The sequence below is a fragment of the Cricetulus griseus genome, chromosome X, assembly GCF_003668045.3.
Source record: "Cricetulus griseus strain 17A/GY chromosome X, alternate assembly CriGri-PICRH-1.0, whole genome shotgun sequence".
Taxonomy (NCBI): Eukaryota; Metazoa; Chordata; class Mammalia; order Rodentia; family Cricetidae; genus Cricetulus; species Cricetulus griseus.
The window spans coordinates 60,691,491-60,763,579 of NC_048604.1; the positions used below are offsets into that span (position 1 = coordinate 60,691,491).

Genomic DNA, 72,089 nt, shown 5'->3' on the forward strand with positions numbered 1-72,089 from the left:
GATGGAACTAGAAGAAACCATTCTGAGCGAGGTAACCCAGTCCCTAAAAGACAGGTATTGTATGTACTCACTCATATGTGCATTTTAGACATAGAGTAAAGTATTACCATACTACAGCCCAGGCTGCTGGAGAGGCTGGTAAACAAGGAGAAACCTAAGAGAAACATACTTGGTCCCCTGGAGAAGAGGAAAGGGACAAGATCTCCTGAGAAAATTGGGAGCATGGGGGGAGAGGAGAGGCAAATAGGAGAATGAGAAGGGGAGAAGAAGAGTGGTGAGGAAGACATGATGGAACAGTGAGGTTGGGTTGGGGGAAGAACAGAAAAGAGCAAGTTAAGAGATAATATAATAGAGGGAGACATTATAGGTTTAAAGAGAAATCAGTCACTATTGAAATGTCTGGAGAGCTACAAAGATGACACCAACTGACAATTTAAGCAACAGAGGAGAGGCTACCTTAAATGCCCTCTCCTGATAATGAGATTGATGACTAATTCATATGCCATCGTATAGCCTTCATCCAGCAGCTGTTGGAAGTAGAAGCAGACACCCACAGCTAAACCTTGAACTGAACTGAAATCCAGATGCAGAGAAGGAGGACTGATGAGCAAAGGGGTCCATACCAGGCTGGAGAAACCCACAGAAACAGCTGACCTGAACAAGGGAGAGATCTTGGTCCCGAGACTGATAGCTGGGAAACCAGCATGGGACTGATCCAGACCCTCTGAATGTGGGTGTCAGGGAGGAGACCTTGGAAATCTATGGGGCCTCTTTAGTGGATTAGTACTTATTGCAACCATAGGAATGGATTTCAGGAGCCCATCCCATCTGGAGGGATACTCCCTGAGCCTAGATACAAGGTGGTTGGCTTAGGACCTATCCCAAAGAATATGACAGACTTTGAAGACCGCCTATGGAAATCCTCACCCTTCCTTCGGAGCAGAAAGGGTATGGAATGGGTAGGGCGTTAGTTGGGGTTGCAGGGGTGGAGCGGAGGGAGAGGGACCTGGGATTGACATGTAAAATAATTTTCTTTCTAATAAAAAATGAAAAGACCTCACACACACACACACACACACACACACACACACACACACACACACACACACACACACGTGCGCATACGCACGCATAAAAACACAAAATTGGAAAACATAGCGTACTTGCAAAAGTTCAGTAAGACAAATACCAAACACAGCAATATGAGACAAATGTCTAAAAAAATGCCGTTGAGTTTATTTTTGTTGTCTACCTACTGCTGGACATGGGCCTTAAACTTCAGTATGCTTAGTATATCCATTGAGACTCCATTGGAGAAACCAGCTTTTCCTTTATATGATGCTTTGAACTCTTATTTGTCATTATTTTAGATGAGCTAAACTCAGTTGCAGCTCTGGGCTTATCATAATCGGCAACAGGTGTGGTGGGCCATATTGCTCCAAATTTTCTGGATTGCTAGGCCTTTGAGTGTTCTGATGAATCTATGTATGTTAGTTCTATTTGGTCTAGCAGGTAAAGTAAGTGATCATATGATTATGTGGACAGTGCTGGGACAGGACCATTCCTTTAGGTCAAGGTCTATATTGTGCACTGTGACCCTTAGTGGGGACAGAGTATCTGTCAGCGTTCTGAAGCTTGCATAGGGACATGGTGATCTATAGACCTAGGCACAATACCCTTTAATGTCCAAGGTGGCACACATGCTGTTTGGGAATTGATGGATGCCTATCTTTTCATGTTGTGCTACTTAACAGTCAGTATCTTGGTATTATGAAGTTCTGAGTGGGGTTTGTGAATTTAATTGTTGTGTACTGCCTTACCTATTTGTGGGCTTCACTGATGCTGGCAAACACAACTTGCCCATTTGCTTACTTGTATATTAGAATGCTTCATCTCTCAGGGCAGATTGTCAGGGTCAAGAGTGATGTAACCAGGCAATGCAGTTGTTTTTCAAGGCCATAATGCTTAGCTCTTAGTGTAAGTTACTTGGTTCCTTCACAGGACCATAGATGAACAGATTTTTTTTGGCACTGTGGAATAGGTACCTGAGTGAGAGTCAGCACAACATAGACTAAGACTCTTTGGGGAATGCAGTAATCTGGATTTCCAAGCTCCCAATGTAGCCACAGGATATGTGAGGACTGCAGTCTTCTTTAACAGAAACCATTTCAGGGGTCTAATCCATTAATGTAGAGTTTTTGAGAATTTCCTATTTACCTTCTTTTTTTTCACTGTGTAAAGTCTTTGTTTGCTCACCTTTGATCTCAAATAAAAAGAAATTATGATAGATGGTATATACTTAGTTACCTGCTTTCTTTATGAGTTCACCATTTATTTCCACACTTCATTACTTTGCCATATATATACAATAATCTTGCATTCTGTATCTAATATTCCAGCAGAATAGCAGCAGTATTTTTCACCTATTTTGGCCTTCTTGTTTTTCTCCATTTTTTTATTTGAATTAGAAACAAGATTGTTTCACATGTCAATCCCAGTTCCCTCTCCCTCCCCTCCTCCTATTTTGGCCTTCTTATGTGGAGGTTTGTGCTGTAGGCATGTGTAATCAATTATTTTGTTGATATAACTCCCAGATACTGAGCACTTCTATGAACATGAGAGCAAGTACCTCATTAAATTTTGTGCCTAAAGCATATTGCTTGTTTTACTCTAGTTCAAGACTTTCTTATTTCTTACTAGACCTTGCTTCCTGTCTTAACTGTTTTATAAAATCCTGAAGGACTTCTAAGCTTCCAGGAAAGTGCACATTGATGTTAGTAAAATAATTTATTAAATTCCATTAAAGTAAAAAAAAAAACTTAAGTCGACTTTAGCTGTAGAAAGGAAAGGGTAGCAAAATCACCCCCTTAACCATCATGTTTTTGGATTATGAAGCAGGAGGATTTGTAGCTGAGTGGCATTTTCTGGCTCAAATACCTCTGGAATCCATCACAGCATTCATGATGATGATGGTCTCCCAGGGCTGTGTTTAGCTAATTGCATAACTGTTTTATTCAATGATTTGGCTGGCTCATTCCAGCTTCGTAAGGAACCCCTTTACTGTTCAGTTTGTGTGTGTGTGTGTGTGGGCTGGCTATTGGCCTGTAGTTAGAGGCTCTTCTTATTGAATTATTTTATTCATTTTCTTTCCACAGGTTCTGCACCTGTATCATTGTTTATAAACTCTGACTTCTTTTGCTATCTTTGTACTTTATTAACATTTCTAATAAATATTGTACACTTTAAATACTAACATTATATATGTTTTATAGTATACCTGAATCAAGACATGGCGTTAGTAATAATAATAGTAATAATAATAATAATAATAATAATAATTTTATGTGATGAAGCCTGAGAAAGCAGGTAGAATGGAAATATTTTGATGCTGGAGCAATCTCTGCCCAGATGGACATGTGTTTAAGCTCTAGATTATAAAATATCCACTTTTGGTGATTTAGGAAAAATTCTCATTATAAGGAAATTCTCTTGCCAATGTAATTATTCAGAGATTTAAAATACTTGTGGGAGTAGTAAACTCAAAGACAGTGGCAATGGCTGTTTTTCCACACATTTGTATTGTCCTTTAGTAGAAGGTAGTTAATATTCAGCTATAGTTAAAGATAGTCCTTAATAGATTACAAGGAAGCTGTTATATTCTGCAGTGTACTAACTGACTCAGCTAAGAAGAAAACAGTAGCACATATAGAAATAGAAATCTGAAGACATGATTCTTTGCCAAAGACAATTTCTTATTCTAAGTTCAGAGTCCTGGTTGGAAAAGTTCGGGACTCTAAAAGAATTGACACACAAGTGGCCACTGTTGTCATGGTGTTACTGAACCTGTAGAACCCAGAAAGTGGTAGGCAAGTACAGTTGGCCTACCACTCAGTGAGAACCAACATTTCTTTCACATTGGAAGACAATGCAGGAGTTTCCTGTCTTATGGATAAACTGACACTCTTTCAGAAGATTTCCTACCTTACTTCCTGGTTGCCAGCCTGACAATTAGGTTTATTTTGGAACTTATTAATACCAGTAAAGTAGAAACAAGACTATATACCAGAAGCAGCTGGTGAGCATGAAAGGACACTGTTAAGATGAAGCATCACAAACTGCAGTGATGGTTGATATTGTTTCTCTTACGCATTTTTGTTTGTTTCAGTTTACCTTGAGAATAAGCCTATAAATTCTAGAGTCAACATGGATGTAGAAATGGATACGTGCTGTGACAGTCATGGAAAATTAGTGCTTAGGACTCATTTTAAGTGAGATGCTGTTCAAAGGAGTGTATCCAGTTGCCAGCCTCTAGCTGCTGCTCCTTTGAGATCCGGCATCACTCAAGCAGGGAACACACTAAACAGCTCACTATTAAGGATAACTGTATAGACACTAAGGGCAGGGTCTTCTTTTCTAACAGCAACTACTCTAAAGATTATTCCTGCTGTCACTGGCCTCCACATTGTCTTAGCTCAGACTTTCTCTCATACACAACTAAAATGAGGCTGTTTATACTAAACCCTCTTTTCTGTTTCCCCTTTATAGTTGTGTAACTTATACTGTGGTCTAGAACACTCTACTCTACTGCCCCTCTATAACATTCCTGATTCCTGTGTTTTAACTACATGTTTGTATTTCTGCAGATACCTTTTTGTACTTGTAATTGTAATTTGACTTTTGATTCCTTAAGGATTTTTTCAGGTAAAAAGGCTATGACTGCATTCAATGTAGGGGATGAACAGTGTAGCATTTAATAATTATTTTGATGGGCTTTAGAAAGAACTCAGCAGGTAAATGCACTTGCCACCAAGCCTGAATTTATTTGATACCTATGGTGAAAGGAAAGAACCAACCCCCACAAGTTGTCCTCTGTCTTCTCCTCTCTGTCTCTGTCTCTGTCTCTGTCTCTGTCTCTGTCTCTGTCTCTGTCTGTCTGTCTCTCTCCCTCTCTCTCTCTCTCTCTCTCTCTCTCTCTCTCTCTCTCACACACACACACTCACATAAACTCACATACTCATACACACACTCAAACACACAATATAATAAAATTAAAGATACCATTTCACATGGAGGGTTACTCCCTCAGTCTAGACACACGGGGGAGGGCCTAGACCCTATCCCAAAGGATATGACAGACTCTGAAGATCCCCTATTGAAGGCCTCATCATCCCTGGGGAGCAGAAATGGTATTGGTTAAGTAGGGTGTTAGTGGGGGGCAAGGGAGGAGGAAAGGGTGAGGGAACGGGGATTGACATGTAAAGCAAACCTGTTTCTAATTTAAATAAAAAATAAAAAATAAAAATAAAATTAAAGATGAAAAATTAGTTTGGAAATATTTTAGGATGTAATCAACAATTCATTTAGTGGACACTGGCTGACTATTAATACTTTGCTTAAACTTCGTCGCTCTCTTATCCTTCCAAATACCATTTTTCCTTTATACGCAATCACATATTTTTAATCATAATTTTTGTACAAATATATGTGAATGCAAATATAAATACTCATCTCATTTTATTTTTACCCAGGGCCCTGGGCAAACACTCTACCCTTGAGCTCTATTACCAGTACTCTCCTATTCTCTTAATAGCTACCATAGTATATATTTTTTTCTGCTTCTTGATTTTTTCACTCCATGTTTGGCATATTTGTACAACATTATAGGTCTTTTTATATTTTTTTTACATTCCCATAGCACACCATCATCTTCTGGCACTGTTATATGTTCAAATAATTATTTATTGATAGTTGGATTCTTTCTAAATCCTACAATTTGTAATGATGTAACAAAAAGTTTTTATGTGTGCTATTTCCATTTTAGAAATGGAAAGCATTTTAGAAAATAACTCTTCTTTAAAAATGAATCTGAAGCCGGGCATTGGTGGCGCATACCTTTAATTCCAGCACTGGAGAGGCAGAGGCAGGTGGATCTCTGTGAGTTCAAGGCCAGCCTGGTCTCCAGAGCAAGTGCCAGGATAGGCTCCAAAGATACACAGAGAAACCCTGTCTCAAAATAACAAAAAAAATGAATCTTAAATCTAATCATTTTGGATAACAGATTGATATGAAGATTAGAATGAAGGTGATCCCAAGCCCTTGCCACCTGAGATATTCATGTATCTCATAAAGCACCTTCCCATTCCTGTAGCCACAAGCCCCCAGAATCTGAGTGCTTCAATGTGGGGGCTCCTAAGAAAACTAGAAACCTATGCATTCTATCCTCCCTCATATCACTCCACAGGTGTTTATATCCTATTACAGAGGCACTTGCACATCCAATATGCATATAAAATGTATTCACAAGACCTAGAAAAGGGGATCAGCTAAGATGACCACCACTTCATAAATGGATGCTAAATATGTGGTACATATACACTGTGGAACTGTATGCAGATAAAAAGAAAGAAAAATTGTGAAATTTGGAGGTAAATGGATGGAGCTGGTAATAAATACGCCGAGCCATGTAACCAAGTCTCATCAAGACAAGTACCATATGGTTACATGTGGTGAAAGAAAATAGCTTTAAAATTATACACATGTATGTTTCAATTGGAGTCCACAGAGACATCAGGAACTAGTAAGGTGTGTCATGGTATAGGATTTCAATGGAAAGCAATAAGATGCAGATGGTATAAAGGGAGAAGGATAATAATGTGGCAAAGAGTGGTTAAATAAAGTGGGGATGGGAAGGAAGGGGTAGAATAGGAGTAATGATCAAGGATAACTAACACTGAACCCCTTTGAAAATCCATATAGAACCTGGACCGAGGCATGGAGAATGGGAGGAACTTAACAGTTCAGTTAGTCTAAATATAAAGTATCCAGGTACCTTCTCTCCATTTCAGTCACGTCCTCACATAGCTAAGCAGAGGTACTCAATTATGTGTACAAACAAGAAAATAGGAAACAGAACTGTCTTCTAGTATTCCTGGCCTTCAGAAAGGGCTTCCTTAGAACTTCTGCTTTGGAGTACCTTCCCTACCTCAGCAGTTCCTACTTCCTATTCTCATCAATGGGATTAAAGTCCCTACAAATATCCTCTGACAGTATGGTGTCTGAATTTCTATGAGTGAAGGCAGTGTGGAGATGTTAAGAGTACAGAATGCCTACTTTTGAAAGGTTCAGGCATTAAGTATAACTCATTCAAGACAGAGGATATGTCGGTGGGAATTAAAAGCCTCGGGGTCATGGCTACCAAAATTCTCCTGCTACAGTATTTCCTGGATGCTGGACAAGGAACATTATGACTTAATGTTTGTCCTGGTAGAATTGCTTTGAGCTAATGACTTTTTGCTCCTTTTCTTCTTTCCTTTCTTTTTTCTTTCTTTCTTTTTTACTTTTATCCAACTTAATATAAACAATAGACATAAAGGAACTACATTTTCAATCCCAAGCTTTCTTCTCCCTCACACCATGGTCTTGAGCAGATCAAAATGCAACAGACAGGCATTACGTGCAAGCTGCTGCTTCTTATTGTTGTTCGTCTCCTCCTCCTCTTTCCTCTTTTTTTCGTCTAGCAATTCTTTTATTTTGTTTCTTTTAAATCATTTTAATTAATTATTTTCCCCAGCCTTATCACAATTTCCCCTCCCTCCCACCTCCTTTACCAGTCCCTTCCCAAAACTTCACCCAACATCCACTCTACCTTCTTTCTCTTCAGAAAAAGGCAGCTCTCCCATGTATATCAGCCAGCCATGGAATATCAAGTTGCACTAAGACTAGGCAACTCCTCTATTTAATGCTGGATGAAGCAACTCAGTAGGAGGAGAGGGTCCTAAAGCAGGTAACAAAATCAGGGAAAGGCCCTACAACCAATGTTAGGAGCCTCATAAGAAGATCAAGCTGTAGCATATGTGCAGATTGCCTAGGTCAATTCCATGCAAGATCTCGGACTGGCATCCCTTGTTGATTCTGTGGGCTTTCTTGTGGTGTTCTTGGCTTTTCTGGCTCCCATAATCCTTCCTTCCCTTCTTCCACTCAGTTATTGTAATTTCATTGAGAAGATATCAGGATTCTAGGCTTTTCCTCCTCTTTAATAAGGAAGAAGGATCTGATATATTTTATTGTCTGTTTTCTTTTCCATACACAAAACGAATCATAAATTAACAGATTATGGTAAGGTCTTCTATTATATTGCTACATTTTCATACAAACTCAGGCAAAAATTCTACTTCACAGAAAACTCTGTCAGATATTCTTGGCCTGTAGGCCAAAGATGGACACCTAATGTTAGAGAAGAACCTTGAGTGACTGTCCAGGCAGCCAGCTGCTTCTGTCATTTCTCACAACTTTTGGGCATTGCTTGTATGCAGTTTCTGCTTTCTCAGTTGATATTATTTCCTTCTTGGGTCTCTGATGGAGTTGAAGACTAGATAATTATAGTTTTCCTTGTTAGCAATTTCAGAAAAGAAACTCATAAGAGAGGTGTATGTTGAAAGACATAAAAAGATAGTTTTGGGTTTGTAATTCAAGTTAGAATAGAAAGTGAATTAGATACAACATTTTGGACTCACCAAGACAAAATAGATAATAGAGTATTTTTTCTAAATTTGTCAAATTCAATAGACTGGACATTGTTAACATAATTTTTGACCATATATATAATTGTGTGTGGTTTCATACTTATTATACACACTTTTTCTCTGTTAGTTAAAATCTTTGCTTTTTATTTAGACACAAAGGGAGAAATATTGCGTGATATTTTGTTTGTATTCTGACAAATAAAGCTTACCTGGAAATCAGATGTCAGGGATAGCCACTAGTTAACCATAGAGCCAGGCAGTGGTGGCACATACCTTTAATCCAAGCACACAGGTGGTGGAGACAGGACGTGGTAATGTGTCGTATATACATTTATGGATGGGGGAATGAGACAGGTAGGAAGCAATTGGTGGCTGCACCTGGTTCTCTGATCTTTCATGTTCTCTGCCCACAAATATTTGACTCCTGATTCTTTATTGATGAAGAATAATTAGATTTATGCTTCATACACATACTTGAATGAACACACACCACAGACACACACACACACACACACACACACACACACACACACACACACACACACACACACACCACAGACTTACTAAATTAGTAACAAACTGCTTTTGAAATCTGGATGTTGTTGCTGCTTACTTTTATTTATTACAGTTCCATTGAAGCAGAGATGTACCTTGAAAGTAGTTTGTTTCCATAAGGCCAGTCTGCGAAACCTAGGGCTCACCTCTTCTTCAGAGTATCTTATGAATCCATTCCACTCCAGGCTGAAGAATAAAGTTGGAAGATGAAAATAAAAAGGAAGTATAATTAGTTATAGAGAATGATTGATATGTTAAAGATTAAAACTAAACACAAAGTTATTTATTATAGATTGAGGAGAACTTTGATTGTTTCTAAATCCCTCCTTGGACTAAACTCAGATCTACAATTTGAAGAATTTGAAGACATAGTTCAGGAGTACACACATCAAACACTCTAGTGCACTTATTGGCACTCAGGGGCAAGAATCACCAAATATTAGTCTAGTTACCATTCTTTGCAGAGGAACTAAAACCCTATAAATGTCACATTATTAGTCTACCTTCAAACTTGAAAATATGATATAAAATATAAAATAACAGTAACTTCAGATTGTGCAATACTAATACAAATATTTTCACATATGTATATTCCATGTAGTCTTTCTACAAGTATACAGGTTTTTCTCCTATTTCAATGTCATAGTATTTTTTCTGTTTCTCTCTCTTAACTTTATATACATTATATTTATGTATATATGTACATATATAGGTATTTCATATTTTGATAAACCACAATTTTATAAATTTAGTTCTATAATTTTTCTATATAGGCAGTATTGCAATCTTCATATGTATATATTTTGATTTTCTATCAACATGTTTACATTTTTAGAAATTTTTAAATAGTACTATCTCACTTTTTACTCTTCCTATATATCCTCACTTGGGCCAAGATAAAAGCTAACACAATGACAGGGAAGATGAGGGTGGTAAATAGTGAATGAAACTGAAAATGATAAATTCAATTGCCTTATGTTTGGCATGACAGAGGGCCTCAGCTCTACCAAGGTAAGAACAGACTATGAACAAGGTCAAAGTAGAGAAAATAGAATTGTGATGCATGCTCCAAAATTATATAACTGCATAACACTTCAACCAAAGTTTAGAGGGATCCAGAAGAGATGATACAACATCAGGAGTGCCTTCCAAAGTGATTTGTATATTCATGTCATTCAGCCACCAAAAATACAAGCTATTTGGAAAAGGATAATGGAAGGCACAATCTCTTAGATGAGAAAAGCAGAAATTATAAATCAACTGAGTATTTGTCCTGAAGAAGAGGAGTTAATCTCAAAAAGATGCTTAGAAACCAGACAGGATTCTGTCACTTCAGGAAAGCTAACTTGTGTTTTCTGTTGTAAGAATCAGGGCTTATTATAACCTTTTGTTTCCACTCAGGTAGAATAAGTAAATTTTGTGTATTCCTGAATCTTGGTATTCTGTTTATCTGTTGTGTGCATTTTGTTTATTAGAGAATTACTGTGTTCTGCAACTTCCTAGGAAATGTTTTTATGCTTCATTTAAATGTTCCTTTGGAGTTTTAATCAGTATTTAGTTTTGTTTTTTGAAAGTGTTGTATAGCTAACCATTTCTGTAAAATGATTACAAGTAAGTAAAATGTTTACTATAAGTCACAAACTACTTTCCACAACTCTAGTCAAAATAAGTGTTTTTTTCTGTTGAAATTTAAGAATTTGTTTGGCAGCTTGGGTAAGCTGCTTCAGTGGGCATTTAATCTCCCTTGCCTCTAAGCTCCAAATTTGAATACTGTTAAATATTAAATAGTAGTAAATATCAAATTAAAAAGAATTATTATCTAGATTATATATTTAGACTTAAACTGTCACTTCAAAATCCAACTTGTCCTGAAGTATTAAACAGTAAACTTACCAAAGGAGCATATCTTGGCTTTGGAGGTGGAGGAGGAGCCTTGCACTGACAGACACGTTTGGTCTTAGGTGATGCTCGAAGAGGCTCACAAGGAGGGAAAGGTAGTCTTTCTCTTGATGCAGGGATTCTACTACCCACGTTTCTTTTTCCCCTTTCTCTGAAAGTAGTCTTTTTGGATGATGTTATGAGTCCTTTCCTTAGTTCTGATGTTCCCTTCTTTGAGTCTGTGGATGTGGCATCTGAATCATCAGTCGTTTTTATAACTTTAACCCCTGTTGACCCTTCAGATTCAGTATCTGAGAGCTTTACAACTCTTCTTATGCCTGACTTGGAAGATACATCAGATGCCGAGTCAGTATAATTACCTATGTTCTTCATGGCCTCTTTCTTTTCCTTCTTAACTTCAGTTTCAGACTCACTTGCAGTAGACTCTACAGTCTTCTTTGCATCCTTCTTTTCTCCTTTCTTTGTAATTTTCTTGTCTCTCTTTTCACCTTTCTTTGCCGATGTATCACCCTCAGATTCAGAATCAGCATCAGTAGACTTTGTATCTTTAATAGGCTTCCTCCTGCTCCCCTTAGTTTCCTTCTTTTCATCTTTCCTGCGCTTCTTTGACTCTACATCTGATTCAGAATCGGTATACAATGCATCCTTCTTATCATCTTTCTTTGGATGTTTCTTTTCCTTTTTTAGACCCTTTGACTCTAAATATTCAACATCAGCGTATTCTGAACCTTTTCTGTCCATAGTCTTTCCTTTCTTTGAACCCTTGGAGTCACCAGATTCAACATCAGTAGATTCTGTGTCCTTTCTTTTCTTGACTTCTCTTCTTTCTTTTTTATCTTTTCTTGATTCTTTCTTTGAACCCTTGGAGTCACCAGATTCAGCATCTGTAGTCTCTGCATCTATCTTTTTCCTAGATTCTCTCTTTTTCTTTCCTTCTTTCTTTACATCTTTTGAGTCTCCAGAATCAGGATCAGAGTCCTTTTCCTTCTTTCCACTCTTCTTTGAAGGCTTCTTTGCATTGTTCTGTGAGCAATTTGTTGACCATTCATCAAACTCTGTGGATTCAACTTTAAAGTCATCGAGAAACAACATTAAGTCCGCATATGAGCTACTTATGCACTGTGATCTGTCATCAAAAAAAAATTCCTCAGAGCTCTTCTTGGAGTCTGTGTATGGATACTCCTTCCAAAATAAAGCTTCATCATTGGTCTTCTTGAAATTCATTAAACATTCTTTATCATTTCTTGAATATATGTTCATGGTTATCTTGGAGTTTTTGGATTCTAGATTTGTTTCTGAAGTGGCATTTGACTTTTCAACTAGTTCACTTTCATGTGACGATTTTGATGAATTTTTTTCTGGGTTGATTATTTCAGGTTTACCATCAGTTATCATTTTCTTGAATTCCAGATGTATTGCATATGAGGTTAGTTTTTCCTTGAATTTTTTCTTCAAGGTTGATTTTCTTTTATTATCTTTGGACTTTCTAGTTTCTGCATTTATATAAAAGTTTTCATGATTATAAAGATATTTGAATGGAGCCTGTGTAATGAAAGCTAGGGAAAAGGGTGGCCTTAGGAAAAGTTCTCTGAAACATTGGTTTATCCATGCAATAGTTGGTTTCTGGCCTTTCTCAATGTTCTTCTGCCTCTGAAAAGATTTGGGAGAATAATAATAAGTATTTTTGAATGAGTTATATATTTTAATTTGCAGCATAATTTTTATCTTTTCATCAAGCATCTATAAAAAGAAGTTTTCTATTTCATGGTGTGTGTGTGTGTGTGTGTGTGTGTGTGTGTGTGTGTGTGTGTGTGCGCATGTACACGCACGAGTGTGTGTGCACTGCAGTGTCTGTGTGGAGTTCAGAGGACAACTTTGAGGTGGCAAGTTGTCTCCTTCCACCAATTGGGTCTAGGGATGAAACTCAGGTCATCAGGCTTGGTGGCAAGCACCTTTACTAATTGAGCTATCTTGCCAGCCCTTAGTTTTCATGTTGTTTCAAGTATTCAGTAAAAGATCCAACAATCAAATAGTCATGAGATTAAATGATAACTATGTAGGGAAGAAAGAAGATTATATTATTATGCAAATAATGCATGATCATACAATAAATATATTGGTTGTAACTGCTTTGGGAGACATTTAAACATCTCTATGTATCACAATGGATTATCCATGGATACTAGGTATATGACAACTCCACTTTAAAGAGGCAATAAAACCCTTGAATGTCCCACCATCAAGTATCATGAATGCCAGTTTTGAGAAAAATGGATGTTCCACATTTTTACAATTAGATCCCATTTTGAGATTTAAATTTTACATCTATTTGAATCACCACTCCTGAACTGAGCCTGTTCACTCTTCTTAACCTACTAACTCTGGTGTAGGGAACCATGTACAAATTGGGAATTTATAAGTGTGTGTGTGTGTGTGTGTGTGTGTGTGTGTGTGTGTGTGTGTGTGTGTGTAAAACAGCAATTATATGAATTTTCAAGATAGCAAAGGGATATGGGAAGTTTGGAGAGAGGAAAGGGAAGGGAAAATGGTGTAATTATTGCTTTTACACTTTTATGCTTTAGTTAAAAACAAATTGGTGGGGCTGGTAAGATAATTCAGCATACAGTGGTGCTTACTATACAAGCTAGTTGACATGAATTAGATTCCATAGTGGAAGAAGAGAAGCACTTTCTGAAAGCTGTTCTTATGTACCTTCGTGCCTTCACTGACACAAACACACATTATGCACACACAGAGACACTAATAATGTTAAAGCAAATAATATTCAACAATTTTATAGAGAAGTTTTTATAACACAAGATTAAAATGTGACTAGTACATAAATATAATGCAACAAGAATACTATTTCAAAATATAATATCAAATCACTGCAATCTTTATGGAAGATAAGTACCTATGCAGATTCTTATCTTTGTAATATTGATATGGTATAATTATAATATCAAAAATGAAAGAAAAAAGTTTATTTTTAAAACACAGGGGAGCAAGTTTTCTATACAGTTATAAATTTAAAATTTTGCTTTGGAATAGTAAACTCAAATTATGTATGTCTTATTTATGTTTGTATAAGTGCTATCAGTATATATTTAGCCTTAAAGTGACTTTTCTATACTTACAGGAACTGGCACTTTTAATTCTGAAGATCCTGATCTCTTCTTTATACCTGGCAGAGATGTTTTGGGAAGTGTCAAAGCAAAATGTTCTTGATTGTATTTTCCCCCAATTTCACTGACTGAGATGAGAAAAATAAGATAAAAAATTGGAGTTAATAGCCAGACACTTGTATTGATAAACATTGTTAAGTAAATTATATTATTTAAGTAAAAGTAAGTTGTAACTCCAAATATAGCTCTTCCTCTTGCAGTTTATCTGAATAGCAATTAAGAAACATAAAACCATTTTACCATTTAGCATTGGCTTATTTTTAACATAACAATTTTTATTTTTTATGTAAAATCAATTTTCACAAATTGTTGCCTAAATAATGATATTAAACTGCTGTTATAAAATGATGGGAATGAAATACAGACAAATTCCAACTGTTTATTTTCAAATGCTTACGTTGTCTCCTCTGTTTTGGTTTGTTAATGTCATTTTGGTTAGGTGAGAGATAATATGATTAATTCTTCTGAGATTTCTATAATAAATAGCATAACATTGAGAGTAAAATAACAAGTGAAAGTGTTAATTTTCAGAGGTGTCTCATAGGGTTTACACCTCTGAATTTAATGGCACCTCCAACCACAGGAACTAGACCCAGACATGCAAACAGTCTTGTCCATTCTATAAACTCTATAAGGACTTAGGTTATTCAGAAAAATCAGGAACATCAAACTGTCTGGAAACTATGACAAAAGAGGAATTGGAAACAAAATTCAGAATAGTGTTCCTAGAGAAGAGAAGGCTAATGAGAGATGTTATTTCTTTTATATATATTTGAAAAGCTGCTATATGTGAAGGCAGTCATTGTAATACAGTATAGATGATACTGTTAATAGTTAATGTACTTTATATGTCAGGTTATGTTCTAAGACCATCAGAGTTGTCAACTCAATCCTTGAAAATTCTTTTCAATTTAGATAATGCTATTACATATTATGCTAATGTATAAAAACAACACACTACTATATGTTAAATTTCGTATTCAAAATCACAAAGCTAGTAGATGAATTAAGGTTCACATGCAATTTGGCCCCAGAGGCAATCCCTTAAATGAAGTGTTGCAATGTTCTTTGTACATTTAATGAGGACAGAGCTGCAACTAATATAAAAAGTAATGCCACTGTGTGTATGCATGTCTTAGTTTAATACATGAAGGAGACCTCTGTAAGCTTGCAGCTTCTCAACAAATGTATTATGTTTTTGAACTTCTCTCATCTCTAACTTTATTTGCCTTTTCACTTTAAGTTTTGTAATTGTGAACTTTGAGCACAGAGTGCAGTTTATGAGAGTAAGCATGATTCCTATATGAGAAGGAAGAATGAACTAAATAAATCTCTTATTTGAAGTCAACTAATAAATACATGCTTCGAAGTCAGAAATATTTCACACCTGCATATATATATATATATATATATATGTGTGTGTGTGTGTGTGTGTGTGTGTGTGTGTGTGTGTGTGTGTGTGTGTGTGTGTGTGTCCATTTGTTACTACAGTGTTTAGAAATATAAACATAAACTTATTTCAAAGAAAAATTCTTACTTAAACTGTATTCATCATTTGTTGTGGTGTTTATTTCCTGCCTGTAAAAGATAAATAAAGCATTTTAACTGTATTTGTACTATGGGTAATCATCATCATTATTCATTATCCTTCAATACTAACACTTGGATATGTTTAGTACATTTTCTTAGCATCAATTTCTTCAATATAAAGTAAAAACAAACCACAGTAATGAGATGTATTTACATTTGAATCCAAACGGTTTATACTTCTTAAAAAAGGGTCTAACACCCAGAAAAGGCCCATTCCATATTCATCATTGAATAGCTACTATCGTCTCATTTATTTAATATTTATTCATTAATTTATTATTATTTTCTATATCCTGACCACAGTTTCCACTCCCTCCACAGCTCCCAGTTCCTCCCCCACCCCATCCATTCCTCTTTTCTACCCAGAAAATGGCAGGCCTCCCATGGGTGTCAACAAAGCATGGCATAGCAAGTTGCAGTGTGAGGAATAGTGTCCCAAAAGCTTTCAAAAATTCAGATAGCCCCTGTTACCCTGTTAGAAGTTCCACAAGAAGATCAAGCTGTACAACTGTATCATATATTCAGAGGGCCTAGGTCAATTCCATGCAGGCTCCTCAGTTGTTGGATCAGTCTCTGCCAGTTCCTATGAGCCCAGGTTAGTTATTTCTGTGGGTTTTCTTGTGATGTCCTTCACCTCTCTATCTCCCACCATTCTTTCTCCCCACCTTCAGCAGGATTGCCTGAGTTCCATCTAATGTTTGGCTGTGGGTATGCACATCTGTTTCCATCAGTTGATGGATGAAACCTCTCTGATGACAACTTGGCTAGGCACCAATCTATGAGTATAGCAGAATATCACTAGGCATCATTACATTGACTTTTTTCCAGTCATGTTTGGTTCTGTCCTAGGTCTCTGGGCCATATAGCTTCTGTGTCCTTGTGCTCCAGGCAGTGTCAGCTGTGGGCTCCCTCTTGTAGTGTGAGTCTCAGTCTGGACTAGTCATTGGTTGGCCACTCCTATAATCTCTAAGCCACTCTTACCACAGAACATCCAATAGGCAGGACATACTGTAGGTTGAAAGTTATGTATCTGAGCTGATACCCCAATCCCCTGCACTGGAAGTCCTGCCTTGATTGAGGAAATGGCCAGTTCAGACTATGTGTGCCTTATTACTAGCAGTTTTAGCTGTGGGCATTGTGTAGATTCCTGGGAATTTCCCTTGTAACAGGTCTCTATCTCACCCTGAAATGCTCCTCTTTTCCAATTATCTCTTTCAATACCCTCTCTCTCCATCACTGTCCCACCTTATCCTTCATGTTTGCATTCACATCTGTCCACACACTGTCCATGAAATATATTTTATTTAATTTTCCCAGGGAGATCCCAATGTCTACTTACTCTTCAGCCCTCCTGGTTTCCTAGCCTCTCTAGGTCTGAGGATTGTAGCATGGATATCCTCTATTTTGCAGCTAATATCCACTCATAAGTTAGTATATACCACATTTGTCTTTCTTGGTGGGGTTACCTCACTTGGGGTGATTTTTCTAGTTCCATCCATTTTCCTATTAATTTTTTGATGTCATTGTTTTCAACAGATGAATAATACTCCATTGTGTAAATGTACTATATTTTCTTAATCCATTCTTTGTTTGAAGGGCATCTAGATTGTTTCCAGGTTCTAGCTATTATGAATAAAACTGCTATGAACATAGTTGAGCAAGTATACTTTCAGTATGATTGACTATCTTTTGGGTATATCCCCAAGAGTGGTATCACTGGGTCTTCAGGTAGATCTATTCACAATTTTCTGAGAAACTGCCCTACTGATTTCCAAAGCAGCTGTACAAGTTTGTAGTTCCACTAGCAATGAGAAGAGTGTTACTCTTATTCCATATCCTTTCCAGCATGAGCTATCATCAGTGTTTATTTTTTTTAGTTTTTAAAGTAAAAGTTGTACTTAATTTTGCACTGTATCATCTACATATAAATTTGTGACCTAGAAAAAAAGGCCTAACACTGTAACCAATACAGTATTCATTATCAGCACCCACCAAGCCTGATACTCCCCCTCAATGTTATTTAATATCATACTTTCCAAGAATGCAATATTAGTTTTGCTATTTAAACTTTACATGTATAAAACTTATACACACACACACAGACACACACACACACACACACACACACACACACACACACACACACACACACACCTTGGTGTGTAGCCTCTTTAGTTCATATTTGTGTAATTTGCCTTGCAGCAAATATTTCATGTGGTTTAAATTTTTAAATTATTACCCAGAATTATATTATATAGATTTAAAATAATAATGATGTAAGAATATTGTCATGGAGTGATGGGTCTTTTTTATTGTTTGTACATTTTCCTGTTTTGAATATTCTATTACACACATTTTCAGTAAATGTATATACATTTGAGTTTTGCCTGACCCCAGACCTAGAATTGCTATATTAATGTAAATTGCTATATTTTGCTCTTGTGGAATTAAATGGGATGGTCAAAGGTGGGAGGGACTGAGTGGAAGATCAATGAAAGAGATATCTTGATAGAAAGCAACCCTGGGGTTAGGGAGAAAACTGGTGCTAGGGAAATTTCCAGGAATCCACAACAATGACCTCAGATAAAAGTGTAGAGAATGGAGAAGATGCCTGAACTGGCTTTCCTCTGTAATCAGATTGGTGAATACCCCAACTATAATCATAGAGCCTTCATCCAGTAGTCGATGGAACCAGATGTAGAGATCCTCAACCAAGTACCAGGCCAAGTGCCAGGAATCCAGTCAAAGAGTGGGAGGAGAGAATATATGAGCAAGGGATGTCAATATCATGATGGAGAAATCTACAGAGACAGCTGAACCAAGGTTGTGGAAACTCATGAACAATAGACCAACAGCTGTGGCACATCCATGGGACCAAACTAGGCTCTCCATATATGAAAGTCAGTTGTGAAGCTTGTACTATCTGAGGAGTCCCTTGCAGTAGGACCAGAATCTATCCCCTGCTGCATGAGCTAGCTTGTTGGAGCCCATTCCCTATGGTGGGATGCCATGCTCAGCCTTATTGCAAGGGGGAAGAGCTTCATCCTGCCCCAACTTAATGTCTCAGACTGTGTTGACTCCTCATGACCTTACAAGTTGGGAGGAGTATATGAGGGGTGGGATGGAGAGGATGCACGGGGCTAGGAGGACTTGTAGGAGGGAAAACTGTGGTTGGAATGTAAAATGAAATTAAAAATAGATAAATCTATTTTAAAAAAGAAAAAAAATCATTCAAAGACTGCTGAAAAATGGACTTCCCTCATTTGTTAACAGGAAAACCCAAATGTAAGCCACAGTGCAAGAATAACGACTAAAACATAACTTGTGCAGTATGAGTACTAATCAGGAAGAAAAACAATTGTATCCTACATTGTCAGTGGTTTGATTGCCAATTGTTCATTCACTCGAGAAAGCTGTCATTAGTGTTTTTGATCTGAGCCATCCTGATAGGTGTGATGGAATCCCAGGGTCATTTTGATTTGTGTTTCCCTGATGGCTAAGGATTTTCAATATTTCCTTATGTGCTTCTTATCCATTTGAGACACCTCTGTTGACAATTCTCTGTTTATATCTGTATCCCATAATTGAATTGAATTTTTTTAATGTCTAGTTTCTTGAGTCCTTTTTGTATTTTGAAAATCTTCCCTCTGTTAGATGTGGAGTTGGTGAAAATCTTTTACCATTCTGTAGGCAGCCATTTTGTCCTGTTGACAGTGTCCTTTGTCTTACAGAAGCTTTTCAGTTTCTCAAGGTCCCACTTATGAAGTGTGGATAATAGTGTCTGTGCTATTGGTGTTTAGGAGACACATGAGTTGTCTCCTGTGCCAATGCATTCAAGGTCTTTTCCCACTTTCTTTTCTATCCAGTTCAGTATATATGAGTTTATGTCGAGGTCTTTAATCCACTTGGACTTGAGTTTTGTGCAGGGTGAAAGACAAGGATCTAATTGCATTCTTTTACCTGTAGGCATCCATTAGAACAACACTGTTTGGTAAGGGTTCTTTCTTTTTTTTCCATTGTACAATTTTGGCATCTCTGTTGAAAATCATTTGTCCACAGGTGTGTGGGTTTATATCTGGATCTTTGATTCAATCTCATTGATGTGCCTGTCTGTTTTTATGCCAATGCCATGTGTTTTTTTATTACTATACCTCTGTAGTAGAGCTTGAATTCAGGGATAGTCATACCTCTGGAAGTTCTTTTATTGTACAGGATTGGTTTACCTATCCTAGGTTTTGGGGATTTCAATATGAAATTAAGTATTGTTCTTTCAAAATCTGTAAAGAATGTGTTGGGATTTTGATAGGAATTGCATTGAAGCTGTAGATCAGTTTTGGTAATAAGGCCATTTTTTTTTGCTGTGTTAATCTTACTGATTCATGTACATGGGAGTTCTTTACATATTCTGATATCTTCTCCATTTTTTTGTCTTAAAAAGACCTTAAGTTCTTGTTACATAGGTCTTTCACTTGCTTAGTTAGAGCTACACCAAGTCATTTTATATTACCTATGGAGATTGTGAAGGATCCTGTTCTCTGATTTCTTTCTCAGCCGATTTATCATTTGTATATAGGAGGGACACTGATTTTTTTAGTTATTCTGTTATTCAGCCACTTCACTATAGGTTTTTAAAAATTAGCTGTAGGTATTCCCTGATAGAATTTCTAGGCTTGGTTATGTATACTGTCATATAATCTGCAAATGTGATACTTTGACTTTTTCTTTTCCAATTTATATCCCCTTGATTTCCTTTAGTTGTCTTGTTGCTCTAGCTAGAACTACCAGTACTATATTAAACACACATATATTATATATATATATTATATATATATATATTATATATATAGAGAGAGAGAGAGAGAGAGAGAGAGAGAGAGGGTGGAAGCCTTGTCTTGTTCCTGATGTTAATAGAATTACTTTGAGTTTCTCTCCATTTAATTTGATGTTAACTATAGCTTGTTCAAAATTGTCTTTTTATGTTTATGTATGTTACTTGTATTCCAGATGTCTCCAAGACTTTTATCATAAAGGAGTGTTGGATTTTTGTCAAAGGCTTTTAAAGCTTCTAATGAGGTGATAATGTCTTTTTTCTTTAAGTTTGTTTTTACGTTGGATTACATTGGCAAATTTTCATATGTTGAACTATCCCTGCAATCTGGAATGAAGGATATTTTGTCAATGTAGATGATCATTTTGATGTGTTCTTAGGTTGTACATGAGTATTTTATTGAATATTTTTGTCAATATTCCTGAGGGATGTTGGTATATAATTCTTTGTTGAGTCTTTGTTTGGTTTGGGTATCAGAGTGACTATGGCCTTATAAAAGAATCTGGCAATATTCTTTCTGGTTCTATTTTGTGAAATAATTTGAGAGTATCGGTATTATCTGTTCTTTGAATAATATCCAAACAAAACTACTAGATTACAAATTTCTCTGCTACAGCATCCAGGTTTTACATTTTCTGGGAATTAGAACTTGCTTTGTCAGGTTTATATAGCAAGTACTTTACCACTATGCCATGTCTTAAATGGGTAACCATCTTAATAATATTTGTGATGTCAGGGATTTTGAATTTTAAAATTTAAAGGAAAATAAATAAAAGAGGTAACTATATTTTAGATAGTAAATTAAAGCTAAAACATGTATGAACACAACAAAATAATATATGTGACAGGAGAAATGAAAGATAAAAGTTTCAGACTGTTTTAAAAGTTTAGATGAAATATAAAATTCCTTACAACTAAATACAAAAATTAAATAATGGAAAACAAAATATGAGATATTATAGACACATTCATTACTAAAAAACTAACCGGCATGAAGAGCTTGAGGTCTGAGCATCTTCGTTGATCAACTTTTCCTTTTCCCTGAGTAAGAAAAAAATAATCATTACAAACTATTGAAGAAATAGAAAAAGTGGTGATCAGTGAATGTTAAAATGTGTCTGGAAATGGATCCTACTTTTAGAGTGTCTGGAACAGTGATTCTCAACCTTCCTAATGTTGGGGCACTTTAATAAACTTCTTCATGTTGTGGTGAGCCCCAACCATAAAATTATTTTTATTGCTACATTGTAACTGTAATTTTGCTGCTGTTATGAATCATAATGCAAATATCTATGTTTTCTGGTGGCCTTAGGTGACCCCTATGAAAGGGTCATATGGCCCCCAAATTGTTGAAACCCATGGGTTGAGAACTGCTGGCCAAGGGAAATAAACCATGCTGACACCTCAATTTTAGTTCACTGAAATGCATTTCAGATTTCTGATTCCCACAGAACCATAAGACTGTATTGTATAATAAACTATTTTGTCTTTTATAAGCCATTAAATTTGTGGCAATTTTCCACAGCAATAACAGAAAATTAATAGAAATCTTGGTATCAGTAAAGGGTGTTACTGCAACAAATATTGCAACATGTGTTTGGAGTTAGATAGTAAAAAGAGGCTAGAATCATTTTAAGGAACATGATAGAAGAAGCCAGATTAAATTGAGCACATAGCTAGTATAATATATACATATTAAATATTAGTAGTGAAGAGACTAGACTAGGTGAGAACCTGGCTTTCCTATGGTGATCATAGAAAGTACTAAACTTGTCATGGTAAGATTGCTTAAGTATAAATACTTATTTAATTTTTGAAGTAATAGTTTGGATCATTGCTCCTAAGGGCTTAAAGCTTTTGTATCACTGAATATGAAGAAAAATATTACTGTTCCAAGTTTTATTAAAAGAAGTAAAAACAGGTAGATTATTTACAAAATAGCGATTTCAATGATATTGCTTTTGGAGACCTGAAAAGAAGTTCAAAGAACAGCAGATAAAGCATGTGTTAAGGAATACTTAAAAAGTGAAAAACCAGAATTTGATGTAAATGTGAACTTTAAGGAGACTGCCAGTAAATTTGGAGGAATTACAAGCATGCTATTATAGGAGGCTGGAATAAATGGTCTATTGTCATATAATGGCAGAGTCATGACTGAATTGTTTTTCTATAGTTATACAGTAGGAAATCACATCTTGTAAATGATAACCTGGAATTTAAACAAGAAGGTATCCTGTATTCTCTGATTGTTAAAGCAAAATATGAAAGGGAAGAATAAAGTCTAGGCAAAAGCTACTATACAAAACATGAGGTCCAATTATTTAGAAAATGACTATTTAAATTTTAAAATGAGTTAATATTAGTGGACACAGGATATCACTTTTAACCAAAAAATCTATCTTTAATTGACACCCACTTGCAAAGAAAAATTAGTTTTCTGCAATGGAGTATCACTGGGTATATTAACCATACTTCAAGGTAGACCCACATGGCCAGCATGAGATTGCCAACACAAAGCAAACTTAATGAATTTTTGTAGACATTTGTTTCTTATTGCTTTGTTTGATCACGTTTTAATCTCACTGTTTTTTGGTGTATATTGCAGGTTTAGATCTTGCATTTTTTAAGGTTTTCAATTATGTGTATCTGTGTGTATTTCTTGTGTTTTTTTTTAAAGTTTTCATTCTGGTTTTGTTTGCCTGTTTGTTTTCCAGAGAAAGACAGAGAGAGTAGAGGTGGTGCAGTTGAGTGGATGAGGAAGTGGGAAGGATCTGGGAGGAATTGGGGGATAGGAAACTGAGATCAGAATATATTTTATAATTTTTTCAATGAAAAGAAAAAAGAAGCTAACATTAAAAGGTTTCTTGTAAGGGAAGTTTCCTCTGGGAAGAATGACAAGTGTATGTCTGTATGATAGTTACTAGTATTGAAGATTTTGACATCAGACTCATGAATAGGTCCAGTCATTTCTATAAAATCCAGGAATAGAAAACAGATTATGCATGAAAAAATCTGTCTTTAAAGGCACAAATCTTCATGAAACATAACCAATCCATGAATTTTTTGAGAATAGTAGGCCACCAGAATATCTGGAAGTTTGAACTGTGATAGAGAAATAGCAAAAAAAAAAAAGATAACATAATTAAACTGTCAAAACTTGTGCTAGCAAGATGGCTCACAGGGTGAATGTTCTAGCTACTAAGTCTGTTGACCTGAATTCAATATCCAGTACCCACATAAAACCAGAAGGAGAGAGACAACTTCAATTTCCTCTGATGCCCCTGTTCATTCAAACACACACACACACACACACACACACACACACACACACACAATATCGACTGACAAAAATATTACTTCTCAACATTATGTTCATAGGGAAAGGGAACTTTTAGGTATGTTTAGCATTTTCAAGACTAGCCAGAGGTTACATAGCATATGGCATACAGGAATAGGAATCCAGTGCATGTGGCAGTAGAAGCACAAAATCCCAGGTATTAGATTCCAGATGTTGCTTCTGTAGAGGGGAATAGCCACACCTATTAGTTACAGCATACCTCTCCCATCCTATGCTTAAGATGATCTGAGTTAATGCTTTATACTTTATACCCCTTATATCATATTTACTATCTTTACTACACTGCTAAACTAATAGCACACAGCAATCCAAAGATAGGCTGGACAATATGAATTACAGACATAACCTATTTGTAGTAATTTCACTGATCTGCTAATCTCAGAAATCCCTCCCATTTAAAAGTCTAAAAGGGAAGTATTTCCTTTGATTTGGGTTGTTGTTGGATTTTCTATCCCAGCTTCCTTTTTGCAAGTGACCAGAGTTACCTAAGGACATTTTACTTGAAATCCATCTCAGCACTTCTTTCTTTCAAACCTTGTGAATGAGAAATTCAGTTTTCATGAATTTCTTTGTGGGGAACTTTCTATTTATCTACTTAGCCTGCTGCATTTCCTTCTCTCCTGACCAGGCTTTTGCTCCATAACCAGGCTTTTAACACTACTTCCAGGGTTCTAGTGACCCTCTAGGATTTATGTCCTATTCTAGGGTTCTATTGGCAATTCTAGGCTTTCCATCTCTGGAACTATGGTGGCCTTTCTGTTTTTTCCTATAATATTGAGTTTCTGGTGGTCCTTCTTTATTTGTCCGTTTATCCTACTCCTAGGCTTCTGACCATTGCTTTCTAGGGACCTGCTCTTACCAGCCATTCTGCTCTCTCTTCCCTCCCACACGATAAATCTCCATCCAGTATTTACTCTCCTATTCAATACAGTGATTGAAGCCTTATCTAGAGCAATAAGACAATCAAATGGATACAAATATGTAAAGAATAGTTCAAAGTATCTCCACATTCAGATACAATTCAATATATAAGATACTCTAGGATTACATAGGAAAACACTTAGCTCTAATTAACTCAAGGGAGTAACAGTATACAAAATTAATATACAAAAGTCCGCCTTTCCTATATACCAATGAGAAACAAACTGGAACAAATATCAGGGAAAGAATTCCATTCTTAATATTCATTCTTAATAGTACACACACACACACACACACACACACACACACACACACACACACAGAGAGAGAGAGAGAGAGAGAGAGAGAGAGAGAGAGAGAGAGAGAGAGAGAGAGAGAGATACCACCCCTGGAAATAAACCTTACCAATCGTGTTGGTTAGTTTTTATTATTTGCTTGTGAGATATTTTGTCTTTATTGCTGATTCATGTGGAAAGACCAAGGGATGGACCAACCATCAGCAGCAACATTCCTGGGCACATAAACCTAAGCTGTATAGGATAGCTAGATGAGCATGAGCCAAAAAGAAAACCAGTAATCAACATACCAATATGGTCAATGTTTCACTTTCTTCTTCTATGCTCCTGCCTTCAGTTCCTGCTTTGGTTCCCTAAGTGATAGACTATTATGTGAAAATTACAGCTTAAATAAACAATTTCTTCCACATGTTGCTTTTGGTCAGAATATTTTATCACACTAACAGAAAACAAACCAGATGCCAAGGAAATAAAAGATCTCTACAATAAAAATTGAACAATACATGGGAAGATGGAAACACCTTCTCTGTTCACCATTAGAAACTCTAGTGTTATGAAAATGGCCATTCCATCAAAAGAAATCTACAGATTCAATGAAATCCCCACCAAAACTCCAGGGTATTTCTTTAAAGACTTAAAAAAATAAAACAAAGTTTATATGATGGCACAAATGACAGAGGCAGAAAGATTCAGACAAGTAGTAGAGAGATGGATATAGGGAAATGAGGGTGCATGAGAAGTCTTAATTAAAATAAGTAAAATAAAAAATAAATAAAATAAAATAAAGCATTGTGAAGAAGCTATATATAGACCAACAATACTGTAACTCAGTTAAAAATATGAGAGGCAGCAGTAAACCATATGTGATGTGACAGGGTGAGACAATAATGAGGGTAAAACTTAACTGGAGATGAAGGCACTGGCATGGGAGAAAGGGAGTTAGGGTACAGGTTAAGCAAAACTAACAAGGCTTATGACAACCTACTAGTTTGTAAGCTGATTAAAACCTTTTAAAATTAGGTTGAACATATGCATCCCACATGGATGAACAATGTTGCTTCTGGAACACCATGTTATTAAATGGCAATCTCCATCCCAGGCATATGTTACTTCCCTATTGGTCAGGAACATCCCTTAGGCACTCAAAAGAATATATAGGCTATTGCCATTGCTTTTGGTTTCCCATCATAACTAGATGGTCTCATCCTGTTGCTGAAGACACCACACATCTTGGTTACAGGACATAAGGAAATCAATCTTTAATTGACAAGAACATTTCCTCCAGGATGCTTATCTTTCTATTGCTGGAAAATACTATGCAGGTTGTTCAAAGAGAAAAAACATTATTATCTTACAAAATTCAAGACCCTGCATATTACAACAATGAACTGCCAATCAATATGTTCCCACTTGCTCAATAAGGACAAGACTGGTTATTGAGGTAAATGACTGCTCATCTTGTTTGGATTTGAGGCTTACTCCACAGGAGGGAATCCATGCAAGGTACTATAGACATGATCACACTCTATAGCTCCGGAATTCATTTGTCCTAAGGAAGAACCTACTTTTGTTGCTTTTCTAAACAGTCATTTTGTTAAATTACTTTATGAATATTTGTGCTTATATCTGTAGGTTTGTGTTATTCAGAACGTTGGACAGAGAAACATTTTATTACAGTGGGTTATGGTTAATGCAGAAACTTACAACTGCTTTAAGTGCTGAGAACAAGGAACCATGAGTCCTTAGCTGTAAGTGAGATATCTACATCAACTTGAAATTGAGGATTAGGGACCAGAAAGAATATAAGAGCTAGAGGAGAGAAAGGCATTCTAAGAAACATTGTCTTGTGAACATTACATGGCTGTTACATATATAAACTCACAGCAGTTGGTCACTTACAAAAGATTTGCACAAGATTAAACTAGTTAAAATTCCAGAATGGATATGAGACGGGATACCACGGCAACATATTTAGCCAACAACCTATTGGCAGTGGATGGATGGTGGGAGAAGACACATTTTTCTTTGGGGTTGTGTACTGGAAAGTTTCTCATACCTCAGAGGATAACTCCACATCAAATGGAGCACTAATTGGACTTAGAGGATTAAAAAATTAATAGTAAACTCAAGTAACTTAAAGAGGAAATCTAAGCTTTTAGAAAAACAAGAACAAACCAAACCCCAAAGCAATAGATGGGGAGAAATAAATGGTAGAAATCAATGAATGAAAATGATACAAACCAGAAAGTTAACAGTGAAACAGAGAATTGGTTATTTGTAAAAATAAACAAAAACAAGAAATGTAGAGAAATTAACTAAAATGAAGAGAGAAGAACCAAATTAATAAAATTTGAGATGAAAAGTCAGATATCACAATAAATACTAATACAATTCAGAGAGTCATGAGAACATCCCTCACAATACTATATTACATGAAGTTGGAAAACCTAAGACAAACAGATGAATTTCTAGGTGCATGTGGTTTAAGAAAGTCAAATCAATGTGAAATAAGAAATTTCAACAAATCCATAACCAGGAATGAGAGTAAAGCATCAATTTAAAGAACTTCTCAATTAAAAAAAAATGATTAGAAAGCCTAAGACAAGTTAGATTCAGTGTAGGATTGCACCAGGCATTCAAAGGAGAACTAACACCAGTACTAAAATTTTTCAATAAACTACAAAAGAGGGGGCCACTTACAAACACTTTTTGTGAAGCCAGTAATATCTAAATAAGTAAACCAGATAAAAAGCACAAAAAAGAGAAAATTATGAGCTGGTCTCCATAATGAACACAGATACAAAATTTCTGATTGCAGTACTTGAAAAAACTGAATCCAAGTTCACATGAAAAATATCATTCACTATGACTATGCTTGCTTCATTCCAGAGATGCTAGGATGATTCATTATATGCAGATTAACAAAAATGATGTTTCATATATAGTTTTAAAAGGCATAAATCACATTGTCATCTCAGTAAATTCTAAAAGGGCCTTTGACAATATATAATATCCCTTCATTATGAAGCCCCTAGATGTATTAAAGATGGAGGGAGCATATCTCAAGACAAAGACCCCACCTACAACGTGTCCTACCTATAAGATGTGCTGGGTCAATGGTGATGCATAGCTTGTGGTAGTGGCTAACTAATGTCTGATTTAATGTGAGACCCATCCCACAAGAAGGAGCCCATGCCCTACACTGCTTGGGGCGGGGGCAGGAAACAGACTGTATAGCCCAGAAACCTAGATTAGATCCAAACATGACTAACTCCCTAAAATAAAAAAATCAATGAAATGATTCCTAATAATATTCTGCTATACTCATAGACTGATGTCTTGTCTAGTCATCATCTTAGAGGTTCCTCTAGTAGCAGATGGGATGAGGTATATAGCAGCCCACAATCAGGCATTATGTAGAGAGAGTCTAAATTGGAGGTCTCAATTAGGTGCCTCCTGTAGGAGCTCAGGGAAACTCTTAGACAGAGGGGCAAAAGAGGGGAGGAAAGATTGTACTAGTCAGAGGGGATGAAGGAAGCAGGGATAACATTGCCTACTGAATCAATTAATCAAGGCTCATATGGGCTCACACAGACTGAAGTGGCAAGCACTAGACCTACTTTGGTCCTCTTAAGTTATGACTGTTAGCCTGGTGTTTTTGTAGGACACCTAACAGCGGGTTCAAGCACAAAAGAATAGGAAACAATCAGACCTTCTGAGGTCTGTTGGCTACTGGTTCTGAGTTGAGACTGAAAGTTAGAAAGACTAGGTGGGAGCTTGTAGAAGTCTGTTGGCCCCTCTGGGGAAGGACTGCAGAAATGCTAACAGTAACATTTTTAGGCATTTTATCAAGGTCCTTCCTCAGGGGAACCTGGTCATCCCTTCAATCCCTTCATCCAAGAGATTCTAGATCTACTAACTGGCTCAAGTCTGGGAATCAGTTCATTGTCAAAATTCCCTTCTTTTCATGACCCAATCCAATGAAAATCCTTTCTTTCAGTTGTTTGAGAATTTTTTTGCTTGTACAGGTTGAACAAAAAACAATGCATCTTATCTATTTCATACCTGGAAATGCCATGATTGGTTAGCAGCAAGGGTATATACAAGTTATGCCACCATAAAAATAATGGTGTACATTGATTTGCCTATTCTGGCTATTATGATAACTACAATTTTATTGGTGATTAGGTGCTGTCACCTGGTCCCAGCTACTCAAGGGCCCAATTTAACCCATCACATTTAATTCATCCAACTAAATAGCAGCATCTCCAACTCTAAGATCCAACACAAGGAAAGGGGCAACAACAAAGCTCTTCAAATGTCCTAGTGCCCTTCTCACTATTTTGTGTCTTATAGCAGTAGTGTCTTCTGAGCCTTCTTATTGTGGAGGATTGAGTTCTGTACTATGTACCCACTCTAGCAATGCAGTTTCCTGAGGACAACCCCTTCTGTAACAATTTGTTTTAGTCAGAGCCTCCTAGTGAAACCGAACACATGTAATGAATACTTATCTATACAAAGAGTATTAGAGAGGCTTACAGGCTGCAGTCTAGCTAGTCTAAAATTGGGTGCCTTCCAACAGAAATTCCAATAGCTGTTCAGTCTAAAAGGATGAATGTCTTGTCTGATTTTCAGTATATATCAGAACCCCAAAGAAGTAGACTCTAATGCCAGTGATATACTGAACCTGCCAGTAAAAGTGGGGGCAAGATGGCAAAGAGGTTATTTCTTCCTTGACCTGCATATGGGCTGTCACAAGAAAGTGTAGCCCAGATTTAGGGTGGACCTTCCCACCTCAAAGTATCTGGACTTAATGATTCAGACATGAAGTGATAAAAAGATGTAGGGGTGGTGGTTCCCACCAAATCACCCTTTAATTATCCTGTCTGACTGATGCAGAAGACAGGTGGATGATGGAGAATGATAGTTGACAATAAAAAGCCAATCATGTAGTGACCCCAATTGCAGCTGATATGCCAGATACTCACTTGAGCAGATTAACAGATTTTGTGGCACATGGTATGCAGCTATTGATCTAGAAAATGCTGTTTTCTCTGTACCTGTCCATAAGGACCACCATAAGTGATTTGTTTTCACTTGGGAGGCCAACATATACTTTTTACTTTATTTTTTGTAATTTTTTTTAGTTCACATTAGGAACAAGCTTGCTTCATATGTCAATCCCATCTCCCTCCCCTCCCCCAACCCCCCCACCTGTCCCCCCCACCCCATCCACCCTTCACTCCCCAGGCAGGGTAGAGCCCTCGATGGGGCTCTTAAAGTTAACTCAAGTATATATTAACTCTCCAGCTCTGTGTCACAACTTAGTTCTGAAGATTCTTGATCATCTATCTCTTCCACAAAATATCACATTGGTCTACTATATTGATGACATTATGCTGATTGAACCAAGTGAGCAGGTGGTAGCAACTACTTTGAACTTGTCAGTAACACATATACACAGCAGAAAATGGGAAAAATCCAGCCAAAATTCAAAGGCCTTCTATCTCAATGAAATTTCTAGGAGTCTAGTGGTGTAGGGCATGCAGACATACTTCTTCGGTGAAGGCTTACTCATTGCATCTGCCCATCCCTCATTCCACCAAGAAAGAAGCAGAATGCTTATGGGGCTTATTTGAGGTCTGGAAACAAACAGCACATTCTTGTTCTGCCCATATACAAAGCAACTCAGAAAGCTGCTAGCTTTGTGTGGGGCCTGGAACAGAAGAAGGCTCTTCAGCAGGTCCAGGCTACTGTGCAGACTGCTCTACCACTTGGACCATATGATCCAATAGATCCAAATAATCTCCAGTATGTAGATGTTAGTGGCAGATAGAGATGCTATTTGGAGCCTTTGGCAGGCCCCTATAGGTGAATCGCAAAGGAGATTTGGTATTTTTGACAAAGTCTTTACCATCATCTACAGATAACTATTCCCCCCTTGTGAGGCAGCTCTTGGCCTGCTATTGGGCCTTAGTAGAAAACAACATGCTACCAAATTACCATGCAACCTGAGCTGCCTATCATGAGCTGGGTATTAGCTGACCCACAGAGCTATAAACTAGGACATAAACAGCAACAATCATTATCAGATGGAAGGCATGTGTGTGTGTGTGTGTGTGAGAGAGAGAGAGAGAGAGAGAGAGAGAGAGAGAGAGAGAGAGAGACAGACAGAGAGAGAGACAGAGAGAGAGACAGAGAGAGACAGAGAGAGAGAGAGATTGGGCCCAAGCACATCTTGAAGGCACAAGTAAGTTACATGAAGCTGCCCAAATGCCTATGGTTTCTACTGTTGCAATGCCTTCTGCTCCCATTCATGCACCTACAGGGTCTAGGCCATGGGGTATGCCCTATGATCAGTTGACTGAGCAAGAGAGGACTAGAACATGATTTACTGATGGTTCTTTATGTAATGCAGGAACCACCCTGAAATGAAGAGCTGCAGCATTGCAACCCCTTTCTGGGACAATCCTGAAAGATGTCTGTGAAGAAAAGTCTTCACAGTGGGCAGTACACATGGTTGTGAATTTTACTTCTAAGAAGAAACGGCCAAAAGTGAGATTGTTCACTGAATCATGGGCTACAGCCAATGGTTTGGCCAAATGATCAGGGAATTGGAAAGTATATGATTGGAACATTGGTGAGAGATTGGGGTAAGAAGTATGGGGTGAGAGATCTTTGAATGGGCAAAGGATATGAAGATACTTGTGCCCTATGTAACTGCTCATCAAAAGGTGACTTCAGCAGTGAGGAGATGAATAACCAAGTAGATACGATGATGATCCATTATATGAACAATCAGCCTCTTTCCCCAGCAATCCCTGTCATTGGACAATGGGCTTACAAACAAAGTGGTCACAATGGCAGAGATAGAGGCTACACATGAACTCCACAACATGGGCTTAGGTATAAACTAAGTACTCTAATGACTATATTATTTCAATTTTTGCATATCAAAATGATTGAATTTTTACATTTGATTTAAATGAAGATATGTAGATATTAGTTGGTAGCTTCAATTCAAAACAGTCTACATTACCTTACCTTGATTTTAAAATTATTTCTATTTGTCTTTAAGATAGGATCGTTAATTAAAATAAACCAATACTGAAAGGATACAGTACCTGAAAATATTAATAACACTTGTCAATTTTAGATGAGTACTTTTTACACAATGTATCTTTTAAAAAGAAAAATGATGACTATATAGTAATTCTATCAGATATAACATGAAATCTCTTTATCCTATTTATCAGAATAAAAAAATGACAAAATTATTCTTACTCATAAAATTAAGTCTACTTGCTGTTTAGTACAACATAATCTTACCTTATATCTAGGTTTATATGTTTTTTGTCTGTTTTTTGAGACAGGGTGTCTCTGTGTAGCTTTGGAGCCTATACTGGCCACTTGCTCTGTAGACCAGGCTGGCCTCGAACTCACAGAGATCTGTCTGCCTCTGCATCTTGAGTGCTGGGATTAAAGGTGTGTGTCACCAACCCCTGGCTTAGTTTTACATCTTAAATAAGCCACACAATCATTACTTATTCCCATTCTGCCAAAACCAAGATATGGTTATAAAAAAAAGCCTGAGACTCAAAAAACATGGCTATTTACACATTTTTAAAAAGAAGCTGAACTGGAAAGCACTCAAGACAGGATAGGAAACTTATGTTTTTCTTTAAAATTCAAAAGTTAACCTATAAAAATGCACACATACCAGGTTTTTGTTTACGCATAACTATTTTAAGCTCATTAATCATTAGGAGTACTAAAAGTATTAATAAGAGGGCTTACAGTTTTGAAAGAGACATTTCCTTTGCTTGTCTTCTGCCAGAACCTCAGCATTAGTATGGCCTCAAACTGATAATGTTGAGTCATGACATCATAAAGAGACTCTGAGCTACAAAAATTTAAAGGGAAAGCACACATTATATTTTACACTGTATACATACATCTAAATATTATTTTAAAAATATGAATGTATTCACACATGTTTAAAACCATTAAGTAAGAGACTCAATCAGTTATTCATTAGCTCATCTTACTTGTTTGTTGAACAAATAACTAATTATTTTATGGCAAATTAATCAACACTAATTTTGATTGGGCATGTGTGTCCATGTGAGTGGATACATATGAGTGTTAAAGATGGAAAGAAAACAGAATATAAAATTTCTCTTAAAAAAGAAGCTATAACCAATTACAATTATTTCAAATTCAATCTCTGCTCTTTTTGAAAGTGGTTTGTATGATTACTGTGATATTTTTCCAAAAGAAGGAATTTTGCTTATTTTTGTACATTTTGAATTTCAAAAAGGTAAAATGTCTATTAAATTGATAGCAATAATATACTTCTGCAATCTGAAAACAAATGGTGCTTTTCACAAAGTTGTATAAAATTATCAGCTGCTGCTTGTCAGGGCTATTATAAATGTGATTGTTCATTGTTGAAACAAAACCTCTTAGGGTAGTATAATGATATGCACAGGAAAACTGGTTTTCATATATTATCATCTTATTTCTTATGAATATACAATATATTTTATGAACTTCATTGAGTAAAATTAATGTAATAACACACACAATTCAGTTAACTCATGTTAATTTCTAATTGATTTCTGGAAATCAGTAAATTGTCACTTCCTTCATTTCTGATTTTAGTTAATTTTCCAGAGCTTCCTTTGTCAACATTTTAAAATCTAAGCAAGGATTTTTTCTTCATAGGGGAAATGGCTCAAAAAAACACCGTTGTCTTGAAAAATCTCCCTGAATTTATTTATAGTGCTTTAATGGAGAATTTTAAACAGAAGTAGGAACCTAAGAGAGACATAAATCTTCCCCCAGAGAAGGGAAAAGCAACAAGATCTCCTGAGTAAATTGGGAGCATGGGGGTATGGGAGAGGGAGCTAGAAGAAAGAGAAGGAGAGAAGAGGAGGCAAAAGGAGGACATGGGAGAGCAGGAAGATTTAGTCAGGGAAAGAATAGAGTACAGCAAGAAAAGAGATACCATAATAGAGGGAGCCATTATAGGTCTAAAGAGAAATCTGGCACTAGGGAAATGTCCAGAGATCTACAAGTTGGACCTCAACTAACAATCTAAGCATTAGTTGAGAGGCTACCTTGCCCTTCTTCAATAATGAAATTGATGACTACCTTATATGCCATCCTATAGCCTTCATCCAGTAGCTGATGGAAACAGAAACAGATTCACAACCAAGCACTGAGCTGAACTCCTGGAGTACAGTTGCAGAGAGGGAGGAGTATTGAACAAAGGGATCAAGACCATGCTGGGGAAACCCACAGAAACAACTGACCTGAGCAAATGGGAGCTTACCAAAACCAGACTGACAGCTGAGGAACCTGCATAAGACTGATCCAGATGCCCTGAATGTGGGTGTCAGTGAGGAGGCCTCAGCAATCTATGGGGCCTCTTGTAGCAGATCAGTATTTGTCCCTAGTATACGAATGGACATAGGGAGCCCATTCCACATAGAGGGATACTCTCTCAGCCTAGACACATGGGGGAGGTTCTATGCCCTGCTCCAAATGATATGACAGACTTTGAAAGTCCCCCGTGGAAGGCATCACCCCCCTTGGGGAGCAGAAAGGGGTTGGAATAGGTGGTGGGGAGCAGGGGAGGAGGGGAGGGAGAGGGAACTGGGATTGACATTAAAAGAAGCTTGTTTCTAATTTAAAATTGGTCTAATTATAATTTAAAATAAAACGAAGAAGTAGAGAAAGTTTCTAGCACATTTGATGTAATCCAAGCCATCTTTCATGTATATCATATGTATTCTAATACCTGCTACCTCTTGTTCATTCATAAGTGAATCTTTTTTGGGTATATTTTATTATGTGTTTAAGTGACACAATTGTTTTTAATGGAGATTTTTTGTCATTTTTGTTTTATTTTAAACATTTTATTGATACACTCTTTACACATTTGTGAGGTACCTTATGATGACTTTATACCTATGTATGGTGTATACTTAAAACAGAGTAACTCACATTTCCATCCCTCAAGCATTTATGTGTTAGTTACTTTTAAGTGTTACTAACACTTATACTCTTCTATTAATTTTGAAGCATATTGTAAATTTTTGTAGAATGTTTCCCCTACCAGAAAATATTAATATTGAACTAATTCCTCCTATCTGATTACATTTTTACAGTTGTTCTTCAACCCTGACCTTATATTACTAAGTAATGTCCTCTAATAACTATGATTCTACCCCTTATTTTTAGAAAGTAATCATTTGCTTATACTAATGAATCAGTACGTAAGTAATCAAATTTCTTTACTTGGCTTATTGTACTTAGCATACTTTTATCCAGCTTTATGAATGTCTCTGCAAGTTATGGGATTTTGCTTTTATAAGGATAATACTCATCCATCAACAGATGCCTTGGCTACTGTGTATAGTGCTATGATATGCATGTGAGTAAAATTATTTCTTTGGTAGTAATTTTATTTCTTTTGACATGATGGGCTACTGAGGCTGTTGAATCATCCTGTACTTATATTTTTTACTTTTCACAATTTCATTTTTTGAAAACTTCATAAATGAAAACCACATCTATATCACTCTTGCTCCCTCTTCAATCTCTTCCTGTGTCTACTCCCTCTCTCTTAAATTCAGGATCTCTTCTTTAATTATTATTATTACATGTATATACAACTTGCTAAGTCGATTTAGTTTTGTTCATATGTACAATTATCTAGATTTTACCACTTGAAACTACAAAATCTTTTCAGAAACTCACCTCTGGAGGAGAGGCTTGTTCCCCTTTTAGCAACCACTGACCACAAATAGCTCTTCCTCTGGAAGGAGGGGTCATGCGAATTTTTACTTGTTTGTGATGACATTTTAACTGTTGTCATTATGTCTTTCTTGTTCAGGCAATCATATTGTTGAGATTTTATGGGTATGATTTCCCTGTCATGTCTAGGGAACACTATCCAGTAGCAGGCATCTGGGTGTTTAGCTCTTAAAATGTTTCCATCCCTATTTTCATGATTCTCCCTGAGCCTTAAGAGAGTATGAGAGAATCATAGAGTCTACCTAACAAGGAAGGTTCAAGGCTGGGCACATAGATCTCCTTGGGAAGGGGCAATAGAAGGGATTTCATTGGTGGATCAGGGATGAGTGGGAATGGGAACATGAGGAATCTTGTGGGGATGGTGGAGAGAACTGAAAGAGATGATTGGAATAGTGGGGTGCCTTTCAGGGTCATGTAGAAACTTGGTTCAAGGAAAACTCTCAGGAATCTACAAGGATGATCCCAGCTAAGGCTTCTAGCAATAGGTAATAGGTAGCCTTATCTGGCCATCTCCTGTGACCAGACAAGACTTCCAGTGGAGAGATGGGGCCACAAACCCAGCTAAATAACTTTCAACCTACAGTTTTTCCTGCCGTTGTGATGTACTGGGATTGGTGCCTACCCCAATTGTCATCAGAGAGGCTTCATCCAGCAACTGATGGAAACTGATGCAGAGAGCCACAGCCAAACATTAGGGGGAACTTGGGGAATCCTGCTGAAGAGAGGGAAGAAGGATAGTAGGAGCCAAATGGGTCAAGGACATCACAAGAAAATCCACAGAATCAACTAACCTTACCTCACAGAGACTGAATAAACAAATGGAATCTACGTGAGTAGCTTGGTCTTCTGATGGGACTCCTAACAGTGGGTCAGGGGCTGTCTCTGACTCATTTTCTGCCTTTTGGACCCTATTACTCATACTAGGATGACTTTCCTAGCCTTAATACAAGATGAGGTGCTTAGTCTTAGTGCAGTTTGATATGCCAGGTTTGGTTGATTCTCATCAGTGACCTGTTCTTTCCTGAATAGAAAGGAGGAGTATATGCAGTAGGGGACAGAGGGGGAGGTAGGGGGAACTATTGAGAAGAGGGGATGGAAGGGACACTGTGGTTAGGGGACTCCAAGAGGGAAAGGTGGCATGGGAGAGCCCCTGGCACTCATCTCTCTACCAGAGGGTGGAGGAGCAAGACAAGAATAGCGGCTTCAAAGAACTTTTTAATATTATTTTTATTTTGATAATCGTTCTCATTCATGAGACCATTGTTTAATTTTGACGTATTTTAAGATTTCTATTGTTCTTATTGTTAGTTTTTATTTTCACTCCATTGAAGTCAAAGAAATTACAGTTTGTTTCTGAATTATTACGATCTCTCCCCAGGTTTTGCCTTCTCTGGAATATAACCAGGAGATGGTGGCACATGCCTTTAATCCCAGCACTTGGGAGGCAAAGGCAGGCAGATCTCTGAGTCTGAGGCCAGCCTGCTCTACAGAGTGAGTTCCAGGACAGCCAGGGCTGCTACACAGTGAAACCCTGTCTCAAAGAAGAACAGGAAGAGGAAAAAGAATATAATTGAGCCAATGGACACAGAAGTTTATTTAGTGAAGCAAATTCAAAGTAAGACAAATTATAGTTCTGAGGAGAAAAATTGAAGCAGTTTGACCCTAAAGGAGAATTGCAGCCCATTGGGTTCTGTGCTGTGAATTTTTCTCCCACTCTGGTATCTTTATTATGTTCTAACCCTTTGAAACCACTTTCATTTCATACTATGTAAATGAGAATTGCTGAGGTTGGGATAGGATGTCCCATGTGTTTTTTTTTTTATTCTCTGCTCTTTCTTCTTACTACATTTATTGATAAACATGTATGCTTAGGGGGAAATGCTCTGGAGGCTTTGTTTTTGATGTAGTGAGAAGAATAGTTGTGTACCTTTAAGAATGTTTAACTACAAAGGAGTATTTTAACCGAAAGGAAACAGTTACAAAGATATGGTTGTAGTTTCTTTAATTATCTCAGAACTAATTCACTGCCTATCCAGTCAATGCATATCTAACACAGAGGGGTGCTTGTACATGATATTCTTTTCCTTTCTGCTCACAAGTGTTTAGCTTCCGTTCCAAAATTCCTTCTTTAAAGATTTGTGATTCTGAAATATTTCATGACAAGGGTGTTGACCTGCTCTCACAATTAGTTCTCACTGTACTGTGACATGGTTAACTTGACTCAAGACTCTTGCTTAACAGAAAGAGGGGTTTACCTTAGCCTCTTAGCTAACTAATGTCAGAGAGCTCAGGCATTAACTATGAAGAAGGGAACCCCAGAAATCTTGTCCTGCTTGATCTAAGGCAGAGTTGTCAGCATGCTGAAGAAGAGGGATTGAATATGATCATTGTTGGAGAATCTGCAGCTTAATAGCCTGAAGGCAAGAAGAAATGACTTTACTTAGAGGCTTAGTAAAGTGAGTTATGTAAAATCTGCAGTTTAAATTAAGGAATCTCAGTTGTGAGATGAGAGAAGATTGCCACATAATGATGGGAATAGCTGACCCAACAAGGATCTTTGAGCTGTTTTGAGAAGTTATCCTATAACTGGATATTAACTGTATTTTTTCTCAACAGCCCAGAGGTGTTGATGAAGAAACAGCAGGCCACATCATTTTCCTCATTTATTATTGTACTGGTTCTCTCTGACTTGCCTGACTCACACATCTAAGCTTGTTTAGTTTGTCAGAACACCTTGCTAATGAGCCTAATGCAGGTTGTTGTATCTCTGGTGCAGGTATAGTAGCCTCCCTAGGGTTTTGTATCAGTAATGAGATGTGCTCTAATGCTGCATTCTACGAATGAAATCTCGACCAACCAAAAATATTGTAACAGGGTATTTCTCAATCTAGAGTAGGTTAGAATTGTATTACTTATAGCCACATTTTCAAAAACCTAGAAGCAATAGCATAATCTTTTAAAATATTTTTATTATTTTTGAGATTATAATGTAATCACATCATTTTTCCTTTCCTTTCCTTTCTCCAAACAGTCCCATGTAGCCCCCTTGATATATATATATATATATATGCAACCTACTCAGTACATATAATGTTACTTGTATGAATTTTCAGGCTGACTCTTTGATATTGTATAAATAATTTGTGTGCTCTCTCTTCCCTGAGGAAGATCATTTGTCCTCTCTCTGCATTTCTCCTTTGCCTGTAGTTTGAAGCCTCAAGAACTTCCATCTATGTTAGTATTTCTATTGGTATCATGTTTAGGCAGCCATGTTTATGAATATATCTTATGACATTCTTAGGAGATACAAACTCCACAGCAATCTTTCTGTTTCTCTGGGTTTCACAATATTTCTTCCCCCCTTTATAAATGATCCTTGAGCCTTAGGTGCAGGAGTTGTGTTGTAAATTTATCAGTTTGAAATAGGCTCCTAAACTCTAAATTTTGGTCCTTAACGGTTTCAGTTTGTTGTGAATAGAGGTTTCTTTGATGATCTGTGAGAAATATACTTTATCTGTGGGTATAGGAACAGATATTTAGAATGTAGTTAGGAATTATGCTGGCTTAGAAAGTCTTGGTTAGAGGTTTCCTATAAGAACCATGCCTCATTAGCTCAAGATTATAAAAACTAAATCTCTGAAACTGTAAGCCACCCCCAATTAATTTTTTCCTTTATCCAGCACAGTCTTGATTGCTTTGCTAATCATGCCTCCCTGTCTACAACTGGATTCCAGGATATGACTCAGAGCTTAGCTGTGGGTGCATGCCTTTGCTTCCATCAGGTACTGGATAAAGGCTGTTCAGGGTACCTGGTTTGGTCCTATGTTGGTTCCCCAGCTGTCAGACTGGGATCCATGAATTTCCACTTTCTCAGGTCAGCTGTTTCTGAAAGTTTTCCCAGTATAGTCTTGACCTCTTTGTTGGTCTCTTCTCACTCTTTGAAACTGGATTCTAGCATTTGGACTCAGTGCTTAGCTGTAGATCTCTGTTTCTGCTTCCAGCAGCTACTGGATGAAGGCTCTAGAATGGCATTTATGGCAGTCATCATTCTCATTATAGGGGAAGGGCATTTAAGGTAGCCTCTCCACTATTGTTTAGGTTCCTAGTTGGGGGTCTTCCTTGTAGATTTCTGTACAATTCCCTACTGCCAGATTTCTCTTTAAACCTATAGTGGCTCCCTCTATTGATATGTCTCTTTTCTTGTTCGTCTCTATTCTTCTCCCCACTCAATCTTTCTGATCCCTCATGTTCTCCTCCTCCCTCCTCTTCTCCCATCTCCTCGAATGCTTACGATTTGTTCAGGACCTCTTGTCTTTTCTGCTACACTGGGGGAACATGCATGTCTCTCTTATGGTCCTCCTTGTTTCCTTGATTCTCTGGAGGTTTGGATTGTAGGCTGGTAACTATTTGTGCTATGTCTAATATCCATATATGAGTGAGTACATACCATGTCTGTCTTTCTGTGATGGAGTTACCTCACTTAATGGTTTCTTCTAGTTCCATCCATTTACCTGTTGAGGTTTGCTATGTTGCCGAGTATGTGGTCGATTTTTGAGAACGTTCCATGTGATGCTGAAAAGAAGATATATTCTTTTGTGTTTGGATAGAAAGTTCTATAGATGTCTGTTAATCCCAATTGGTTCATAACTTGTTAGTTCCTTTGTCTCTTTGTTAAGTTTCTGTTTGCTGGTCTTGTCCAGTCCTGTCCTTATATTTAGGAGCTACTGATTTTTTGTGTTAATCTTGTATTCTACCACTTTGCTAGAGGTGTTTATCATCTGTAGGAGTTCCCTGGTAGAATTCTTCAGCTCACTTATATAAACTATCATACCATCTGCAAATGGTGACAAATTGACCCATTTTACCCAGGAACAATTTGAGGTGTACTGGTATTAGCTCTTCTTTGAATTTCTGGTAAAATTCTTCACTGAAAGCATCTGGTCCTGAGATTTTTTGATTAGGAGTCTTTTCATAGCTGCTTCGATTCATTAGGGGTTTGAGGTTTATTTAAATTGCGTATCTGTTCTTGATTTAACTTTGGTAAGTGATATCTATCCAGAAAACTGTTCATTTCCTTTAAATTTTCCAATTTGTGGAGTACACGTTTTCAAAGTATGACCTGATGGCTCTCTGGATTTCCCCAGTGTCCATTGTTATGTCCCTCTTTTCATTTATGATTTTACTAATTTGCATGATATGTCTGCCTTTTGGTTAGGTTGGATAAAGTTTTGTCTATCTTGTAGATTTTTTTCAAAGAACCAACTCTTTGTTTTGTTGATTCTTTGTATTGTTTTCTTTGTTTCTATTTTGTTGATTTCAGGTCTCAGTGTGATTATTTCCTGGCATCTACGCCTCCTGGGTGAGTTTGCTTCTTTATGTTCTAGAGCTTTCGGGTATTCTGTTAATTTTCTAGAGGAGCTATGCTCCAGTTTCTTCATTTAGGCACTTAGTGCTATGAAATTTCCTTTTAGCATTGCTTTCAGAGTGTCCCATAGGTTTGGGTATGTTGTGCCTGTATTGTCATTGAATTCTAGGAAGTCTTTGATTTCTTTCTTTACTTCTTCCTTTACCCAGGAGTGATGCTGTTGAGCATAGTTGGATGTGTTCTGATACTGTTGTCTTCCCATCTCTTCTTCCAGTGGGTACAGATGGGGTCTCTCCCTTCCCCCTCTCTCTCCTGGAGGGTGGAGAGGCAAGGCAGGAATGGCTGCTGATTGAGCTGTACTGATTTTATGGGCATATATGCATTTGGCATGCTGTTAGTACTATTTTAATACTATTTCCTTAATGATAATAATGGGTTCTTCACTAGAGACTGTGATCTTCTAAGCCACAGGTTGTTGTGTTACCAGTGGACAATTTAAAAAACTCTGGGGAAGTTTGGGGTGCAGGTTAGTAAATTCGTACCTATTTTCATCGTGTCCCCTATGCAATGACATCTTCAATTGCAAAAAGTTTCTTACACAAAGCATAGTTATTTGTTACCTTTTATTCCATATCATTTGGCTATTTTACATCTATTAATTCAGAATTCAGAAATGTAGACATATTTCTGCTTACTACTGATAAGGATATAATTCTTATGTTAATTTGTATTGATTGGTATGTTCTTTTGTTTCTTTTTACTTTATTAATTCTTTTCATTTACTTTACATCCTAACTGCAGTTTCCTCCTCTCCTCCCATCCCATTCCCCACCTCCCTTTAGACCCCTGCAATCTACTTCTCCTTCTCTTTTCAGAAAGGGGCAGATATCCCATGAGTATCAACAAAGCATGGCAATCAAGTTGAGGCAGGACCAAGCTCCTGCCCCTGTATCAAGCCAGCACGGGGAGTAGGATCCAAAAATCCAGCTCAAGTCCCAGGGACATGAAAGGCCAATTAAGGAAGTACACAAACACCAAGTAAAAGAATAGCCAATATTTATTTAGGGAACTCACACACACACCAAAAGTTAAAGTGCTGCCATGGTCTTCTGCACTTGGAGGTGCAAGATGCTGCAATGCTGTACTATGGTCACATCTCAACCCATCACCCCAAAAGAGAGAGTGTGAGACCCCCTCCTCTTCTTTCTAAGGAAGCTACCCTCTAAGGCTCTGAAAGTATTGGTGGGAAATGAATTCCCACTTCAGGGACAGGTCCTGATCCCACTGCCAGGCGCCTAACAAACAGACAGAGCTACACAGCTGTCACACACATGAAGAAGGCCTCGGTTGGTCCCTTGCAGATTGGTCCAGCATCTGTGACTTCCTTAAAAGCCCATCATGACCTTGAGCCCCCTGGTTCATACAATCCTTCCCCCGTCTTCAACAGGACTCCCAGAGCTCTGCCCGGTGCTTGGTTGTGGATCTCTGCATGTGCTTCCATCAGTTATTGGATGAAGGCTCTATGATGACAATTAGGGTAGTCAACAATTTGGTTACAGAAGAGAGTCAGTTCAGGCACCCTCTTCCTTATTGCTAGGGGTCTTAGCTAGGGTCATCCTTATGGATTCCTGGAAGTTTCCCTTGTACCAGGTTTCTCCAGAAACCAGAACCTCCCATCAAGACATCTCATTCATTACTCTCTCCATCCTTCCCTCAATCCCTTTGGGTATATACCCAAGATTGGTATAGTTTTCACAATTTTCTAAGAAACTGCCATGTAGTTGGTTGTCTACTTGAACAGATACCTGTAGTTGTTTTTATTTTAAATCATTTACTCTTTGGGGCCACACAACCCAGCTCCCAGATAAATACATGAAGACTTATTCTTTCCTATGAATACCTTCACTTGGCGCATTTCTAACCAGCTTTTCTTAACTTAAATTATTCCATCTACATTTGCCTCTGGGCTTTTACCTTCCTCTATTTTGGGGTATCTTTTCTTTCCTTCTCATTCCATGTCTGGTTGTGTGGCTGGTGGCAGAGCCCTGACATCCTCTTTTTTCTTGGTTTCTTGCTCCTCCCTCTTCTTTTTTTTCTATTTCTATTTATTCTCCCTGACTGGCAGCCCTGTCTATCCATATCCTGTCTAGCTATTGGCCATTCAGTTCTTTATTAGACTAATCCAGTGTTTTGGACAGGCAAAATAACACAGGTTCACAGAGTAAAACAAATGCAACATAAAAGAATGCAGCACATCTTTGCATCATTAAACAAATATTCCACAGCATAGTATATCTTTAATATTATACAACACCAATATATCAATATCCAAGGTGGCTGTGCAAGTTTGTAATAGCACCAGCAGTGGAGGAGTGTTCCCATCACTATAAATGCTCTCCAAAGTAAGCTGTCATTAATGTTCTTCTGATCTTAGCTATTCTGACAGGTATAAGATGGTATCTCAGAGTTATTTTGATTTGCATTTCCCTGATGGCTAAGAATGTTGAACAATTCCTTGAGTGTATCTCAGCCATTTGAGATTCTTCAGTTGAGAATTTTCTGTTTAGATCAGTATCCACTTTTTAATTGGATTATTTGGTATTTTGATGTCAAGTTTCTTGAATATATCTATCTGTATCTATATCTATATCTATATCTATATCTATATCTATTTCTATATCTATATCAGCCCTCTGTCAGATATGGGGATTTTGAAGAACTTTTCCCATTCTGTAGACGGCTGTTTTATCTTATTGACAGTGTCATTTGCCTTACAGAAGCTTTTCAATTTCATAAGGTCCCATTTATTAATTGTCAATTTTCTCTATGCTATTGGGGTTCTATTCTGGAAGTGGCCGCCCATGCCAGTGCATTCAAGGCTATTTCCCACTTTCTCTTCCATCAAGTTCAGTATAATTTGATTCATGTTGAAGTCTTTGATGCACTTGGACTTGAGTTTTGTGCAGGGTGATAAATATGGACCTATTTGCATTCATCTACATATTGACATCTAGTTATATCTGCAAAATTTGTTGAAGTTGCTTTTTTAATTTTTTATTTAAATTAGAAACAAGATTGTTTTACATGTCAATCCTCATTCCTTCTCCCTTCCCTCCTCCCCTGACTCCCACTAACACCCTACCTATCCAATACCATTTCTGCTCCCCAAGGAGAGTGAGGCCTTCCATGAGGGTCTTTTAGAGTCTGCCATGTCCTTTGGGATAGGGCCTAGGCTCTCCCCAGTGTGTCTAGGCTGAGGGAGTATCCAAATACTTGGTGCCCCAAGTCCATTTCTACACTAGGGATAAGTACTGATCTACTACAAGAGGCCCCATATATTTTTGAGGCATCCTCACTGACACCCACATTTATGGGGTCTGGATCAGTTTCATGCTGCTTTCCCAGTGATCAGTCTGGGGGCCAAGAGCTCCCTCTTGTTCAGGTCAGCTGTTTCTGTGGGTTTCACAAGCATGGTCTTGACCCCTTTGCACATCATTCCTCCTTCTCTGCAACTGGATTCCAGTTCAATGTTTAGCTGTGGGTAGATGAAGGCTCTAGGATGGCATATAAGTTAGTTATCAATCTCATTATCAAGGGAGGGCATTTAAGGTAGCCTCTCCACTGTTGCTTAGATGGTTAGTTGGTGTCATCCTTGTAGATATCTGGATATTTCCCTAGTGCCTGATTTCTCTTTAAACGTACACTGGCTCCCTCTTTGATGGTATCTCTTATTTTGCTCTCCTCTCTTCTTCCCCCACACAACCTTCCTGCTCCATTATGTCCTCCCCAACCCTCCTCTTCTCCCTTCTCGTTCTCCTAGCTCCCTCTCCCATGCCACCATACTCCCAATTTGCTCAGGAGATCTTGCCCCATTCCCCTTCTCTAGGGGACCATGTATGTCTCTTTTAGAGTCCTCCTTGTTGCCTAGCTCCACTGGTGGTGTGGATTATAGGTGGTAATCCTTTGCTCTGTTGGAAAAATCCATATATGAGAGAGTGCATACCATGTTTGTCTTTTTGTGACTGGGTTACCTCACTCAGAATGGTTTCCTCTAGTTCCATCTATTTGCCTGTGAATTTCAATATTCCATTGTTTTCTTCCACTGATTAGTACTTCATTATGTAAATATACCACATTTTCTGTATCCATTCTTCTGTTGAGGGGCATCTAGGTTGTTTCCAGGTTCTGGCTATTGCAAATAATGCTGCAATGAACATAGTTGAACAGATGTCCTTGTTGTATGAATGTGGTTCTTATGCCTAAGAGTGGAATTGCTGGATCTTGTGGTAGACTCATTCCCGTTTTCCTGAGGGATCTCCATACTGATTTCCAAAGTAGATGTACAAGTTTGCACTCCCACCAGCAGTGGAGGAGTGTTCCCCTTTCTCAACATCCTCTCCAGCATAAGTTATCATTGGTGTCTTTCATTTTACCCATTCTTATTGGAGTAAGATGATATCTCAGAGTTGTTTTGATTTGCATTTCCCTAATGGCTAAGGATGTTGAGCACTTTCTTATGTGTCTTTCAGCCATTTTAGATTCCTCTATTGAGAACTGTCTATTTAGTTCTGTACCCCACTTTTTAATTGGATTATTAGGTGTTTTGGGAACTAGCTTCTTGAGTTCTTTGTAAATTCTGGAGATCAACCCTCTGTCAGATGTGGGGTTGGTAAATATCTTTTCCCAATCTGTGAGCTGCCATTTTGTCTTACTGACTGTGTCCTTTGCCTTACAGAAGTTTCAGGAGGTCCCATTTATTAATTGTTGATCCCAGTGTCTATGATACAGGTGTAATTTTCAGGAAACTGTCTCTTGTACCAGTTCGTTCAAGGGTACTTCCCACTTTCTCTTCTAAGTGTTTCAGTGTGGCTGGATTTATATTGAGATCTTTGATCCATTTGGACTTAAGTTTTGTGCATGGAGATAGACATGGATCTATCTGTAGTCTTCTACATGTCAGCATCCAGTTATGCCAGCACCATTTGTTGAAGATGCTTTCTTTATTCCATTGTATATCTTTAGCTTTTTTTGTCAAAAATCAGGTGTCTGTAGGTATGTGGGTTAGTATCTGGGTTATCAATTCAATTCCATTGGTCTCCCCATCTAATTTTCTTCCAGTACCAAGCTGTTTTCAGGACTATAGCTCTATAATAGAGCTTGAAGTCAGGGATGGTGATGCCTTCCTAAGTTCCTTTATTGTGCAGGGTTGTTTTGAGTATCCTGAGTCTTTTGTTTCTTCATATAAAGTTGAGTATTGTTCTTTCAAGGTCTTCAAAGAACTGTGTTGGGATTTTGATGGGGATTGTATTAAGTGTGTAGATAGCATTTGGTAAGATTATAATTTTTACTATGTTAATCCTATCAATCCAGGCACATGGGAGAATTTTCCATTTTCTGGTATCTTCTCCAATTTCTTTCTACAAAGACTTGAAGCTCTTGTCACACAGGGCTTTCACTTGTTTGGTTAGAGTTACATCTAGATATTTTATACTATTTGCTGCTATTGTAAAGGGTGTTGTTTCCCTGATTTCTTTCTCAGTCCATTTATCATTTGTATACAGAAGGGCTACTGATGAGGAATGTTCTTCTGTATATATGTTTGTCATACTGGTTGATGAATAAAGCAGTGATTGGCCAGGTAGAATGATAAGTAGGATTAAAAGACAAGGAGGATTCTGAGAAGAATAGCCAGAGAGGAGTCATCACGTGATCCCAGGAAGTGATGCAGATCAGCAGAAACTGCCATTACCTAACCATAAAGGTCTGGAGGTCTGTACATACAGGCAGGAAGTGACATAGCTTGGAAGAATCAGGACATAAGCAGGGGACAAACAGGAAACGGCTCTCCTCTCTTCTCTGCAGAGATGCTGAATAGTCATCATGTAGCAGGGAAAGGAGTTGCAGGTCTGGCATACCCCAGTAAGAAGACCACGTGGATTAATAGAAATTGGTTAATAATTAAGACGGAGCTAGCCAGTAAGAAATGCTAGTCTCCGGCCAACTGCTTTGTAACTAATATAAGTCTTGTGTGTTCATTTGGGGCTCAAGGGCTGTGGGACCTGCCATGCCAGAAAACATACATTTACAGGCTATTGATTTTTTTATGTTAGTTTTGTATCCAGCCACATCAATGAAGGTGTTTATCAGCTGTAGAAACTCTCTGATAGAATTTTTGGTGTCACTTATTAATAATATTATATCACCTGCAAATAGAAAAAGTTTAACTTCTTCTTTTCCACTTTTTATCCCTTGATCTTCTTTTGTTGTCTTATTGCTCCAGCTAGCACTTTGAGTACTATATTGACTAATTATGGAGAGAGTAGACAGCCTTGTCTTGTTACTGATTTTGTGGAACTTCTTTGAGTTTCTCTCCATTTAAGTAGATGTTGACTGTATCCTGCTATAAATTGCCTTTCTTATGTTTATGTATGTTCCTTCAATCCCTGATCTCTCCAAGATATATGCTTTTCAGCCTGTAGTGAGATGATCATGTTTTTTTTTCTCTTTCAGTTTGTTTACATGGCACAACACACTGACAGATTTTCTTATAATGAACCATTCCTGCATCTCTGGGATTAAGCTTACTTGATCATTGTGGATGATTTTTTATGTGTACTTAGATTTGCTTTGCCAGTATTTTATTGCATATTGTTACATCAATGTTCATGAGGGAAATTGGTCTGTAACATTTTATTTTTGTTGCATCTTTGTGTGGTTTGGGCATCAGGGTATCTGTGGCCTCATAAAAAAGAATTTGGCAATGTTCTTTCTGTTTCTATTGTGTGGAACAATTTGAGGAATATTGGTATTAACTCTTCCATGGGTGAAAAGGTAAAACCAATATATTTCTCCAATCTCTTGCTTCTATTGTCTCCAATACCATTGACATTCTTGACCACTAAAACATGATTTCATAGGTCCAATTGACAATCTAACTGATATATTTTTTGTCTGCTCCTCACATTACAGAATCTAATAATTTTCATTTTTCAGGAAGGCCAGTCAGGTACAGTGAAAAACAGAAAACATCATCGCTCAGAATATGTGTGACGTTACTTTATGAAGAAATCCAGGGCAGAATAATGCTTGAAAGTGTAGGAGCCATCTTATGCATACCATAGGACAATTACCAATGTCATGATAACCCTTCCAAAAGGCTCAAAAAATCTTGTTTTTCTGGCATTGTTAAACCCCTGACATGCCAGCTTTCCTTCCAGAACTTTTCTTAGGACCACAATGTTGTCCTTTATGCTGAAGCCATTGTTCAACTGTTTGGATTAACTGTTAAAGAAAACTTAAAAGATAGTTTTACCCTTCCATGATAATTAACGATGATTTTTCTTCTTCAGTATTTTACCTTCTTACAAAATAGAATTCTTATTTCCCGTACCATTTTTTATCAGCAAATAAATCTGATATCATCTCATCATTTACCAGTCACAATTGGTCACTAGTTTCATACACACACACACACACACACACACACACACACACACAACATATATATATATATGTATATATATGTATATATAAATTGGGTGTTATCCACATCAATTTACTAATTTTCATACATAGCTGGATCACATTTTTCTATTGAAAATCCTTTACACATTTAAATTAGAAAACACTAACCTCATTGACTCATTATTATTTTAAGCCTGTGTTCAATTATTTTTGTTAGTAGTGAATTTAATTTTTATCATCAATTGCAGCCAGTGGGATAGGGAGGGAAGGATATGGACCAGCTTTATAATCTCTCACCCCATATCCATATGCTACAAATATTCATAACTGGCTACAATGCTTGACAATAATACAATGACTATTTTGTAACAATTGATAAAGGCAGACTAAGAGCAAAACTCAAAAAATAAGATGTCAAAATAGAGAGAATAAACTCATTATGACATTGGTGATCTCTTTAGTTAACCAACCCTGAAATTCTTACAATATAGGATAGTTATTGCCCTTATTATATAAGCCTGTTTTAGTCATATTTTCTAATAATTGCAGCTGATGTCATTATAACTAATACATGATCTGAGGAAATATAGGGAGATGGCAAAGAACCACTGGGCAAAAGGCCTTTGGATCAATTAATAGAAATATGTGAGTCTAAGAATAACTAGCTTGCCTATCCATGAACACAAAAATAAATCAGTGAAAGTTATCTTCACATATTACATGCACATCAAAGATTTACTACTAATCATTTTTCTTCAGAACATGCTCATTTTTTTTTCAGTAACACTGCCAAATTTGACTTGATATAATTACAGTGGTAACTTCCATTAATATCTGAAAGTTAACTGGTCTGTATTAAATACATTTGGACCTGAGACAGAATATGACTAATTATGTGAAAATATTTTCCAGACTGTGACTTTTCTTCTTTCTGCTGAGATAACATTTAATATGGTAAGAATAGTCAATCTTGTATAAAACTAATACCATCTTTTATGTTGGGGGAATTTCTATCCCCATTATCTTTCTGTGCATTTTAAACTCTTGCAGCCCTCCAGCAAAAGGTATTATGTTTATGCAGAAACTTGCCATTTATAATATTCTGGTAAAACTATTGTGATATCTTCACATAAACGTGTGCTGTAGAAGTGAATCAACAGTTTTCATTTTGAAGGTAATATCCATGGGGACATACTTACAATGTAACTTTTTTATCCACACCTGATAAAACAGGACTTTTATGTCCAAAGTTTTCATTTTCACACTATTTCAAAGGTCAAGGCCAGTGAGATAGGATACCTAATATACTCGATAATGAATATTGATGAAGATTTTTAATGCTTTCAATGTTCTTAGGACAAAAATTTCAAGGTCATCAAATTCATAAAGCTTATATTTGCATTTGGAATATTGAGTGAATAGAAGGAAATATAAGGAAAACACCCAATACACTGGGACATAATTGACCCAAACCTGTTATTAATAAAGTTGTCCTCATTGAAATTGCAATGTAACTTTTAGTCTCTCTATAAATGTTAACAGAAATTATGCATATTGTTATAAATTCAAACAGATATGCATGGATCATTTATGTTTTTCCCTCCTTGGACTTTGATTATGACAGTTAAGTAATCAAAATTTGTATGAATGGAATCAAATTTCCATTTACACAAACATATCCAATTTTCTCTATTGTGTGCTAGTAGTTAGTTTTTAAAAATTTTAATGAGGACTGCACTTGTCTATGGGTATATGGCTGCCTAAACATGAGTTATCCACAATATTGGATTTTGGTTTTCCCTTTATCTGATTGTAAATGTTCTTCACTTTTGGAATATGAAGTTTGTAACTTAGTTTTGATTTTACAGGATATCACAGTGGAGAGACTTCAGACTTCTAAAGGAATATATCAAACAGACTGAATTATATTATTTTTGTTGTATGACTAGCCTTTAATGTCTGAGCTATCTCTTCAGCCTCAGACTGAATTTTTAAAGCATTTCTATTTTTAAAATTATTAGCAAAGTTGTTTGTCTTTGTTAATTTTTATCAAGTAATATATTGACCAAGCAGGTTTTATTTAGGAATGTTAAGAATTAATGAAAAAAGAGGACATGAATTTGGAGACGTGTGTGGAGGGATATATGTGAGGTTTTGGAGAAAGGGAAGGGAAAGGTGAAATGTTGCAATTATATTATAATCTAAAAAATAAAACATAAAACAGTATCTGCATTTTTAAGGTATAGTGTGTTTTATATCATAGTATTAATATAAGTTCTAAGGTCATTCACCACCTTTGGCTCTTGTACTCTTTCTGTTCCTTTTTACACAATGATCTCCAAGCTTAAGTATGTTTAGATACACTATATATGTTTCCTTTAGGGCTGAGAAGTCTGCTTTCTTTTATTCCCTGCACCTTGGCCAGTTGTACATATCTTGAGTTAGTTACTGTATACCATAATTAGAAGCTTCTGAGATGAATGTTGAGCATTCCATTGATATGTGGGTATGATGGATAAGACATTAGAAGTCAGCTTAATACTATGCCCATTCAGCAGAAATATAGTATTACTTTCTCCCCTAGTGTTTATTACCTGCTTAGCCATAGGATCCTGGCCTGACAATGGGACCAGGAATGGGTTTCAACTTCTAGAGTTATGATTTAAATCCAATCTGAAAGAGGTTGGTTAGTCACATGATGTGACTCACCAGTGGGCATACCTTTCCAGGCCAGTCATTATTATAGTCCACTGGATTCTCATTGATGCTTGTGGAGATTATTGATTACATTTTTCCACTTGTAATGGGTATAGCACCTTCCAGCACTATGAAAGCAAGTCAGTAGGCAGTACTGGCTTGTTTTTTCCATGTTGTATAAATCAAGTACATGGTGTCTTTAGAAACAAGGTCTTTCTTTCATGCTTTTGAGAGTCACCAAGGGCAGTGGCAATTTACTGTAATATTTTAGGATCTATGGAGCCATTTAAGCCAATGACTCCAAACTAAGTAACACATTACTGGCTCTGAGATTTTTATTTGTTAAGTACAAGTGTCTATTAGGGGTATTGTAGCCATGTTGTAAAGAAATTACATTTTAACTCTTTAAAATATGTAAGTATATATGAAGTAGCTTTAATAGTAGTAGGCTTCTCTATGCATTTCCTCAAAGGTCTTCAGTATGTTGTGGAAGGATAAACAATACCACATTCCTCTTTGATGATTTCATATCTTCATATCCTTTCCTTTTATAAGGTATGGTTTTACTGTGTAGCTCTGACAGTTCTGGAACTCACTCTGTAGACCAGTGGACCAGATTGGCCTCAGACTCACAGAGATCTACCTGCCTTTGCCTTCTGAGTACTGGGATTAAAGGCATGTGTGAGCAACACCCAGCATGAAATCATATTAGAAGCAGGAATTTTAGTGATTGTTGTAATAAAATAAGCATTGCATGAAAATCAAAATGGCTTCAGTAATGAAGCTGTATGTCTGTAGAGTGTGAGAATTTGTTCATGCATATATCTATCATTTTATAAAGATACTGTGGTAATAGGTGCTATAAAAACAGAAAATCAATAAAAATAATTTTATTTCCTTTCATGCATATTGCTTATTCAACCAAGGATGAAATTGTGGGCACACAGATACTTGAAAGAGATGTCTGTTGTTTCTTTTGGGCTAAAAACATACTAAAATTTTTAGGTAAGATGCCATGAACAAGGAATAATTTTTAAAATAAATTTTATTTAAATTAAAAACAATATTATTTTACATACCGATCTCAGTTCCCTCTCCCTCTAGGTTTCCTTCTCCCCCATGAACCCCTATCCTACCCCCATCAACTCCTCAGGGAGGGTGAGGGAACAAGGAATACTTAAGAAACTCTATTAGGCTGGGCGTTGATGGCATGTGCCTTTAATCCCAGCACTTGGGAGGCAGAGGCAGGCAGATCTCTGTGTGTTCGAGGCCAGCCTGTTCTCCAGAGCTAGTGCCAGGATAGGCTCCGAAGCTACACAGAGAAACCTTGTCTTGCAAAACCAAAAGAAAAGAAACTATTATCCTAATCCCCAAACAAATAACAATGAGGATACAAGAAGATGGCATTTTCACTGGATCAGAGATGGACCTGGAACCTCATGTTCTGACTTCATTCTAGTAGAATAGTTTCTATCCTGCAACGACTGTTTGTGTCTGTCTATACATAAAGGAATCTTGTTTTGAGTTTTTACGCTGTTCACAATTCAGTAATATGACAGGTTTGCTTTCATAATTTCAACTACTGTTTCAAGAGACTTATAAATACATTCTGTAAATGATACATAGATTAAAAATAAGTGATTTGTATGGGTATTTATACTTTTTTGCTTCAAAAGTATCTAGAGTAAGTAATATAATACCTATAATAGGTCAATATTATGATAATATTGAAAGGGCAGTTTTAGGAGTGGTCCTACAAATACAATGGTATTTGAATGTATTGTGCATAAGTTTTAAGAAGTTGAATATAGTCCAATTAATTAAACTAAATGATGTGACAAGAGCTAAGATATTGTGGTTGATATGCTTCACTTCCTTTCTATAATGACTTTGTCTTAATTGAATTGATAGGGTAGTTACTTTCAGTATGGCTCAGTATACACAACACAAAGAAAAGAATGTATCTCATTTAAGATGTTTTACAAAATCAGTATTAATGAAACAAAAATGATATGAATTCTATATAATTGAGGTAAAATTAATAGATAAACTCTTCTGTTTCAAATGATGTTTGGTACCTATATGTAGCAGGCCATAACGCAAAGGACACAGTCAGCAAGACAAAACACCAGCCCACAGAATGGGAAAAGATATTCACCAACCCCACATCTGAAAGAGGGCTGATGACTAAAATATACAATGAAATCAAGAAGCTAGCAACCAAAACACCCAACAATGCAATCAAAAAGTGGAGTGCAGCTATTTGTAATGGCCAGAAACTAGAAGCAGCCTAGATGCCCCTAAACCAAAGAATGGATAGAGAAAGCGTGGTACATTTACACAATGGAGTACTACTCAGCAGAAAAAAAAAACAATGGAATCTTGAAATTTGCAGGAAAATGGATGGAACTCGAAGAAACCATTCTGAGCAAGGTAACCCAATCACAAAAAGACAAACATGATATGTACTCACTCATATGTGGATTTTAGACAAAGAGTAAGGGATTACCAGCCTACAATCCACACTGCCAGAGAAACTAGTAAACAAGGAGGACCCTAAAAGACACAAACTTTGTCCCCTGGAGAAGGGGGAAAGGGTCATGATCCCCTGAGCAAATTGAGAGCATGGAAAGAGGGGGGACAGAGCTACAAGAACGAGAAGGGAAGAAGAGGAAGGATGCAGAGGTCATGAGGGAGCAGAAAGGTTGAGTCAGGTGTATATTAGAAGAAAGGATATGTGATAGGTAGGGTTTTAGTTGGGGGGTGGAAGGTGAGGAAGGGAGGAAGAATGGAACTGGGATTGTCATGTAATTCAATCTTGTTTGTAATTCAAATAAAAAAAAGTGGAGTGCAGAACTAAATATAGTATTCTCAATAGAGGAATCTGAAATGGCTGAAAGACACTTGAGAAAGTGCTTAACATCCTTAGTCATCAGGGAAATGCAGCTCAAAACCACTCTGAGATACCATCTTATTCCTATCAGAATGGCTAAAATCAATAACACCAATGACTGTCTGGTGTCACTATGCTGGTGAGGATGTGGAGAAAGAGGAACACTCCTACATTGCTGGTGGGAGTGCAAACTTGTAAGACCACTTTGGAAATCAGTATGGCAGTTTCTCAGGAAAATGGGAATCAGCCTACCTCAAGATCCAGCAATTCCACTTTTGGGTATATACCCAAAGAATGAGAATTCATCCAACAAGGACATATGTTCAACTATGTTCATAGCAGCATTATTTGTAATAGCCAGAACATGGAAGCAACCTAGATGCCCCTCACCTGAAGAATGGATAGAGAAAATGTGGTATATTTACACAATGGAGTACTACTCAGCAGAAAAAAATGTAATGTTGAAAATTGCAGGCTAATGGATGGAACTAGTAGAAACCATCCTGAGTGAGGTAACCCAGTCACAAAAAGATAAACATAGTATGTACTCACTCATATATGATTTTTAGACATAGGGCAAAGGATTACCAGTCTACAATCCACACTGCCAGAAGAGCTAGGGAACAAGGAGGACACCAAGAGAAGATTGCATAGTCCCTCGAAGAAGGGGAGGGGGACAAGAACCCCCAAACAAAGTGGGAACATGGTGTGGGTGGAGAGGAAGGAGGTGGGAAGGGCAGAAGGGGAGGGGGGAGGAGAACAACAAGACTGAGACAGAGAAGAATTAAGGGGGGCAAGAAAGGAGATGCCTGAATAGAGGGAGACAGTACAGTTATGGAGAGAGGTCTTTCACAGGGGAAATGTTAGGGCATCCACAGGGATGACCCCAACTAAGAATCCAAGCAGTGGTGCAGAAAATGCCATTGATGTCCTTCCCCTATAATGAGATTGGTGTCTACCTTGGTTACCATTCCTAGAGCCTTCATCCAATAGCTGATTGAAGCAGAAACAGGCACCCACAGCTAAGCACTGATCCATACTACTGGAATTCAGTTGTGCAGATGGAGGAGGGATGAGCAAAGGAGCCAAGATGGAGCTGGAGAGACTTGCAGAAACAGTGTACCTGAACTAGTGAGAGCATGGAGACTCTAGTCATAAAACTGCAGAAACAGCATTGGTCGGAACCAAGCCCTCTGAATGTGGGTGCCAGCAAGGATGCCAAGACAGTCTACGTGATGTCTAAGAGTGGAGGCAGTCTTCAACCCTAGAGTACAAATAGAATTTGGAAGCCCATTCCCTATTGAGGGATACTGTTGCAGCCCAGATACAGCAAGGAGGGCCTGGGTCCTCCCCCAAATGATATGACAGACTTTGAAGGTCCCTGGTGAAGGGCCTCACTGTCCCTGGGGAGAAGTTGGGGCATGGGTTGGAGGGGTTGGTGGGGAACATGGGAGGATTGGAGGGTGAGGGGATGGGGGGATGGATGTATAAATATGAGTGGTAATTAAAGAATTTAAATAAAAAAGCAAGCTTCACAGATAATCGATAAATCAATTGTTAGAGGCAGAGAAAATTTACAGAGATTAAAATCAATCCAGCATATTTTGACGGTGAGATTTTAAATATGATATGAAATTATATGAAGATGTGGACTGTTGTTCGTGATTTACACCTTCAGTTATGTGGGGGATTTTAAATAAAGTACATTTTATGAGGCAGAATATGCAAATAAAATTAGAATTCATCATTGTGCTTTTTAATATTTCAGTTTTCTTCCCTATATAGATAAAGATCTTTGAAAAATTAGAAGCAAAGTGAGATTCAACACTTGCAGAAATTTCTAAAAGTGACAGGTTGATACGTTGTGACCTACTATAGTGACTTTTGGAAGCTGTTGTCAGGTACAATGCTAATCAAATACGATGCGATTCAATGTTGTATAAAATATAGTTAGATAGTAAACTCATTTGCAATATTGTTTAAATAATTGGATTATTTTTGATGGGGGAGGTCCTTCTATGTATATGTTTGTCTTATTGGTTGGTAAACAAAGCAGTATTGGCCAATAGGGGAGCAAGATAGGTGGGGCTAGGAGTCGAGGACAATTCTGGGAAATGTAGTAAAAAGGAGAGTTGCCTTTGATCCCTGGGAAGATGCACAAGGCCAGCATCCTCGGTAAGATAAGTCCATATAAAAACATATAAGGACTTATATAAAAAGTAGTTATGGTTGATAATTAAGACTGTGCTAGAAAATAGGAAATCCTAGTCATTGTCCAGAAGCATTGTAACTAATATAAGACTCTGTGTGTTATTTGGGGGCCCTAACATGGCGATGGAACTCAGCCAGCTGGTGGAAAGAATTATCACCACAAATGGCTTCTGCGTGGTTTTAAGAACTTCCACATAAAAACTTCACAAAAACTTAAAAAGAGATTTTTATTTTTTATTAGTTCAAATTAGAAACAAGCTTGCTTCACATGTCAATCACTTTTCCCTCTACTTTCCCTCCCCTAACGCCCCCAGTCCCCCACCTCATCTCCTCTTTGCTTCCCCGGGAGGGTAAGTCCATCCATCGGGGTTCCCCAAAGTCTGTCATATCATCCTGGGTAGGGCCTAGGCCATGCCCCTTGGTTCCAGGCTGAGAGAGCATCCCTCCATGTGGAATGGGCTCTCAAAGTCCCTTCCTACAACAGGGATAAATACTGATCCACTACTAGTGGCCCCATAGAGTACCGAGGCCTCCTCATTGACATCCACTTTCAGGGGTCTGCATCAGTCCCATGCTGGCCTCCCAGACATCAGTCTGGGGTCCATGTGTTCCCCTTTGCTCAGGTCAGTTGTTTCTGTGGCTTTCACCAGCCTAGTCCCAATGCCTTTGTTCTTCATTCCTCCCTATCTGCACCTGGATTCCAGAGTTCAGTTCAGTGTATAGCTGTGGGTATCTGCCACTGCTTCCAACAGCCACTGGATGGAGGCTCTAGGATGGCATATAAGGCAGTCATTAGTCTCCTTATAGGGGAAGGGCATAAGGGGAAGCCTCTCCACCATTGCCTAGATTGTCATTTGGTGTCATCCTTATAGATCTCTCTTCGAACCTATAATGGCTCCCTCTATGGTATCTGATATCCTGCTCTCCTCTACTCTTCCCCTGACTCAACCTTTCTGCCCTTCCATTTCCTCCTCTCCTCTCCTCTCCTCTTATCCCCCTCTCATTCTGCCAGCTCCTTCTCCCCTCATGATCCCAATTACCTCTGAGATAATTGTCCCTTCCCATTTTCTGGGGTCATGCATTTTTCTCTTAGAGTCCTTGTTTCCTAGTTCCTTTGGTGATTTTGCCTATTGGCTGGTAATCCTTTGCTCTATGTCTAAAACTCAAAGATGAGTAAGTACATACCATGTTTGTCTTTTTGTGACTGGGTTACCTCACTCAGGATGGTTTCTACTAGTTCCATCCATTTGCCTGCAAATTTCAAGATTCCATTGTTTTTATTTTTCTGCTGAGTAGTACTCCATTTTGCAAATGTACCACATTTTCTGTATCCATTCTTCAATTGAGGGAGATTTAGGTTGTGTCCAGGTTCTGGCTATTACAAACAATGCCGCTATGAACATAGTTGAAAATATGTGTAGTTTTGGGTATACACCCAAGAGAGGAATTGCTGGATCTTGGGGTAAACTGATTCCCATTTTCCTGAGGAGTTGCCATACTGATTTCCAAAGTGGTCTTAAAAGTTTACACTCCCACCAGCAATGGAGGAGCTTTCCTTTTTCTTCACATCCTCTCCAGCATAGACTGTCATTGGACTTTTTGATTATATCCATTCTGGCTGGGGTAAGATGATATCTCGGAGTTGTTTTGAGTTGCCTTTCCCTGATGGCTAAGAATTTTGAACACTTTCTTAAATGTCTTTTAGTCATTTTCAAGTCCACTGTTGAAAATCCTCTATTTAGTTCTACACTCCACTTTTTAACTTTATTGATTGGTATTTTGGTGGCTAGCTTCTTGAGGTCATTGTATATTTTGGGTATCAGCCCTCTTTCAGATGTTTGGTTGGTGAGTGTCTTTTCCCATTCTGTGGGCTGTTGTTTGTCTTACTGACTGAGTCCTTTGTCTCACAGAAGTTTCTCAGTTTCAAGAGGTGCCATTTAATAATTGGATTTCTCAATATCTCTGCTATTGGTGTTATGCTCAGAAAGCAGTCTCCTGTACCAATTCATTTAAGGGTATCTCCCACTTTCTCTTCTACAAGGTTCAGTGTGGCTGGATTTATGTTAAGGTCTTTGATCCATTTGGACTTATGTTTTGTGCATGATGGTAGATATGGATCTATCTGCAATTGTCTGCATATCAGAATCCAGTTGTGCCAGCACCATTTGTTGAAGATGCTTTCTTTATTCCATTGTATAGATTTAGATTTTTGGTAAAAAAAAATCAGGTGTTTGTAGATGTGTGGGTTGACATCAGGGTTTTCAATTCAATTCCATTGGTCTATCTGTCTATATTTGTGCCAACACCAAGCTGTTTTGAGGTATATGGCTATATAATAGGGATTAAAATCATGGACGGTGACCATAGCTCTACAATGGAGCTTGAAATCAGGGATGGTGATGCCTCTGGAAGTTCCTTTATTGTACAGGGTTGTTTTGGCTATCCTGTTTTTTTCCATATGAAGCTGAGTATTCTTCTTCCAATGTCTGCAAATAAATGTGTTGGGATTTTGATGGGGATTGTGTTGAATCTGTAGATTGCTTTTGGCAAGATTGCCATTTTTACTATGTTGATCTTGCCTATCCAAGAGCATGGGAGATCTTTCCATTTTCTGGCATTTTCTGTAATTTCTTTCTTTAAAGACTTAAAGTTTTTACTGTGTAGGTTTTCCACTTTTTAATTAGTGTTACCCCAAGATATTTTATGTTGTTTGTGGATATTGTGAAGGGTAATATTTCTCTGATTTCTTTCTCATTGCATTTATCATCTGCACATAGTAGCGCTACTGATTTTTTTGAGTTAATTTTGTATCCTGGTACTTTGCTGAAGGTGTTTATAGGAGTTCCCTGGTAGAGTTTTTTGGGTCATTTATGTAGATTTTCATATCTTCTGCAAATAGTGAAAGTTTGACTTCTTCCTTTCCAAATTGTATCCCATTGATCTCCTTTTTTGTCTATTGCTCTAGCTAGAACTTCAAGTACAATATTGAAGAGATATGGAGAGAGTGGACAGCCTTGTCTTATTCCTGATTTCAGAAGAATAGCTTTGAGTTTCTCTCCATTTAGTTTGATGTTGGCTATTGGTTTGGTGTATATTGCGTTTATCATGTTTAGAAATGTTCCTGTTATTCCTGTTCTCTCCAAGATCTTTATCATGAAGGGATGTTGGATTTTGTCAATGGCCTTTTCAGCAATCTAGTGAGATGATCATGTGGTTTTCTTTTTCAGTTTGTTTTTATGTTGGATTACATTGATGGATTTTCTTATGTTGAACCATTCTTGCTTCCCTGGGATGAAGGCTTATTGATCATGGTGGATGATTTTTCTGATGTGTTCTTGGATTCGATTCGCCAATATTTTGTTGAGTATTTTTGCATCAATGTTCATGAGGGATATTGATCTGTAGTTCTCTTTTTTAGTTGTATCTTTGTGTGGTTTTTGTATCAAAGTGATTGTAGCTTCCTAAAAAAGAGTTCGGCAATGTCACTTCTGTTTCTATTGTTCGGAACAGTTTGAGGAGAACTGGTGTTAGCTCTTGTTTGAATTTCTGGTAGAATCCTGCACTGAATCCATCTGGCCCTGGGCATTTTTTGCTTGGGAGGCTTTTGATGACTGCTTCTATTTCATTAGGGGTTATAAGTCGATTTAAACTGCTTATCTGTTCTTGTTTTAATTTTGGTAGGTGATATCTATCCAGAAAACTCTCCATTTCCTTTAGATTGTTGAATTTTGTGGAGTACAGGTTTTCAAGGTATGACCTGAAGATTCTCTGGATTTCCTCAGTGTCTGTTGTTATAACCCCCTTTTCGTTTCTGATTTTGTTAATTAACATGCTCTCTCGATGCATTTTGGTTAGTTTGGATAGAGGTTTGTCTATCTTGTAAATATTCTCAAAGAACCAACTCTTTGTTTCTTTGATTCTTTGTAATGTTTTCCTAGTTTCTACTTTATTGATTCCAGCCCTCAGTTTGATTATTTCCCGGCATCTACTCCTCTTTGGTGAGTTTGCTTCTTTTTGCTCTAAAGCTTTCAGTTGTTCGGTCAAATCTCTAGTGTGACTTTTCTACAGTTTCTTCATGTGGGCACTTAGTGCTATGAACTTTCTGCTTCCACTGCTTTCAGAGTGTCCCATAAGTTTGGGTATGTGTGTCTACATTCTCATTAAATTCTAGGAAGTCTTTAATTTCTTTTTTATTTCTTCCACAACCCAGGAATGTTGCAATTGAGTGTTATTCAATTTCCACGAATATGTAGGTTTTCTGCAATTTGTATTGCTTTTGAATTCTAGCTTTAAAGCATGTTGATCTGATAAGATACATGGGGTTATTTCCATTCTTTTGTAACTGTGGACGTTTGCTTTGCTGCCAACTATGTGGTCAATTTTAGAGAAGGTTCCATGTGGCACTGAGAAGAAGGTATGTTCTTTTGTGTTTGGATGAAAGTTCTACAGATATCTGTTAAAACCAGTTGGGTCATAACTTCTGTCAGATCCTTTGTTTCTTTGTTAAGTTTCTGTCTGGTGGTCCTGTCTAGTGGTGAAAGGGGGGGTGTTGACGTCTCCTACTATAGGTGTGTGTGTTTTTATGTGTGCTTTGAGCTATAGAAATATTTCTTTTACAAATGTGGCTGCCTTCGTATTTGGGGCATGGATGTTCAGGATTGAGACTTCATCTTGATGGACTTTTCTTGTGATGATTATGAAATGCCCTTCTTCATTTCTTTTGATTGATTTTAGTTTGAAGTCTATTTTGTTAGATATTAGGATTGCTACACCAGCTTGTTTCTTGGGCCCATTTGATTGGAAAATCTTTTCCCAACCCTTTACTCTGAGGTAACACCTGTCTTTGAAGTTGAGGTATGTTTCTTGTATACAGCAGAAGGATAGATTCTGTCTTCGTATCCATTCTGTTTGCCTGTATCTTTTTATGGGTAAGTTAAGACCATTTACATTGAGGGATATTAATGCCCATTGATTGTTGGTTCTTGTTTGTTTTGGAATTATTGTTGGTGGTGTCATTGTGTGTGGATTTCACACTCCTGTTTCTGTTTTGTTTGGTAAAGCTGGATTATCTATTTATTGCCTATGTTTTTGTGAGTGTAGTTATGTTCGTTGTGTTGGAGTTTTCCTTCCAGAACCTTCTGCAGTGCTGGATTTGTGGATATGTATTGTTTAAATCTGTTTTTGTCATGGAATATCTTGTTTTCTCAATCTATAGTGATTGTAAGTTTTGCTTGGTATAGTAGTCTGGCTTGGCATCCATGTGTTTGTTGGATATCTATCCAAGACCTTCTGGCTTTCAGAGTTACCATTGAGAAGTCAGGTATGATTCTGATAGGTCTGTCTTTATATGTTACTTGGCCTCTTTCCTTTGCTGCTCTTAATACTCTCTCTCTATTCTGTAGATTTGGTATTTTGATTATTATGTGTCTGGGGGCTGACTTCTTTCTGTGGTCCAGTCTGTTTGCTGTTCTGTAAGCTTCTTGTACTTTCATAGGCATATCCTTCTGTAGGTTGGGGATGTTTTCTCCTATCATTTTGTTGAATATGTTTTCTGTACCTTTGAGCAGTGTTTCTTCACCTTCTTCTATATAATTCTTAAGTTTGACCTTTTCATGGTGTCCCATGTTTCCTGGATATTTTGTGTTAGGGATTTGTTGAACTCAGAGATTTTCTTTAGTCGATGACTCTATATCCTTTAACAAGTCCTCAATAACTGAGGTTCTTTCTTCCATCTCTTGAATTCTATTAGTTATACTCAAATCTTTAGTTCCAGCCTTTCTATTTCCAGCATTGCCTCATTCTGTGTTTTCTTTATTGTGTCTATTTCAGCTTTCATGCCTTGAACTGTTTCAAGTGCTTCCTTCATATGTTTGGTTGTTTTTTCTTGGGTTTCTTTAGATTCTTTAAGAGATTTGTTTTTTTTTTCTTGAATTTTTTGGTTTGTCTTTTCCTCCATTTCATGTAATATTTTTTGCTTGTTTTTTCTTCTATTTCTTTAAGGGATTTTCTTGTTTCCTCTTGAAAGGTCTCTATCATTTTCTCGAGATAATTTTTGAGGTCCATCTCTTCTTCATCCTTTTTGTTTGGGTTTTTGAATCTTTTTGTTGTAGAGTCCCTAGATTCTGGTGGTGTCATATTGGTCTTTCTATTGTTAAGTATATTCTTATTCTGTCTTCTTCCCATCTCTTCCTCCAGTGTGCAGTTGGGGTCTCTCTATATCTCCTTTTGACCCGGTGGTATGTGTGGGCCAGGACTTCAATGTCGGCAGCTCTGGAGGCCTTGCCTCTCCTTATAGTCTCCTCACTCGGTAGTGGTTAGGCCTTGGGAAGGGTCAGGCCTGTAAATCAGGAAGGAATGGTGCAGTGTTTCCAGACTCAGGGGTCTCCTCCCTGGCTGGGCGGGTCCACTCCATGCAGTAGCAGGCCCAGAGAGTTCAGGGTTAATGGGGCTTTGGACAGGAGTTGGGCAAGAGCAGAGGGTACACTCACCTCGGTAGGGGTCAGCTCTGCGGAGCAGAAAGGAAGAGTGAGTTGTTTCTAGACTCAGGGAGCTCCTCCCTGGCTGGGAAGGTTTACTCCAAGCAGGCACAGGCCCAGAGAGATTGGGGTGAATGGGGCTTGGTAGGGGTCAGGTCGGTGGAGCTGGAAGGAAGAGTGAAGTGTTTCTAGTCTCAGGGAGCTCTTCCCTGGCTGGGCGGGTCTACTCCAAGCAGGCATAGGCCCAGAGAGATTGGGGTGAATGGGACTTTGGACAGGAGATGGGCAAGAGCCGAGGATCACTCACCTTGGTAGGGGTCAGGTCGGCCGCTATTCTTGGATTTTAGGTGACTGCCCATGTTGGATGTGAGGTGACAGCTGGCGTTGGACTTGAGGTGACAGAGGTGTTGGACTTGAGGTACTGAAGAGGGAGATGAGGTGACAGCTGTTGTTGGACTTGAGGTGACAGCTGATGTTGGACTTTAGGTGACAGCTGATGATGGGCTTGAGGTGATGCCTGGTGATGGACTTGAGGTGATTGATGGTGTTTGATTTGAAATGACTGCTCTTATTGGACTTGAGTTGACACATGTTGTTGGACTTGTGGAGATTGCTGGTGTTTGTCTTGAGGTGATGGCTGGTGATGGACTTGAGTCAACTGATCATTTTGGACTTGAGTTGATAGCTGGTGTTGGAATTGAGGTGACTCCTGATGTTGGACTTGAGGTGACTTCTGTTGTAGGAATTGAGGTGACTGCTGGTGTTGGACTTGAGGCGACAGCTGGTGTTGGATTTGAGGTGACTGCTGGTGTTTGATTTGAGGTGACTGCTGGTGTTGGACTTGAGGTGACAGCTGATGATGGACTTGAGTTGACTGTTGGTGATGGACTTGAGGTGACTCCAGATGTAGGAATTGAGGTGACTGCTGGTGTTTGACTTGTGGTTACAGCTGGTGGTAGACTTGAGGTGACACCTGTCATTTGAATTGAGGTGACTCAAGTGCTTATTTAGGTGACAGCTGGAGTTGGACTTGAAATGACAGTTGGTGTTAGACTTTAGATGACTTCTGGTGTTGGAATTAAGGTGCCTTCTGGTGATGGACTTGCGGTTACTGATGTTGTTAGACACATGGTGACTGCCTGGATTGAACTTGATGTGACTGCTGGTGTTGGACTTGAGGTGACAGCTAGTGTTGGACTTGAGGTAACTGATGTTGTTGGACTTTAGTTGTCTGCTGGTGTTGAATGTGTGATGAACTTCCAGGGACTGTTTGAACTTGAGGTGACTCAAGTGGGAATTTAGGTGACAGCTATTGTTGGACTTGGGGGTGACAGCTGGTGTTTGATTTGAGGGGATTTCTGTTGTTGGATTTGAATTTTCTGCTGGTGTTGAAATTGAAGTGACTACTGGTGATAGACTTGTGGTGACTGCTTGTGATGGACGTGAGGTGACTGCTGATGTTGTTATTGAGGTGACTGCTGGTGTTGGACTTGAGGTGACACATGGTGTTGATCTTGAGGTGACTGCCTGTGATTGAGTTGAAGCAAATGCTGGTGTTGGAATTCAGGTGAATGGTTGTGTTGGACTTGAGGTGACATCTGGTGATGGGCTTGAGGTGACTGCTGGTGTTGGGATTGAGGTAACAGCTATTGTTGGACTTGAGGTGACAGCTGGCTTTGGACTTGAGGTGAAAGCTGGTGATAGAATTGTGGTGACTGCTGGTGATGGATGTGAGGTGACTGCTGATATTATTATTGGGGTGACTGCTGGTGTTGGGCTTGAGGGGACTGCTGTTGTTGGACTTGAATTTTCTGCTGGTGTTGAAGTGACTGCTGATGATAGACTTGTGGTGACTGCTGGTGATGGACTTGAGGTGACAGCTGTTGTTTGAATTGAGGTGACTCAAGTGGGTATTTAGGTGACATTTGTAGTTGGACTTGAAATGACAGCTGTTGTTGGACTTGAGGTGACTGCTGGTGTTGGAATTGAGGTGTCTGCTGGTGATGGACTTCTGGTGACTGCTGGTGATGGAGTTGAGGTGACTGCAGGTGATTGACTTGAGGGGAATGCTGTTGTTGGATTTGATGTGACTGCTATTGTTGGACTTGGGGTGACTTCTGGTGTGTTGAACTTGAGGTTACTGCTGGTTATGGACTTGAGGTTACTGCTGTATTTGGAACTGAGGTGACAGCTGGTTTTTGACTTCAGGTGACAGCTGGTGTTAGAATTGAGGTGACAGATGGTGTTGGAATGAGTTGAACGCTGGTGTTGGACTTGAGGTGACTGCTTGTTTGTACTTCAGGTGACAGCTGGTGTTGGACTTGAGGTGAGAGATGATTTTGGAATTGAGGTGACTCCTGGTGTTTGACTTGAGGTGACAGCTTGTGTTGGACTTGAGCTAACTGATGTTGTTGGACTTGAGTTGCCAGTTGGTGTTTAAATTGAGGTGACTTCTGGTGATGGACTTGAGGTGACTCCTGATGTTGTAATTGATGTGACTTCTGGTGTTGAACTTGAGTTGACTGCTGTTGTTGGTCTTGATGTGACTGCTGGTGATGTACTTGAGGTGACTGATGGTCTTAGAATTGAGGTGACTGCTCGTGTTGGACTTGAGGTGACAGCTGGTGTTGGACTTGAGGTGATTGCTGGTGTTGTACTTGAGTTGACTGCTGGTGTTTTTCTTAAGGTGACTACTCAAGTTGGACTTGAGGTGACAGTTGTTGTTCAACTTAGGTGACTCAAGTGGGAATTTAGGTGACAGCTTGTGATGGATTTGAGGTGACTCCTGTTGTTGGAATTGAGGTGACTGCTGCTGTTGGAGTTGATGTGACAGCTGGTGTTGGACTTGAGTTGACACCTGAAAACCTTTCTTTTATTTAGACAAAAAAGAGATGATGGGGGTGGTCCTTCTGTGTATATGTTTGTCTTTTTTGTTGATATATAAATCACTTTTGGCTGATATGGAGGCAAGATAAGTGGGTAAGGAGGGTTTGCCATGTGATCCCAGGAAGACAGGAAGCTAAGGCTGGCATCCTCTATAAGTCTGTATAAAATATATGATATCAATGGTTATGGTTGATAATTAAGTGCGAGTTAGCAAATAAATAATTCCAGTCACTGTCCAGCAACACTGTAACTAATATAAGACTGTGTGTTATTTGGGGGCCCTAATATGGTGGTGGAACTCAGGTTGCTGGCAGAGAGTTATTCTTACAAGGTTTTGTTTAAATAGATATAAAGAGACTTTGCAAAAGGATAGTCACTTTAAAGATTGACCTTGAAAGTAATTAGGAAAGTTTGTCTAGATATAAGAAACAGATAATAGTCACCACAATCTTTTAAATTATATGGATACAGTCACAAAAAATCATGTTCTTTCCAAAATATATGACTTACTTAACATTAATGTTTATAAACAAAATCAATGTTGATAATTTTACTCAAACATGTTAGCAATAATGTTCACATGACTAGAAAAGTATACTTAAATTATCTGTATTTTATATTGTTGTGAGGATTTTAATACATAGAATATGTTTATATCTAAAACTTAAGATATAACTCCTGGAATTCAGTTGTAGAGAGTGAGGAGTAATGAGCAAATGGGTCAAGACCATGCTGGAGAAACCCACAAAACAGTTGACCTGAGCAAGTGGGAGCTCATGGACTCCAGTTTTACAGCTAAGGAAACAGCATAGAAGTGAAACAGGTCCCTTGAATATGGGTGCCAGTTGGAGACCTGGGTAGTCTATGGGACCTCTGGCAGTAGAACCAGTATTCATCCCTAGTGCATGAAATTTGGGACCCCATTCACTATGGAGGGATAGTCTCTCAGCTGAGATACATGGGGGAGCACCTAGGTCCTGCTCCAAATGATACCCTTTCTGGGGAATGGACGGGGGTTGGCATAGGGTGTTGGTGGGGGGCATGGGAGGAAAAGAGGGAGAAGGAACTGGGATTGGTATGTAAAGTAAGATTGTTTTTAATTTAAATAAAAATACTATAATAAAAAATAAAATAAAATTTAAAATATGACCAGCTTGTGTTGACTTTTATACAAATAAAAACTTATTACACAAATTGTTATCCTCATCAATTAAATGATCTTAAGATTTAAAATGAAATATTTGGAGAACTTAACCCTGTTTATGGTGTCTTATTATATTGTCTTTTTTTGTGTGTATTTCCTCCTTGTCACCACAGATCTTCTAAGTGACAATTAAAGCCATATATCTTTTGTGGTGTTGTATTTCTAAAATTAAGGACATTTCCCAAACAGTCATGAAGCTTTAGAAAATCCCTTTACAATAAATCCATTAATTTATCTAAGCTCTTCTTGAAGCTTTTTATACTCGTTATTGATTTAGTAGAATCTCTGTAGTGGTGACTTTAGATTGTTTTCAGAATTGCTTTTTCATTGATCAGAGATCTTAAGCTCTTGAAACAACAAATTGTTTGCTCTGTATCACACAACAAACCAATGAAAATGTTAAATGCTGCAAGTAGGTTTTCTGATATTCAACCCATAGCTTTTGATCCTTAATACCATATGCCTCACATTTTCTACTCATATCAATTATTAATTTTACTAAGTCCCAACAGAGATAGGAGTTTTAAAATCACATGATTTTATACCTATTTTCCTATACATATATACTTATCAATAGCATTTTTGTTATTTTAAAGATTTAATTTTATATATTTATGTAATTACATGATTTTGTAATCTTTTTATTTTGCTATGAAGTTTTACTTGCTTGTGTTTTATTCATTCTGATGCTATAATTGTTTTGAAATTTTGTATTAAGGGTAATAAAATGAATCTCCAATTTTTTAAAAATTCCAACTTACTTTTGAAAGGTTTTGTTTATTTTATGCATATGAATGCTTGTCTTTTCATATATGCATTGCACAGATGTCCATGGAGGCCTGAGTAAGGTGTCAGATCTGTTGCAGATGGAGTTACAAGAGGTTATTTTCTGTTCAATGTGGGGGCTGGGAACAAAATTCTGTTGGTAGGTGTTCAGTAGAAGAAGTAGCTCTGCACATAGAAATGCAGGATTGAAATATTTCAAACCAAAAGTGTGTCTTATACTAAGGGAGAAAGTAATAGAAATATCTTCCTATATAATTGGCATTAAGTTCGTATACTGTTCTTTGTAAATGTATGTATGGAATTAATAAGAGTCAAGGAAGATGTTTTTTATATATTTGAAACACCAAACCTTTCTCAGGTGATCACAAGTGAGAAATAATAAAAGGTGATAAAATAATAATTTTTGCATTCTTGATACTTCCCAGAATTATAGATTTTAAGAAGTGGTAAGTAACAATATATCAGTGTCATTTAGTTCAGTCTATGAACAAATGTCTAGATCTAGAATTTAACTGCAAATTTATTATCAAATCCATAAAAGAGTTGAGAAAATTTGATGGCTATCCCCTTTCACAGTTTGCTAATAAAAATAAAAAAATTGGAAAATTAAGTACTACTTTCAAAGGTAGAAATAAATGTAAATAAATGTAAATTTTGTTAAGAGCATTAAAGAGATTGTAATCTAAAATTTTACATTGTATGACATGAAAAATAATGAGGAAACTGTCTTATATGTCTTATATGTTTATGGGACATATTATACAAATTTGGAATGATAAACACATTCTTATCACCTACATAGAATGGAAAAGGCTCTTCTTTAGGAAATTTTGGTACATGGCCCTTCTAGGGTTCCCAGACGTCAGAAAGTTCCAAGGTATCATAGGTTACCTCATAATTTGTATTTACATATAATTTTTGTCAAATTATCTGATATTCTGATCTTGAAAAATTGGGATGTGAAGAAATTCTTTCATTTGTAATTCACTAAAACCACCAGATTCTTTGAGTGATAAGCTTTGTTATAATTTATTTTTATAACTATAGTTATAGGGAACTTCTTTGTGAAAAAAGACAATACTTCCACATGTGTGGATATAGGAAACAATATCTGAACTTTCTACTCATTTTGTCTGTGGACAGTTGATAAAAAATAGTCTATTTTCAAAGATGGATGTTTTGAAAGACACTCATTATGTCTTATTAGAAAAATTAGACTTTTCATGCACATCACATTGTACAAGCTGGGTGAGGGATCTTGGAAACTTAGTTAATGTCTCAGGAAATGAAACACAAAAATAAAACCTTTCTCATGGTTTTTGCATAGCTAAGAAAGTGAAAAAGTAGAAGTCACAATTAAACCTCCTTTTTATGTCAGTCATCTTTCATTTGTTCACTGAGATACTTAAATGGGGAAAATTTTCTTTTGCCTCACTAATACAGATATTTTACTTCATGTCCACTTGGATTTTTTTGTTTCTAGGCCTATAGTAAAATAATATATATTGGTGATGGGAGCATGTGGCAGACGAATATTAAATTTATGGCATTTAAAGTGCCAGGAACAAAGAACCCAGCAACAAACTCAGATAGTATTTGAAAGGTATAGATAATAGCATTGATTTTGTTGATACAATATCAGTAGCTAGGATCACTGAGAAATCTTACTAGGATGATAATTTTTCACTGTATTTTAGATTTCAATCATTACTTACTTAAATTATTATCTAAACTCCCCACTACCCCATAAAGCTTTCCATTTTATTGCTGTATTTTAAGGAATTAAAAATGAAAAGAAATCAGGGTTCATTTACTTATGTTTCTGTTGTGTTATAAAAGGAATGCCTGTTGAAAATATTTTAAAACAAAAATAATCTAGTAACTCTACTAGGAGAGAAACAGCAAAACCAATATTCAGCTGAACCAACTTCAAGAATGCTAAGGTATTTTTCCATGGAATTTGATTGATTCCTTCTGAAGCACAGATGTACTTCTCCAAGTCCCTGGCTTTATACAGCCATTCAGTACTTTATCACTTAAATTTTGTGTATTCACAAATGGGTTCTTTATTTTTCAGAATAGTTGTCATGTATAGAAACCTACTATGGCAGAAGCCTTTAAAATATATGCATATATGAAAGAAACATAAATGGAGGCACCAAATAACAGAGGATAAAAAGCCCTAAGTAGATATCTCTTGCTACTAAGTGAAACCTCCAGTGACAGGAATGGGTCACATATACCTGAGTTGTTACCCAACAGGGCCCCATGGTTAACCCCAAAGAACTCAGACTATTTCCAAGGTTATTTATTGCTATCCACAAGCTGATGGGAAGGCTATATTAATGAAGACAACAGTTAAATAACTCATTGAACATGAAGAAGTTGAGCCTTTGCCTAACAAGAGCATTCACTCCTACTGACTACAGTTCATGGTACTGGAAGGTATTCTGAATGCTACCAGAGGATAAAGGAAAACACCAACCCATCTCTAAATCCTTTAATATATAATGATGACCTGCCTGCACAATTCATTAGTGTAATAATGGAACAAACACAATGGGAATAACCAACCCCCATCTGCTTGGATTTAAGGCCCACTCCATGAGATGGAACCCCTGCCTGACACTTCTCAGGTATCCAAGAACCTGAGACTAAATAGGCTACAGGTGTTCCTATGTGAAAGCCAAATATATTGTTCTACTAAAGGACATAGCTATAAAATAACTCTTAACGACATGCCCCACTCAACCACCATCAGAGAAGGTTCTTTCTAGGGTAGACAGAAACTAATATGGAGACCCACACCTGGATAATGTTTAGAGAGTGAGAAACCTTGGGACACTCAATACTAAATGTGATATCTTCATCAAAAGCCTCCCCTCAGGGTTCAGAGAAATAGGAAGGGAAAGTAGAAAGATTGTTAGCACCAAGGGTTGATAATAACAAGGAAACAGTTATTTTCCTGATAAAACAGCAGTGACTCACATATGAAAAGTTACAGAGACTGTAGCATTTATAGGGTCAAACCAGAAGTGGTCCTAATGCTGAGATTGGTAAGTTGGCATGAGCTCTCAGCCATAAGCAAGAAGCTACCTCCAATTAATAACCACTTGAAAAGGAAAATTGTTTTCCCCAAAGCAGTCTCACTGGGTATACAAACCACACTTAAGGGCAGTCTCTATGTCCAGCAGAGTAGATGACCAACAAAAAGTGAACTCAATGGTATTTGTAGACTTTTTCTTTCATCTTGCCTTGTTTGGACTTTTTTTTTTTTGGTCTTACTGGTTGTCTTAGGTCAGGTTTCTTTTCCTGCAGTGAAATACCATAACCAAAAAGATAATTGGGAAAGGAAGGGTTTATTTGGCTTGCACTTCCATATTGTTGTTCGTCATTGAAGGAAGTCAGGACAGGAACTCAAACAAGGCAGAAACCTGGAAGCAGGATCTGACTCATAGCCCATGGGGGTGGTGCTGCTTATTGGCTTGCTATTCCTGGATTACTCAGCTTGATTTCTTATATTGCTCTAGCCCAGGGATGGAGCCACCCACAATGGGATTGGCCCTCCTCCATCCATCATCAGATGAAAAAATGCCTAACATCCAGAATTTATGAATGCATTTTCTCAATTTAGGTTCACTCCTTTCAGGTAACTCTGGTTTGTGTATCAAGTTGACTAAGACCAGCAAGTATACTGGTCTTTTGGTTGTATGTTATGGTTTCCAATTTTGTGTTTTTATTTGTATGTGTTTCTTCCATGTGCCTGTGTTTCTTGTGGTGATAAATTATTTATAATTTATTAAAGCTTGCCTGAGGATTCAGAAGGCAAAGTCAGCCACAAACCATAGAAGCCAGGCACATACCTTTAATCTCAGAAGCCAGAAGCTAGGAGATGGTAGTACACACCTTTAATCCTAGGACTCAGAATTAAGAGGTAGACAGATCTCTCTGAGTTCAAGGCCACCCAGGAATACATGAGATTTAATGAGTCTAAAAGAGTAACAGATCATACACTATAATGGAACGCAATTAATGTGTATCTAAATGGAGTCAGAACTAGTTTGAAAACATGGTTTATTAGGAAGTACTCATGCGATGGAGCCAGTCCTGTACAGCCAGGAGGGAGAGG

The 72,089-nt window shown here is 37.6% G+C and overlaps 1 protein-coding gene across 1 annotated transcript; it reads right to left on the reverse strand.

Annotated features, from left to right (window-relative positions):
- Positions 1-9,230: 9,230 nt before the first annotated feature.
- On the reverse strand, positions 9,231-40,967 carry Cylc1 (cylicin 1). The gene is made up of 6 exons (XM_027432936.2): positions 40,810-40,967; positions 21,567-21,620; positions 15,699-15,739; positions 14,100-14,229; positions 10,971-12,624; positions 9,231-9,263 (listed from the first exon to the last, which is right to left on the reverse strand). The coding sequence occupies exons 1-6, from the start codon at positions 40,965-40,967 to the stop codon at positions 9,231-9,233; spliced, it is 2,070 nt and encodes a 689-aa protein (XP_027288737.2).
- Between the last annotated feature and the right edge of the window lie 31,122 nt (positions 40,968-72,089).

What these genes read in the sequence shown, in the direction of transcription:
- Cylc1 (XM_027432936.2), bottom strand. Translation starts at nt 40,967, where the DNA reads ATGAATCGAAGCAGCTATGAAAAGACTCCTAATCAAAAAATCTCAGGA. An exon ending in ACCTCAAGCTCTTCATGCCG is followed by an intron (nt 15,740 to 21,566) that starts GTTAGTTTTTTA and finishes TATCTTTTACAG; the next exon opens with GCAGGAAATAAACACCACAA. An exon ending in AGCCAAGATATGCTCCTTTG is followed by an intron (nt 9,264 to 10,970) that starts GTAAGTTTACTG and finishes TTTATTCTTCAG; the next exon opens with CCTGGAGTGGAATGGATTCA.